The sequence below is a fragment of the Mauremys reevesii genome, linkage group 2 (genome assembly GCF_016161935.1).
Source record: "Mauremys reevesii isolate NIE-2019 linkage group 2, ASM1616193v1, whole genome shotgun sequence".
NCBI classification, from domain to species: Eukaryota; Metazoa; Chordata; order Testudines; family Geoemydidae; genus Mauremys; species Mauremys reevesii.
In genome coordinates this window covers 223,876,471-223,948,559 of record NC_052624.1, presented here as the reverse complement: position 1 = coordinate 223,948,559, position 72,089 = coordinate 223,876,471, and the positions used below count along the sequence as shown (strand labels likewise).

The following is a 72,089-nucleotide window of genomic DNA, read 5'->3' as shown; positions in this document are numbered from 1 at the left end:
TGCAGGAGTCACCAGGCTGATACCTAAGCTCAGTAGCAGCAGTAGCCACAGCAGTCCAGTGGCCTACAAAGATGAGTTGTGTGAAACATACAAAGCTAAAGAAACAGTTGGGCATCTGCTGTGGTAATGTAGGGATAATTAGAAAGGAAGAAAGATTCTTTATGTAGAATGGAGATGCCTCAAGGTGAAAGAATATAGTCTGACAGGGTTGGTAAAAGTACTGGGGAAAACGTGGGTAGCATTAAAAAAAGCACTCCTGCGGTTTTCTTTTGAGTACAGAACAGAGTAAGAAGATGTCGATTTTTGAATATGTTAAAGCTGTGGTAAGGTGGTAGTCATAGCCTCACATGCTGAGGCTGCTGCACCATAAAACATCAGGAAAAGAAAAAACAAGAAAGTCAAGCGATTGCTCAATGAAGTCCTAGCTCGCAGCTGTGCTTTGTTCTGTGTCTAGCCCTGCTCCATCCCCAGCCTGTACCCAGCTTCTTTCTGACTCCTGGCTCAGACCCTTGGCTCTGCCTTCTGACTATGACTCCAGTTAACCCTTGCGCTTAGGCTTTGGCTTCTGACTCCTGGCTCTGACCTGTGGCTTTACTCCTGCCCTCCCCTGCCCTCCAGTCTGGATCCAGCTGTAACTGGTAGGCCAGGTTTTTGCTCCAACCATTAGGCAAGACTGCCCATGACCTAGTTGCTGGTAGTTTGAATAGCTCAAGAAATTAAACATGAATGGGTAGGGGGCCGGACTGCCCTTCAGATGATTCCATAAGGGTGGCTGTGCTCCTGCCAGACATTGTGGGAATCCTGCAGAGTCTACAGGCCCTGATTATGGCTGCGTGGATACAAACTACAGTCCTGCAGCCCTATCATCCAGACTGTATCTGCGTCTCCGGCTTCTAGGGAGCCGGAGATTCCAGTGTCAGGTAAGTTTGACAGGAACCATAACAAGTTCTGCAGTTTCATGAACCAGTGCCAGCTACTGTTCATGCAATATCCCCATCCATTCTCCAGATGTTAACTGGAGAGGCCCTGGCCAAAGGAGGCCAGAGGATTGGGCCAAAAGAAATCTGATGAGGTTCAAAAAGGACAAGTGCAGAGTCCTGCACTTAGGATGGAAGAATCCCATGCACTGCTACAGATTAGGGACCGAATGGCTTGGCAGCAGTTCTGCAGAAAAGGACCTAGGGGTTACAGTGGACGAGAAGCTGGATATGGGTCAACAGTGTGCCCTTGTTGCCAAGAAGGCTAACGGCATTTTGGGCTGTATAAATAGGGGCATTGCCAGCAGATCAAGGGACGTGATCATTCCCCTGTATTCAACATTGGTGAGGCCTCATCTGGAGTACTGTGTGGCCTCATTTGGGCCCCACACTACAAGAAGGATGCGGAAAAATTGGAAAGAGTCCAGCGGACGGCAACAAAAATGATTAGGAGGCTGGAGCACATGACTTATGAGAAGAGGCTGAGGGAACTGGGATTGTTTAGTCTGCAGAAGAGAAGAATGAGGGGGGATTTGCTAGCTGCTTTCAACTACCTGAAAGGGGGTTCCAAAGAGGATGGATCTAGACTGTTCTCAGTGGTACCAGTTGACGGAACAAGGAGCAATGGTCTCAAGTTGCAGTGGGGGAAGTTTAGGTTGGATATTAGGAAAAACTTTTTCACTAGTAGGGTGGTGAAGCACTGGAATGGGTTACCTAGGGAGGTGGTGGAATCTCCTTCCTTAGAAGGTTATAAGGTCAGGCTTGACAAAGCCCTGGCTGGGATGATTTAGTTGGGTATTGGTCCTACTTTGAGCAGGGGATTGGACTGGATGACCTCCTGAGGTCCCTTCCAACCCTGATATTCTATGATTCTTCCCTTCCAGGAGACTTCTAGTCCCCACCTCCTGCTGGAGACGTTCAAAGTGTTTGTTCAAGCCATGGTGATTGTGTTTGATTATCTGAATTGCACATGGTCCATTGTGAATGAGCTTTGTGAGGTATGTCAGGGAACAGCTCAGCCATCTAGTTTGCTGTGCTGTTCCAATGCCTGGCAGCAGATACCCAATGGAATGAAGCAGCCCGGCACTACCACTTCTGACATGCCCTAAGTGAGGAAATCAAGGATGAGGTGACATGGGTGAAACCACTGCCCAACCTGGGCACCTTGATCAAGCTTTGTATCCATACTGACTAAGCGCCGCCTGAAGAGAGAGTTAAATTCCCAATCCCCTTCCATGCTCTCCTCCCAGGGGTCGGGGTAGATCAGCTGGCTTTGACCTCACCTTCTGACATGGAGAAGTGCTGGAATCATGTTTCAGGTTCATGCCTGTATTGTGGGGAATCTGGACACTATGCCATGCATTGTAACTGGTGTGACGTTATTGATATAAATGGGGACCATATAGAACATGGGTTGCAACCAAAGGTCTGTAGTAGCACAAATCCTAAAAAAGTAAGGGGGTATATAAAAGGTGTCTAGACCAGGTTCCGGTTTTTAATTATATGCTGTCTGTGTGTATGTCTTTTTTTTTTTGAAGTATGAATGTTGGCTCTATGCTGTCAATATTTCAAGTTTGTGCTGTGCTTCTGGGAAGCTCCCAGACAAGCTGGTGCTGGTGCTAGCTCTGCCCTGTTGATGGCCCATAGGACCATTAAGGACACAATCATTTTGCTGTAAAATTCCACAGTGAAGACAAAGGATTTCTTACACCTGAAAAGTCTATATAAGCCTGATGCTTCTCTCCATCTTGTCTTCAATCCTGCTTCTGACCTCTGGAGGACTTTTTTTGCACAAACTGCTGCTGACAGGGGACACCATCCCCATCCCGGTGGGGGGGGAGAATTCCAGACCAGTTAAACCTGCAGTTTACTCTGCACTGCACTGAGCCCTGAACTAGACTAAGAACATTTACTTTATTTTTTTTTTTTTTTTAACCCTCTCCTCTTCTCTTCTCTTTTTTTTTTTTTTAAAAAAAATTTTTTATTTATTTAGATTATTAACAGATGGCAACAATTTTGGTCTGGGGCTTGGTCCTTTGGGGATCGAGAACTTTTTTTTTTATTGGGGTGTTGGTTTTTTTCAACCATTTATCCCCAGGACAGTGTGCACTGTGTGTGATACTGGAAACTGAGTGTCTGGAAAATTGCTTGTGTGTTGACTTGTGTTAGCCAGTGTGGTGAGACCAAAGTTTTTTTTTTTGGGTTTGGTTTTGGTTTGCCTTAGAGGTGGAAAAACCCCAGCCTAGGGCTGTAACTGCCCTATTTAAGCAATTGGTCCTGATTTGGCACTCTCAGTTGGATCCCGCCAGAACAGCTCCGTCACAACTGGTAGGCCAGGTTACAAGAACTGGGGCTTGTTTCAACCAGAAAGACTGCAGGTCTCAGCCCTGATGCAGGGGGTCATCTTCATTCCAGGGCCCTGAACCCTGCTTTGTCTACCAGTATTCCACACATGATACAGACATTTTCAATGTTTTGTTATGCCTTTTGGGTTGTGTAACACTCCAGCCATGTTCCAGAATTTTGTCAGTGTTATCTTCTGGAACATATTGGACCAGTTTGTAATTATTTATGTGGATGTTATTCTTGTTTTTTCTGGAAACTAGACTCTGCATGACCAACATGTATGCCACGTTCTCAGCAGACTCTGCCAAAACTATCTTTATGCCCAACTGGAGAAATGTGAGTTTGACATAAGAATGACCATACTGAGTCAGACCAATGGCCCATCTAGCCTGGTATCCAGTCTCTCACTGTGGCCAGTGCCAGATGCTTCTGGTAGTTGGAGGGTTAGAGACACCTGGAGCATGGCATTGCATGTCTGACCATCTTGGCTACTAGCCATTGATGGACCTGTTCTTTATGAACTTATCTAATTCTTTGCTGAACCCACTTATACTTTTGGTTTTCAGAACATCCCATGGGAATGAGCTCCACAGGCTGACTGTGCATCATGTGAAGAAGTACTTCCTTTTGTTTGTTTTATACCTGCTGCTGCGTGTTACTTTTATCAGGTGACCTCTGTTTCTTGTGTTATGTGAAGGGGTAAATAACACTTTCCTATTCACTTTTTTCCATTCCATTCATGATTTTATAGATCTTTATCATATCCCTCCTTAGTCATCTTTTCTAAGATGAACAGTCCCAGTCTTTTTAATCTCTCCTCATATGGAAGCTGTTCCATTCCCTAATAATTTTCATTGCTCTTATCTGCACATTTTCCAATTCTAATGTATCTTTTTTGAGATGGGATGGCCAGCACTGCATGCAGTATTTAAGGTATTGGGGATACCATGGATTTATATAGTGGCATTATGACATTATCTGGGTAGTTTCTACCCCTTTCCTAATGGTTCCTAACATTTTGATAGTTTTTTTGACTGCTGCTGTACACTGACAGCCCTGATAATTGTGCTTCTCTGAAAGAGATTTCACTTCATCTGGTCTCCAGGGGCACAGTTAATATTTGATCAGCTAAATAAATATTTTACCTTTTGGGGCACCCAGGTCCTGCCACACTCTTCACATTAGGGGCTTTGAAATTTGCCATCTGAGCCATTCTGTCACACATACTGGCCCTCATAATAATCCATTCCAGCCCTGTGCCTTCTATTTGCGAACACTAACCCCCACTGAGAAGAATTATGATATCTGGGACAAATAATTCTTTTCAGGAAAAGTAGCATTTGAAGAATGGAGATACTTTCTGCAAAGAGCTTGCTCCCTCGTCCAGGTTCATACCAACCACAAGAATCTGGAATATCTCTGAACTGCTCTTAAAATTAACCAGCAACAGATCTTCTGGTTGCATTTCTTTGCCAGATTCAACTTCCTCATCACCTACTGCGCTGGATCACAGAATGGGAAGGCAGATGCCTTATCCCACAAGGATGAATACTCTGAGTCAGATGTGGCTCTCTTGACTACCATTTTATGTCATCAAATTTTATTCAAGGGACAACAAAGAAAGATCTGATGTCTCTTCTCCAGTCCCTGCTTCCCCAAGATGTGCAAACTACTAAGATCTGTCAAACCTTAAAATCTCCTCCTGTTCTGCCTGGTTGGGGGTTTCATTTGAAGAATGGTCTACTTCATTATGGAAGGCAACTTTACATCTCAGAAGGCCAGCTCAGACTTGCGGTGTTAAAGTTATGTCATAATACACTGGCTGCCAGTCACTTCAGACACTCTAAGACCCAAGACTTAATATTATGGAATTACTGGTGGCCAGTGTTGAGTACTGATGTTAAAAGGTAAATTTAGTTCCTGCTATCTGTGCTGTCAGAGCAAGTGCCCACATGCCAAACCACTCAGTCTTCTCCAGCCTTTGCTTGTCCCATCTTGCCCCTGGTTCTTGCGGTCCTTGGATTTCATTGTCAAGCTAGTTTGTTCCCAGGGTTGCACTGTCATCCTCATCACCGTCACTACATTTATTTGCATTCGCCCTTCCCCAACCACGCAGGCAATGGCCCACCTTTTTCTAGATCATGTTTTTTTGTTCCGTGTGCTGCCAAAAGGAATAGTCTCAGCTTGAGGTCAGCAAGTCACTTCCTATTTTTGGTGCAAACTTTCCGAAATGGAACTGCTTACCTCCTTGACCTATCACCCACAGACGAGGCAGAAAGAATGGGTGAACCAGGTCCTCGTACAATACCACTGTTACTTTGTCAGTTATCGTCAAGATGACTGGGACATCCTTCTGACATAAACAGAGACTTTAGGCTATAGTTGCCAGAATTGTTGGAGGTCCACCTGGTCTTCCATATGTCCCTTCTGAAACCTTATGCAGAGAATCCCTTTCCTAGCCACTCCACTTCACCACCACTTCCCGTGGATGTCCAGGGCCAAGAGGAGTACAAGGTCTGGGAAATCCTACACTTCAAGGAAGTTTAAAGCAAACTCTGTTACCTGTGGAATTGGAAGGGTTATGGACTGCAAGAACAATCGTTGGATCATGTAGAAAATGTCCATGTTCCATGTATCTCATATGTGTCTTAAATCAAAACCACCCCCTGAAACCAGGTCCCATGGTGCCTAAGAGGTGTCCTTGAAGAGGGGGTATTGTCAGGGGCCAGCTGCAGCACAGCTAGTCTTAGGGCAACCTAATGAGCACAGTTGGTCCTGATAGAAGCTGTCTGCCTGCACCACCTCATTGCTTTCAGGAATCAGCAGGCTGACACTTCAGTTCAGTAGCAGCAGCTGTCCAGCAGCCACTCAAAGCCTTTCTACCCACAATTATGCTTGGTCCTGTCCCTGCCTCTGTAGTCTCTAGCCTCACTACAGCTACAGCTTGTACTTGCTCCAGCCCCCCCTTCTTCTGGACTTCTGACTCTTGACTCAGACCCTTGGCCACGTCTTGTGACTGTGATTCCAGTACCTCTTGGGCTTAGGCTTTGGCTTCTGACTCCTGGCTCTGACTCTTGGCTTTGCTCCTAGCCCTTCCCCTCTGGATTCAGCTCTAACTGATAGTTCAGATGCTTGCTACAACCATTAGGACAACCCCCCCACGACAATTACTGACATTGTCACTGACAATCCTAAATTGCTCACCATTCTGGCTTCAATAGAACTATGCTGATTTGTACCAGCTGGAAGTCTGGCCTACTGATCTTTGCAGCAGCATCACATGGTGACCTCATAGTCTTTGCTATCCTTTTACCACCTGGACACTTTATGAATGCTTTCTCCCGCTAATTATTATCTACAGTTGCTCCCTGGATATTTATAGATATTGGTCTGAAAATAAAAAAAACCTTATTACTGTATCTTACTTATTGCTATGTTTTTTCTTGTTTATAGTTGGTGCTTCAAAAGAGCTCATTTCCCAGTGTTTAGGAAAATTATGAACACAATTGATTGGGAGGAAAAAATGTAGACAGGAAAATATGTATGAAAATTGGGAGTTCTTTAAAAAGAATGTATTATATAGTTAACAAGTTGCAATTTCATAGCGAAGAAAGAGGATGAGTTTACTAAAGCCCATCCTGATTCAATGGTGAAGTGCAGACAGCAATTAGAAATAAAAAACAATAAATAATAACAGAAAAAGGGGGGAATAGATAGCAATCAATATAAATCAGAAGGTATGAAGTGTAGAAAACTGATAAGGGAAGTTAAAGACATCAGGGAAAATCCATGTCTGGTGGGATTAAGAACAATAAAGAGGAATTTTTTTAAAGTATTTTAGGAATGACAGAAATCCTAGCAATGATATAGACGCATTACTATATGAAATGGTAAAATAGTTAATGATTAGGTTTGGAAGGATTAGATTTTTTTTATTGGTAAATATTGGTAAACGTCAATTTCACCATACACACACAAACCGACAAAAAATATTGACATTGATAATAACTGAAATTTACAGATAGGCAAAGTAAGAAAAAAACTGCTTGACAACTTATTAGAGTTTGATTTAAGGATATTTACTTTGTATATTTTGGTATGTGATGTTGACAATTTGTGTTGTAATGGTTATAAAGCCTTAACTTTTAAAATCTCAACATCTTTTGTCATTAAATAATTATTGTCTAACCCCACCTCCGATTTGCTGACACCAGCCCAATGTCCCAGAACTGTGAAAATTTAAATAGATAAAAATTGAAAAAAATGTTTAAAAATAAACATCACTATCCATCAAAATTATAAAAATAAAATTAAAAAAGGCAAATTCTGCCAACCCTGAAATGATGCAGAAAAGGCAGAATTGTTCAGTAAACCTGTATTTCTGCCCACACTGCTTCCTGCAGCCCACATGGCCTGGAGTGGCGAACTGCGGCCAGTGGGAGCCACGATCGGCCGAACCCGCAGATGCGGCAGGTAAACAAACCGTCCCGACCTGCCAGGGGCTTTCCCTGAACAAGCAGCGGCCCTAGTTTGAGAACTTGATGATCGAATAGTCCCTTCTAGCCTTAAATTCTATGAATTCATGGTTTTATTGAAAAATATAAATATAAATAGGTCACATGGGCACTTTAGTTATCCCCACATGTTTACACACTGAGAAGTAAAATGAATGAAATGAAGAACTGAGCATCTCTTTGCTATCATTCTATATAATAGAAAATGTGGGTCCTGTACCCCTAACCCCACTTGCTTTTTTGTGCACTGCTTTCCTCTCTACATGTACTCCACAAATGGATTCCCTTAATACACCAACACTGTTCACCTTCCTCACACGAAAAATCCCACTGTTTTCAGCGGGATTGATCATCTCAATAAAATCAGGTAGGGTATCAGCCATCGTGTTTTCAAGAATTTTACCAGGGATAGAGGTCAGGTTAATTACTCAGATCATTCTTCTTTTGCTTGTTAAACACTGGACCTATATTAATCCCCCCCCCCCTCCGGCCATCCTAGGATGTTAGCCATTTCTGTTGAACCCTTGCCCTTTAAAATGTGCAGCTAAATTTTCTACCTTATTATAATTAACCCCACAGTCTAACAGACAAATCTAGCAACATTTCGCATTATTCTCTTCAATCTGAATAAAATAAAACAAAACGACCCTTTATCCCCCCACAAAGCTTAGCTGAGGAAGCAACTTGGCAAGAAATCAAGAGAGAAACAGCCAGCCAGTGTGAGAGAGAGGGATGTTGGCTAGCCAGCCTCAGACAGAGATAGTCAAAGCAAAAATAAAAAAAGCTATTCATTCAGAAAGCCAGGTGCTCCTCACTCTCTTGGACTCTAAATTAGCTTTTTCTTTAGGCTGACATTTCAGCACAGCTGGCCAACATTACATCTCTTACTACTCCTTGGGGCACTTCTTTTCTCCCCCAAGGCAGATATAAATCCCTAGTGTTGCCCTTCCACCCTTCATTGGGGGCCCCATTTCCAGGAACGCCTTAAAAAAAGAAAAAGTAAAGCATGAAGGAATCCCATTCCTATCACAAACCAATCCTATTTTTTCCTGAGAGTCAGAGAAATAGCTGTGACTTCTGCAGCCACCACCAAGCATTAGCATGCTGGTTTCTGGCGGGTGGGGAGGCACCAGGAAGTAAATTTTGGGGAAGAGGAGCTATACTTGACATGCAAGGCATCCTCTTCCTCCTCTCCTCTTTCAGTGCCCTGCAAAGGATGGGGTGGGGCTGGAGCAACAGAGAGGGCAGGGAGTGTTACAATTGTTTTCTTCTAATGCAGCACAAGGATAAGGAAAACATTTTTATCACTAAAGCTACTCCATCTGCTTCACTGTCCCAGCCCCATCCTGTCCAGCGTTCTGAGTCAATTGCAAGAAACAGTACCCTTAATATCATGTCTTCACCCCCTTTTTCTGCATCAGCAAAATTGTTAAAAAGTACTGATCCAAACTGGGGCCCCTGCTTTAATCATGGACTGATTACCAACACTGTAAGAAGAAAGTTTGAGGCCTCTTAAGGATTTGTTATCTCTCAGCTTCACAATCTTTAAGGTCGGCAGAGTTGTTTTGGTCTGTCAACCCAGAGGCATCCTAGTTGGGCTTACTCCAGTGATTGACATGAGAATTACCCTACAGCTCAGCAGAACTAATATGGGGTCTTTTTACTGTAGAGGATTTTTTTTTAAGCACTCTTTACTGTTCTCTCCACCAGCTCATCCTCCTGTGGATTATGAGGGCTGGAACTAAAATGCTTTAAAAAGCTTGGTATTCAGATCTAGAAAACTTGGGATCATTGTCAGTGGAAATGTATGGATCCAAACTTCAGTACAGGTGTTTGGATCTAGAGGTTTGGTTCAGGCTTGTCTAGCAGTATTTAAATTGTAAGATCTTTGAAGCTGTGATAGTGTCTTCAGAAAGCCCCGTCAGTAAAGTTCGAAGCCTAACACAGTGTTGATGCTATACAAATAAGAATCTGTAAATAAAATAATAAACAAGCAATAATAATTACAACCTAGATAATGGGTAACACAAGAATGGCTGATTGCAATCTAATGACAACTGAAAATGTTCTAAAATACAACTCCTCAGCTTGCAACAGCAGATGTGAGACCACTGGCATCCAGGAGGCTCAGCTGTCTTTGGGATAAATTGTCCTCTCATTTCCAAGAGACTCGATTATGTAACAGAAAAATGAACTAGTGTTAGGTCATGAAGTTCCTCATAGACCTTTTATTGCTGTTTTCCACAAATGGTTCTTTAAGGACTCTAACCTGAGGGAAAGTATCAGCATTAGATACCCGAGAGGCAGCATGGTCTAAAGGGTAGAGCATTGCCCTGAAATTCAGATCTGAGTTCTATTACCAGTTCTGCCAATGACCTGCTGCGTGGCTTTGTACATGCCACTGTTCCTATGCTTCCTCTCTATCTTCTTCTATATATAGACAATATATGCCTCTTGAGGGCAGGGACTATCTCTTACTATGTTTTAGCATACTATTAGTTAGTTAATAGCGTGGAATAGGTACATTTTTAGAATGTGTAGGCTGAGTATTATAGGAATGTGTAGCAATAAGCAGAATATACGCACATTCAGTATATCACACCTATGTCACAGAACAGAAATGGGGCTAGAACAGTGGTTCCCAAACTTGTTCCACCGTTTGTGCAGGGAAAGCCCCTAGTGGGCCGGGCTGGTCTGTTTACCTGCCACATCTACAGGTTCGGCTGATCGCAGCTCCCAGTGACTGCGGTTTGCTGATCCAGGCCAATGGGGGCTGCTGGAATCAGCATGGGCCAAGGGACATATGGGCCGCTGCTTCCAGCAGCTCCCATTGGCCTGGAGCAGCGAACTGCGGCCACTGGAAGCTGCGATCGAGTGAACCTGCAGATGCAGCAGGTAAACAGACCAGCCCGGCCCGCCAGGGACTTTCCCTGCACAAGTGGCCGAACAAGTTTAGGAACCAATTGGCTAGAGGGTAAAGTTTTCAGAAGTGCCTAAGTGACTTAGACGCTCAAGCCCCATTTTCAAAAGTGCCTAAGTCACTTCAGAGAGAGCTGTGCAAATAATAATGTTTTGGGTTTGCTGACAATTCCAGAAAAGAGGGGAAAATTGTTTTGGGTCAACCTGCAAATAATTTTAAACACCAAAACAGACATGGTGAATTGAAAAGTAAAAGAAAAAAATCATTTTGGGTAGAAGAAAACTTTTTGTTTGACTGGAATCAAAATGTTTCATGAGCCTTTCTCATGAGTCTTGATGTTGCTGAATCTGCATATTTCACAGACAAAAAGTTTTGGCTGAACATTTTCACCTGGTTCTAATTTAGGACCCTAAAGCCCTTTGACTTTCAAGAAGACTTAGCTTCTTCAGTCACATAGGGGTTTTTGAAAATTTTACCCAGCACTTACATCTGATTCACAAGAAAGTCAGCAGTAAAAGGACTGCAGAAGTGCTGGTACATTAACAGAAATCTGAAACCTGATGACTGAGTGCCTGGCCACAACCAAGGACGTAATAAGATATTTGGATGCATGGAGAAATTAAACATATGCTAGGGGGAAATGCAATGCCAAATATTCAATAGGATTTTGCCTACTGTGCCTAGTCTTGCAGAAAGATAGTGAAAAGATGGAAAGGTAAAAATGAAGGGGAACAAATATAAGTAGCTTCTTAAGCAGTGAATGGAGCCTAGAAAAACTAGTCTTGGGTATTTATTACAAATCAGGAAATTGCAGGTCCAATCATGCAGTCGTTCATGTATGAAATTCAAGCATGGACCCTCCCCTCCCCCCCGAAAGGAAAACTACTAAAGGGGTTGACTAAGTATAGGACATGAATGAAACACTGTGTCTAAAAGGTATAATGGGAAGACTATAGATGCCGCAGAATGTTTTGAGATGTGTGAGATTCTGGAAGTGAAAGGGAAATGAATTTGCAGTCTGGTAGGCCAGGATCAAAGGAGCTTTAGGAGGGACTTGTTTTTTCACTGGGATGAGTAGTGTGTAGAATCAATTGGTTTAAACATCAATAGCAACAACTTATGTATATTTAAGAAATGCTTAGAGGGAAAAATATCTTACAATATACAGTTGGAAAAAACCAGACGTGGCTGCACAACATGATCTCCTTAAAGTTCCTGTTATATAATGTATGTGTTTCATTTGTACAAATGTCAAGGATTCATTAGATGATGAATTATGGAATTTAGGTTTGCAGTGCTACTCTCATGGCCAAGCAAAGCTGCAATTGTGCAAGGCAAGCAACCCTGAAATAAACTTAGGAAGGAAAATAACATCTTGGTTTAGAAAGGATCCAACAAGCTGCTGCCCTTGAACATAGCTTATTATGCAGTTTCATTTCCTTGAGGAGTTCAGAAGAATAAATAATAAAGGTCTGGCAGAAAGAAACCTGTATTTGTGTTCCTGGCCACGAATGGGAAGCAGACCTGAGTGTGTTCTTCCTAATTTGCCCCATCTCTTTCTACCTTGTGTATTTGCATATATTTCACAAATGAGATACTCGTTAGCTCTTGATTTATCGTTGTATTTCGGGACCCCTTTTCCAACCCATTCCTTCCTCTCCTGCAATAACAATCCAAGACTGACATTAACTTTTACTCTTGTTACTGTCCTGCCCAGTAATCATAGGCATTACAGGTGAGCTAGGGAAGGCCAAGGTTCACCAAGAGGCACAAATGGTTCCAGGAGGAATATGATGACATCAGTGACATTACCACGTGGTTAGGAGCCACTGCGTCCTTTGAGTGGCTGAAGATGGAGTGTGTTTATGGGGAGTGGGGGCTTCCAGCTGCCACAGCTACTTGTCTGCAGGTGGCTGGGGGGACTTCCTAACTGCTTCTGCCCTCTCTGGATGGAGATGGGAGCGCTGACTGCCACTGTTGGGCTCCCTCCTACCCAATTGCCACTGGTGCAGCTTGTGCAATGGCCTGGATCACTTTTCATCTTTATACCCTCTGAAACAGGGAGCCCTGTGATGAGACTGGTTCACTTCCCCCCACCAGAGCTGAGGGCTGTCACCTCCACAGGTGCTCTTGGTGCTGGGCCCTGTGAGGAGGCTGCCTGCCACACCTGGATTGGGGGGGTCCTGTTTGTGTGTGGAGGGACCTCCCTCAAACTGCATGCTGCCCAATAGTGAGCACTCTGCTGGAATGGGAAGGGCTGAGGCCTCCCTCTTCCTGGGTGCACCCAGCCTACTCAAGTATGAGGAACACTGGACTAGGGAACAAGGAGGCCCCAGCATCCCTGAAAAGCAGCAATAGCTGGGGTTTATGAACAGGCAGTGGGCCCCATCAGTCTATTTGAAGACCCCTTTAATCACCAACACAAGTATTACGATTATTTATTGTTTTTATTATCATAGCAGCTAGGAGCAGGACCCAGTCAGGGAGCAGGACCCTATTGTTCTAGGTGCTAGAAAAAAACAGAACAAAAAGACCTTGTCCCAAGGAGTTTAGAGTCTAAATAGGGGCAGAATCATGTGGGATGGAGTGGGGCCACCTCTGGGGTTCTCTCAGTGGGTGTGTCTAGGATCCTCAGCTGCCTTAATCCAGTTGTGGTTAGGGACAGTTGAGATTGTGAGGATATTTACAGGTATGAAGGGGAAGAAAGAGTGAGAAGGAAACAGAGATGCCGAGGGGGGACAGAGGTGGGGGCTACAGGGAGAAGATCAGACCTGTGATCAGAGTCAGGTAAGACTCAGAGAAGTGTAGGATTGGGAAGGGCCTCAAGTAGACATCTAGTCCAGTCCCCTGCACGCAAGGCAGGACTACATAATAACTAGACCATTCCTGACAGGTGTTCTAATGTGTTCTTAAAAACCTCCAGTGACAGAGAGTCACCGCTTCTCTAGGCAATTTATTCCAGTGCTTATCTGCCCTGACAGTTAGGAAGTTTTCCTAATGTCCAACCTAAACGGCCCTTGCTGGGATTTAAGCCCATTGCTTCTTGCAAGAGTTCACTTCTGATCTCATATCTGCCTATGAGCTGCTGCCAATGGGAAGGCTTCAGTACAGCCCCAACACACACTCACTGGAGTTTCTGTATTAACTAAATCTACCTGCAGTATAATCCTGCTTGCAGCATCGCCAGACAGACGGACACAGGGACAGATCAACTGTATCATCCCACTCCGTTTACAGCAGCACCTGTATGTCTGTGTAGTATCTACCTGTCGGTCTACTCAGGCTACAGTCTCTCTCTCTCTCCCCGCCCCCCCCCTTGATTTTCTCTCCACTATTTCCTCCCAGCTCCGTCTCAGGACATCTCCGCATAGAGTAGACAGAATTCTAATCTAATCACCTCTGAGAGTTACACAGAGTGTTACAGTCCCACAACCCCCCCCCCCCCCCCGCTGTGTGTGTGTGTGTGCCACAGAAAGACACACACCAGCGGCTCTGCAAACCAAACCTCAGCCACTGCTTGACACGCGCAGCGCGCAGCACACACACACACACACACACACACACACACACACACACATGCCCAGAGCGCTGCAAACTAACCCCCCTCTCCCGTCCGAAGTGAACAGGCTTCCGCAAGGCAGCCCCGCTCAGAGAGGGAGACCCCGGGACACTCCGAGGGACCCAGCAGGTGTGGAGACGCTGCCCATGGCTGACAAGAGCTTCATTGAGAAACCCGAGTCCTTCCCGCAGCAGGAGGAGGCTTTGGAGTGGGGCTACGAGGAAGGTAAGGAGGAGAGGGGGGGAAGGCAGCTGGCTCCCCGAGCTGCTGGCTGGGGCTGAAGGAGGGAGAAGTTTCATTGTGCGGGGGAGAAAGGGACGTTTACTTTCACCTATGGAAAGGCAAAGTACAGTGACATGCAGACCATCATCACACCGTCGTAACGCTGGCTTGTCTGGTTCCTCTTTAGCAGCTACACTTTCAGGGTAATATCGAAGCTGAGATCATGGTGTCAAGGGGCACTGCCAACTTTCATTTGTCCCCAAATCCATATGTGGTACAAACACCCCTTTATGCAACCTAAGACCAACAGAAATATTTTCCCCATTAGACAAACAAACAAACAAAAACCTAACAGGAGAAATCAGATATTTTTTAAATAAATAAATATTCCTCTGCTGCCTTTAAAATCCAGGCACTGCAGCACTAAGAACCTGATAGTGAAACCGACTATAAAACAAAGTAGAACTAATTTAGCTGATTTCATTGTCCAAGTTCAGAGAAATGCAAAAAAAGGAAAACTGATAAATTATGAGTAGCCAATGGGATTTTAAAAATTCATTCACGTTGAACTATCTAACAAGTTATTAGTAACAGGGGTAAAGGAATTTGTTTGTTTACAGCATTTTTTTGACAGTGTCCCTTTAAGTGAAGGGGTCTATTCAATTGTATATGTGTGCATGTATGTAAAGGTTAAAGCTGCATGTCCTTCATGAAAAACAGTAATTTTATTTCCACATGCTAGCTTTTCATTTTGTTTTTAGGAGTCGAATGGGGGTTGATCTTTCCTGATGCTAATGGAGAATACCAGTCTCCTATTAACTTGAATTCAAGAGAAGCCAAATATGACCCCTCACTACTAGAAGTGCATTTATCACCAAACTATGTTGTTTGCCGTGACTGCGAAGTAATTAATGATGGGCATTCCATTCAAATTGTCCTTAAGTCAAAATCAGGTATGCTTAATCATTGTTTACATTTTTTTCCAACACAATAAAATGGATGATAAAGTTTACATTGTCTTAAGGAATATTCTCTGCACAGTAACTGAACTGAGAAAGAACATTCACTTCTATAAATGAGCTACGATCCAGATCCTGCATCATTTTAGTCAATAGTAGTTTTGCCACTGATTTTAATGGAAGCAGGAGTGAGCTTTGTGGGTGGCTGGATTGTTGTGGTCCAAAACTGGACATTCATTTTTGTGACACTGTTAGAAATCTAACAATTAATCCTTATGTCAAGAAAGTTTGCTGCTGTTAGAAATCTAATAATTAATCCTTATGTCAAGAAAGTTTGCTGATGCCAGCCTGGTTCACAACATGCAGCATTGTTCAAAATTTCCGCTTATGATGGTGTGACCCTAATTCACTTGAGCCAACAGTGTTTGAAGTTTAGAAATTGTCCAGAATATAACTAAGATGTTGTGGAACCCAAATTGTATTTTATACTTATGACTGACAGAAACTGTGAACCTGATCCAAAATCTATGGAAATCAACAAGAGTTTTCCATTGACTTCCATGGCTTTTGATGATGCATTATATGGATAATTGTGGACCTTGATGGTTCATTTAGGATAAGATGCTTGAATTATACTTAGGATGTTGATAGGCCTTCAATTGTAAAGGGTATTGCATCAGTATTTGCCCCCCCCCTCAAAAAAAACCAAAACAAAACTAGAAAGCAATAAAAACACCATTTCCAGCTTAACTGAAAGTTGAAATCCTGGGTGAGGAATTCTGTGATCAGAACTTTGCATCTGGATTAGCTATGCTCAGTGGAGGACTTAAAAGTCAGGAGGGAAGGTGGAGAGAGGCAGTCCTTAGTGACCTTCCAGTCCTGTGGACAGGGGCCAGTTCATACCCTGCATAAAGTTAGAGGAGTCTCAGAACTGTGCTGTCTGGTAACAGCCCTGTAGAGGCTGTTATGAAGCACAAGATTGCTACAGCCCAAGGCTTTCCAGCCGTGCCTGACAAGCCACCTACTCAAAGCAGTCTGGGAAGGATGGTGCAGAGCCAGCTTTATGCCAGCTGGTTATTCACCTGTTCTGGGGGAATCCCCCGCTGCTCCGTTAGTGCAAAGAGGTCAGAGCAAGGGCCCAGGATCTGGCCCGTGATGTTTATTTTCATCAAACCAATAATATAGGTGGCGGATTTGTATAGTGGAAGGAGAAACAGGCGTGCAATGTACATCTTTGAGATGAGCTTTAGTCTGCCAAGATAGCACTAGGGATTAATGTTAATAATTCAGAAAGTATGGTGTTTACCGTATTTTAACAAGGATGAAAACTTGCATGATGTGACCAGTCAATTCACCACAGCAAGTGTTCTGAGGGCCACCAGTGATACATGGGCCATAGTTTGGGAACTTCTTTTGGGGGGGATTTTTACAGAGAGTTAAAGGTTATACATGTCTGGACATGATGTCCTTGAAAAGCAGTACAGTGACCTCTAGGTCACCAACGTGAATTCAGAGTGATAGTGCCCAACTGTTACTGTCTTTGGTGACATGTGGGAAATAAGCTGGCAGTCTCAGTTAAGTCCCATCTTCTGTTCCTAGGTCTGTTCCTGTCACTTAATCTCTCTGTGCCCCCGTTCTCCATCTGTAAAATCAGGATAGATCTTTCATTACAGGTGTATGTCTTCTGCCTCCAGGAGGGGGAGGAAGGAGTTAATAAGCTCCCTTAAGCTTAAAGACTAACAACAATAGAACTCCTCTGTGTCCAGTTCCCTAAACTGGCCAAACCCAGGATCTTGCTGTGGCTCCCACAGCTTGCCACCTCATGGGGTGCTGTGAAGACAAATCCATTTAGCCAGATTTTCTAAATGGAAGCTCGTGAGCACTGAGCACTTTTGAAAATATGGCCAATTAATGTACGAGAGGTTCCCATATACATGGCATAGTAGCCATAGAAAAGCCTACAAATATATAAAGTGGAATGACTAAAATATATACTAAAATCAATGGTTATTCCATTTCAGACTATACCTTTTTCAGCTGCATCATTGCACAGTGCACATATTGTTGTCATCTATAGAGCTATCATTAATGATGGTTCTTTTGATCCTTAATTCAGAACATACATTCAGACTCTTCATTTGACTTTGTAAACATTTTACAGGCTGCATCCAGTTTGGGCACTGTGCATGTATGATATATAAGATGGAAAAAGCATGACTGACTTTACAATGGAGGAGAACAGATATAATTGAGAGCCTTCTTGAATATTTCAGAAATATTTTAGAGGGTATTCTACTAGCAGAAACACTTCTTTGACTACAATGCAGGTCAAGTATACTCTACAAGGACTGAGAGTTTCAGTTTCAGAATGATTTTCCAATAGGGACTCACATGTTGCAGAGAGGCAAAGTGCACACGAATATGTTCTATGCACTGACAATAAATACTCTTAACATGAGATGAGTGTTATGAATTAAGCCGCAGAGATAGGTTTGGTGATGGTCCTGTAGATCCAAAACAATATTACAGTAGAGAGCACTTCCAGTCACACACATAATGGGAATAATATTTCCTTTCACCAAAAAAAATGTGTTATTAAAGATATAATATTAATATAACACATTATCAAATTTTGCTCTATTCTGGAAATGTTGGTTTCCTCAATGTTTATCACACTGAAGACAGTGAGAGACTAGAGTTTGATAGGCTTTGGAGCAGACCTGTAAGCACTCTAAGCCCCAAATCTGCCCTTGTATATGAGAACATTACTCCTACTGATTTCAGTGAAGAGTTTTAAGCATGTACCTGAAGGCAATATTTGGTCCTAAGCAGCTTCAGGACTCACTGGACCAAACTCTGGTATGGATGGAAGTGAGGGCCAAAGTTTGGCTTCAGATGTGTGCACCTATGTGTATATACCATTGCGAATAGATAGATTAATGTCAAATGTTCAAGTTATAATTTATACTTCTTTTCATTTTTTATGACTGGGGGATGGATCTTTTTGTTGTTTAATTTTAAAGCATTATCCCGCATTCACAACTGTGGGTTTTAGAAACAGCAGTAAGAATATTCTGGCGGTCTAGAGTACTGTGAAGCATCTTCCTAGTGGGTTATTTTAAGTAAATATAGTATAGTGTTGATATTGAATCTTAAGATTATTTATTATGAGCTCATGGAACATAGGACAACCTGTATCTCACAAGCCTGGCAGATGTTGTCTATCAAAATATCATTATCTAACAAAACATTGGCAGCCAAGAATGCCAGAGTTTCATGACCAATTTCTGCACAACAAACATAGGTGATACCAGCGAGGCATTTGTACAGCTACGAGGCAATTAAGCAGTTTGACACCAGAAGGAAACCACATCACCTGGTTAGAACACAGAGCTTCTGTTTGGTTATCAATCTATAAACCTATTCACTCTTTGGAGTGATAAGCATACAATGCTTTTATCTTGCAATATGACTAGCTGTTTTACCTTGTAAAACTCCGAATGCAGGATAATACCATTTTCATAGCATTATATAACTGAGAACGAATTGGGATTCTGCAGATGGGTAATAACACAGGAGAAAAGGCAGCAGGTATGGTAGCTTTGCTCCCATTCTCTCTTAGATAGATGGTAATAAAGAAGTTTGCAACAATCTCCCAATTGTTTGTGGACAATATACTCAGCAGCTTGTTTGCTTGGAAAACTAAATATGTCTTCATTTGTGTTCTTTTTCAGTGTTAGTTGGTGGGCCATTACCTCGGGGACATGAATTTGAGCTACATGATGTTCAGTTTCACTGGGGGAGAGAAAACCAGCGTGGCTCTGAACACACTGTTAATTTTAAAGCTTTTCCCATGGAGGTAAGAATGACATCACATTACAAAAAACCTGTGCTATGCACAAGATGTTAAATCATTGCTTGATAACTTGGTAGTTCAAAACAGCTTTTATTTTAGCTCAGCATTTTTCATACGAAAAAAAGGTCTGCTGAAGTGTGCTTTAGTGCCAGTAAATTGAGATTTGAGTCTTTAGTAATGTGCCTCTAGCATTCATCGTATTGCATGATTAATTGGCCATAAAGTTAACTTGCAGAACTATTAACTTCTGTCTTAATAATATTAGCATTCTAACAAGATCTGCTATTTCAACACTTCCTATGTCACCTTGACTAATAGCTATAGGTGTGGGGAAATAGCTGCTGGAAGCCTTTTCATGGTAAATAATAATTAAATAATAACCTTGTTTTAAAAAGCATAAATAAATTGTTCACAAAAAGCCTTAGACATCTGAAAACTGGAGGATATATGAAATTCTTCTATATAATCATAGCATGGAGTGAAGCTCAGCTTTGGAAAGAAGGATATAAATGTTCTGCAATCTTAAAATTTGAGCTGTTCCACAGATACTCAACTTTATGTTCCATGATTGCAGCTGTGCTGCAGAAGATCATTCCAGTATTTTCATTTACTGTGCACTTCATCTTTTGTATTATAAGGAGACTTTCATGCCTTTTTTCCGAGGTTTTAAAATTATTTTTGCCTTTCTATTTATCATAATCCCTTAGAAGCTCGAAATGGAATTTCCTATCCATTTATGCTCTCCTCTTCAAGTGCTTGGGGATTTGTTACTGACTGGTTACACATGGAGCCCACTCTGCCGGAATAGAATTTTTTAAAAGAAAAAGCATACAAATCAGTGTTTATTTAAAAAATAAATATAAAAATCCACATGAACTTGTGGAATAGATACAGGTTTAATGCGTAGCTTAAATAACTGGGTTAGGAACATTGGTCAGATCTTGGCCTCTGCTGTGACTGTTTTGCATCAGTTCACTGCAGAATTGGCTTCAGGAAAGTTACCCCTACATGGGGGACTCATCAGGTAATGTAGGGCCAGAGTAACAGCTTCTACACCACCTTTTACTGGACCCTGTATAGATGCATCCCCATGCCAAAGCAGTTCTAATGGCCCCTTGTGACAGTGGGCAACTGATGCAATATAAAGCAAACCTGCCCCCAGTAAGTTAATGTCCATTTAAAAAATAAATCGGTATGTAAAAAAGGGTCAGCATAGAGGCAAGTCATGAAAAAGGTCCAGGGATTAGCCAACAGATCTGATCAGCCTCAGTGGGAACCCATGCTGTGCCCAGGGGCGGCTCCAGGCCCCAGCACGCCAAGCACGTGCTTGGGGCGGCATGCCGCGGGGGGCGCTCTGCCGGTCGCCGGGAGGGCGGCAGGCGGCTCCGGTGGACCTCCTGCAGGTGTGCCCGCGGAGAGTCCGCTGGTCCCGCGGCTTCCGTGGAGCATCCGCAGGCAAGCCTGCGGGAGGTCCACCGGAACCGCGGGACCAGCGACCGGCAGAGCGCCCCCCGCGGCTTGCCGCTGTGCTTGGGGTGGCGAAATTGCTAGAGCCGCCCCTGGCTGCGCCTCCTTTAAGGGCAGCATGACAGCTGTGCTAAAACTTCCTGACAAAGTGAGGGATGTCAAACCCAAGATTTCATTACAGTTAGCACAGAAGTGTGTATATAGGTCTATAGAAGAGCAAATTGGCTTCTACCTCATCTCTTGCATCAAAGCCATTTTTGGCTAAGTTCTGATCCTAGGAGCTTGCTTACTGGTGACAGTAGTATAGGTCTAATGGTGGAAAGTTAAGATTTATTGATTTATTTAAAATACATTGTAAAAGCAGCATAAACATGCAGCCTTACAGGTCCCTAAGTAGATTACTCTTCTCTTGTGGGAAGTTACCACTCTTGGGTTAGAAGTCATGTATAGACAGATATACAGGCCGTAACTCCATGTCCTTTATTCCCACACTATCCTGCTTTGACAGCCTGTAGATTGACTTCTTTGCATGTCTTTTGGGAAGATTGAAATGGTGGAGGAACCACACTCTCTGTAGAAAACCTCTGCTCCATATTCCCCTTCTACCTGTGAGTTTTCTAGTCTTAGGCATACAGGGCAGCTAAATTTTGGTCCAAATATCATACTGTAAAAAATTGAGGAGGGTGAAAGCAGATGCTCATGACAAATATATATGTCCCTTCAATAGTATGATCTATGTCACAGCTTACAGAACATGGGATTCTAATCACTGTCTTCATTCCGGGGATTTCCACACATTACTTTTATCACGAACAGTCACTTTGATCAGTAAAGCTATTTTCTTGCCTGTTATATGGGCATCTTTTTGTTCAGGAGCTGGTGGTCATAGTATGTATTTTAGGGCCTCATTTTCAGTGGGTTGGTAGGTAACAGTAATTTAATGTGTACACTAATAGATAGCGATAGGTGTCTGTCCAGTTGCATACCCATCTGTGGAGTATGTGTTCTCATCTTGTAGTGTGTATGTGTAAATGTGTATACACAAAAGCAAGCCTGAGAATCAGGCCCTTGATAGCTGTGCCAGGCTTTTCCACTAGAAGAGAATGTCTGCCCCAACTGCTGATTTTTGCCTTAGAAGCCTGAAATACATTTCTGTCACTGATAATAAAAGAACATTGGATGATAAGACTTTCAGGAGGACACAAACCAAGCGTATGAACAAATGATAAACAAAACGGCATGTTTTTTACTAAATCTATTAGCAACACACCAAACTGGGACCAGATTGTAATCTCTATTATTCCATTAAAATCCCGAGTAATTCTATTGAAGCGAATGTAGTAACTCTGGATTTCAACTGATATATCTGATATGGCTCTCTGTATTTATTGATCAGAGCAGCAGTTTGATTTTGAATTCTGACTCTTAAGATATAGGAACCATCCTACACACACTTACATTAATAAACTGGGCCAGCTATTACAGAACAGCTACAGAATATCAGTGTAACAACTCTTGTAAAGTCTGACTTTAGACAGGAATGTTACTTCTCAGCGTTTTGAAGAAGATTACTGCTTAGTTCCTTCCTCTGGTTCTTTACCCTTGATATAACTGTTAGATAGGAATTAAGCAATATCCTGTATCTCTAAGTGTAACAATCTATTATTTTCTAACTAGACATCTTGGAATCTTGCTCAGGGTTAGGACATTCAGGTTCATGGCTAAATAGATTAGCAAATGTACTGTGACCTCTGGGACAAACACTTGAGATCATTTACCATGTTGTTTTAACAAAACTGCTGTTCATGTGACTCAGAGGCTAAATTTGTTGTTATTTTTATTATTATCAGAAATTCAGTAAAGTCTTGTTTTTTCAGCTTCCCTAATGGAAGAAATCAAAATGTTGACTTTAATATATATGTTATCATTTTAATTGAAACCCTTGTGGTTGCAATAACCAAGATAAGCCAGACAAAGCAGCAAACTGCAGTCTAATGTAAACACTGTAACACCTTTTTTAACATGTACTGTACATGTTGTTAACGATCCTCCTCCCTTTGTTCCTGGAAAGAAATACAATGCCCAATCTTGCCTTGCAGCCAAAAACTGAGAGGAGGTATTTCATACAGCCTTCCTCAGAAATCATATGCAGTATTCTACTGAGCATACTCAGGGATACTTTACACTCTCAGGCTGCTGCTGCTGCTATATGTTTGATAAAGAGCTCAACAAGAGAAGATTAGTATCTAGTTCCATTTTCTTGAAAGATACAAAGGCTAGACTGTGACATGGAGTACACACCTAAACAGGGGAGAAAAGGGAGTAAGAGCTACTCTTCTACCTGTGCATGAACTACCCAAGCCTTGAGTGTGGAGATGAATGAGTAAGTGGGTGCTGCAACCTATTCTTCACCCCCTCCAGAAGGTGGGTGGGGAATAGGAAGGAAGGAGTGGTGAATGTGTGGAACCTTGATTCTCCCCCTCCTACTCGTTGCCTGGTGCAGGGGTGGAGGTTAGCAATTTACTGCTGATATAGGCCAACAGCAAATTACCACCCTACTGAAGCAAGGGAGAAGCATGGAGGGAATTGTGCCTCAGAGACGTGTCTCTGAATGTCCTAGTATGTCCCTGAACTTGTCCTAGGATGGTGTAGCTTACACACTGGTACTTGCTCAGGACTGGGCCAAACAGCACAATTTAACCGTAAAAGAACAATTTATTTTTAGAGTCAATCACAGGAAGCTGCTATAAAATAAAACTGACACTGATCAAAAATGGTTCCTCTCAATGCTAGCAACTTGACTGGGAGCAGAGTAGAGAATTCTGTAGAATCCAACCCTTTAAAATATTGGCTGATGTTAGCTTGTTTTGTACACACGTTACTAACCAGCTGCAGTATGTTTTTTCCAAACCGTGTGCAAACTATCAGTGGGAGGGAATAAGCTGCAAATCATTTCCAAGCCTTTCCAAGATGTAGAGGAAGAGAAACACCTTCCCTTTTGCTGTCATAAATTTTCAATTAAAAAAAACAAAAAACCTCACAGCTGCCTGCGGAGTCCAAATGAGTTTTGAACAGCAAAGCCAAACAAAAGTAAAAAATAAAATAAAATAAAATAGTCTTTTGCGTAATGTAATATAAAACAAACTCGTTTGTTCTGTAGTATTTTTCATCACGACAATAACTATCACTAAAAATGCTGTAATAAATACATAAAACTCACCCAGTCTAAATGAAACAATTAGATTTTCTTTTGCTCATCTGAAATGATGCCATCTTAAGTATTAAAATAGTACTTTGTCTCAATTAATGGCTTCAGAGTAAAATTATGATATTAAATTTCTCTCCCTCAAGCATCTTCACCATCTGTTTAGCAACACATAGTGTTTGGTTCTTTGGATTATTTTAATGAGCACAGCTTTCAAATCAGATATATAGACTGTACCAATCTGCCCTTTTTCATTTCTGTGAGAAAAAATCCCTTGCCTCTAATGCACAGGTTTATACTGAACTTTACCTTAATCTTGAAATGTCTGAATTAGGTTTTGTTAAAGCATTTTAGACCAAATTCGGCTCACCTTTGGCATGTCTACACTGCAGTAAAACACCTGCGGATGGCTCATATCAGTCGTCTTGGGCTTGGGCTGCAGGGCTATAAAATTGCAATAGAGATGTTTGGGCTCATGCTGGAGCCTGGGTTCTGGGACCCTGAGGGGGGAGAGTCCCAGAACCCAATTTCCAGCCTGAGCCCAAATGTCTATACTGCAGTTTTCTAGCTCCACATCTGAAGCCCACGAGCCCAAGTCAACTGACAGGGCCATCTGTGGGTGTTTTATTGCAATGTAGACATGCCCTTGTGCCCCTTATTTTGCATATATGTATAGGGTGACCAGCCATATTTAAGCCCTCCTGCAGGTGCCCCAACTTTTTCTTTAAAAAAAGGCAAATTATCCCGCATTTTCTGTCTCCCCCAACTCATCAGTACTGGCGGGTCCTGCTACTGGCCGGATCCCTGATGACTAGCCGCCTGCCCACAAGTGAGGAGTTGGGGAGGGGGTCCAGTGGCTGACAATGGGGGTGGGTGTACAAGGCTGGTAGTGGGGCTGGCTGGTCTGTCAGCACAGCCCTTGCTGCATGCTGGCTCGGCAGGCCCCACCCCTCCACCTCATTTCTGGCCGGCACTGGCTGCACGCCATGATAGCTGGTGAGTGTGTGCAGGTGCCAGGCGGTGGCCTCTGCTGCCCACCCATCGGCCCTTTATGTGCTCCCCCTTTTCCTGTTGTCTCCTTGCTTTGCCCTTTCACATCCCCCCTGCCCCACTGCTCCTCCATATCCCCCCTCGGTGGGGTGCGGCTTGTTCCCAGCGCTGTGCAGAGAACCAGCCCTTGGTTGGAGTGCTCAGTGCACTAGCAGCCTGGCCGGCAGGCTCATTCCATCCCCCACTGCCTCTGGTTGGGCCGGGGCCCTGGAAAAACCCAAGACCCTCCGGCCTGGGGCACTGGCTGGGAGGAGCTGAGCCCTGCATGTGCTAAACCCCCTGCACAGCACTGGCATGGGGAAGCCTCTCCAACTCTCAGCTAAGTTCTGGAGTGTGTGTGGGGAAAGTGATTTCCAGACTGTTCATGCCCCAAACCTGCGGGCTCCACAGCAGCCCCCTGGGCAGGGGCTTAGCACCCTCTTCACCTGCCCCCCCGCCCTAAAGCCTTAAAGATAAGAAGATAAATAAAAATAATCCAACTATGCAGTACTTCTTTTTGACAGGGACTCAGACATCTTGATGTTAATTTGAATGTTTGTACTTCATAGTTCTGATTGCCATTGAATTCCCCTGAATATGAGTAATTTTACCAGGTGTCCCATATTCAGCATAGGGAAATACGGTCACCCTATATTTGTAGTTCAGAGGCCTCTGTGCTGTTTATTTTATTCAATGATTTATTGCTTCATTTGTAAATTTGCTTGATAAAACATGTAATTGTAACACCAGGTCAGCAATCTCTACTCCCTTCCATGCACACACAAATCCTACTCCCTTTACCTCACACAAGTACTCCCTTTGACCTCAGTGAGTCTAGGGAGAGGAGTAAGGCAAGCAGGCCCATTTTAACAACACTTGTTTCCAAGATTAGGCACCAGTCTTGCCCCACTGAAATGAGTGGGAGTTTTGCCATTAACTTTAATGCGTCTATGATCTCGGCCAGGGGTAGGCAACCTATGGTACACGTGCCAAAGGCGGCATCTCTGCATTTTAATTTCATTTTAAATGAAGCTTCTTAAACATTTTAAAAACCTTATTTACTTTACACACAACAATGGTTTAGTTATATATTATAGACTTATAGAGAGAGATCTTCTAAAAACATTAAAATGTATTATTAGCATGCAAAATCTTAAATTAGAGTGAATAAATGAAGACTCGGCACACCACTTCTGAAAGGTTGCCGACCCCTGATCTGGGCCATAAACTCAAATGGGAATATTTTAAACACAGACCTACATCTCATTCACCTCAATGATCTCATTGATTTCCTGCTTGTAAAGGATGGAATTCACTCCTTTGCAGAGGGGCAGCACAAAGCCTATGAATTGCTTAAAATCCACTGACAATCTCAAAATAAGGGGGTGAATTTCACTCTTTACAAGCAGGAATTGGCTCAGTTAAGTTAACAAAACTTAATTCTGCTATTTTAAATTTAAATTTTAGGTTTTTCTGCTCATGATTTTTAAGAAGTATTTTTAATAAAGAAAGTTCCCTAATAGAATATTAACTTAATATTCAAATAACTAAATGACTGTTCGGTCTAGTATCATTGTTGACTAGTAATGTAGTGTTTAAAGTACTGTAGTGTTTTTTATGACTAACACTATTCTTTTATTCGCAACCGGATCCAGATTCAAACCATCACTGATGAAAAAGTAATACATAATTTTACCTCTTATATAGAATGAAGGTATAATCATAATATATACCCCTTACATAATACTTTATGGATCAGACTGATTCCTGGTACAACTCCAGAATCATCACTGGAGTTACACTGGGGGTTGAATCTAGCTGATGCTCTGCAAAAAAAGTATTTTCCAGAAGTTTTTCACTTAGTACGACCTTCAGATTTCCCCCTTATTTACTGGTTTGTGTTTTGATTTTTGGCTGTTATGCAAAACTGGAAACCCTCTCTCCCCCTCTCAGTAGACCAAAGAGAAACTGACAAAATGAAATACATTCATTATCATCATTTTAAAAGTAATATGAGCAGCATATGATTCCTGAAATAGCTTTGTTACCAGTTGCTAAGTTCTTCCAGTATTAGATTTGTATTTGTTGCTGACAGATAATTTGATCCAAATGATCACTCACAGTCCCTAAATTGTACTTTGATTCTAGGTAATTCACCAGTATGAGCACTGAGTGCTTATGGCTTTGCTCAGTCACACATAGTTTATACTTTGCAAAGAATACATTTAAGAACTTTGTATTGCAGCGTTGATTCATAAGGCGCACCGGGTGCACTAATGGTCGATATGCTAGCAGGAGGGCATGGCTTCGATATAGCTGGATGTAGGGAGAAATGCTTCTTACAGCTCTTTGAAAGAAGAGTATTCATGTGCTTATGTGAAATGTGTTTGGGGCCTTCTTTGTGAGCAAAAACTGCAATTTAATCCAGGGGTGATGCTGGGAAAATATACACAATACTACTCAGCCACCACCATTTAAGGGAAAAGTCACCATCAGGTGAGTCCCAAACTGCTCATTGCCCATCTGCTCCCTTTTCCAGGGATTTTCCTGTTTTTGCCCAATTGTGCAGCAGATGCTTTTGAGTCTCATGGTCACCTCAGAATCTTTTCTTCTGTCTGCTTCAATAGTTCCTCTGAAGCACCACTATTACCAGTACAAAGGATTATGCATTTAAGAAATGGAAGGTCCCCACTACAGATAAATCAGCAAGCAAGATAGATACCTTTTTGGGTAAGAAATGACACATAGGGAATGTTTGGTAGAAGGAAATGAGTAGCAAGCCATGGGAGAGGTCTGTGGTTGAGGGCTAATCTTTGCCTAGAAGGCCAACACACTAGGACCAAATCTTATTGTATTCACTTAGGGCTATGCTGTTGCACTTAGGCCTGGTCTACACTGGGGGGCGGGGGGGAAATAGCGTAGCAGAAGTTGACGTATCTTAGTTCGACTTACCTCCCGTCCTCACGGTGTGGGATTGACGGCCGCGGCTCTCCCATCGACTCCGCTTCCACCTCTTGCCCTGGTGGAGTTCTGGAGTCGATGTGGAGCATGTTTGGGGATCGATTTATCGTGTCTAGACGAGTCTAGCCACAGAGTGTAGTAAAGGCTGACCTGGAACTGCACCATCCTAGGGGAAGCACTGAAGGTGAAATGTCTCACAGTTCCCTGGCTGTGTTGAAGGGAATGCAATCTCTGAGACCTGTTTAAAGGATTCAGCATTATCTCCTCCACCCTTTGAGTAGATGAGGAAAATGCTGATTTAATTACATTGAAATGTTTTGTGGGAATGTGTTGATTTCATTGACGTTTTTGACCAATAATTATCTAAATATTTTGTTTGGGTAAAGTCAAAATCTTTAGTTTTCATATGGCTAGATCACTTCATTTCAACATTATTGTTTCAACTTTTATGCTATATGAAGTTCAGTATAACATACTGTAATATAATCAAAATAATAAAGTCAAAATGAAACGTTTTCATAAAATCATTTAGATATTTCTGAAATGAAAATTTCCCCAATTTTGTGGAAAATGACTTTTCATTATGATTTAGGATGAACTGAAATTTTGAAATGTCCAAATTCCTCATGGATTTAAAACTCTGAGTTTCAACCAGCTCTAATAAGTATCTATATAGACAGACCATTCTTCTGAGTCCCAATCTAGTACCTCAATTACAGACCATCTCAGAGAAAAGCCATTACACAATACTAATGCAGCATGTAAAACTGCAATTCAACAGCAGGCTATTAAAGATACACAATGAAGATTATTATTGTTGGAAACTTGGGCAGTATTGAGCTGAAAATTGTTCTGAGCTTCCTTGAAGCATGTACTATTTAAGTATAACCGCTCATTCGAGAGAAGTCAAGATTATGTTTGGAAAATAACCTACTCTTGCTGTTACGGTCATCCATTTAGGAAGAACCTCAGGTCATCTTACAGCAAATATCAAACCAAATTATCTGTAAATATGAAATAAATCAGATGGGAGTGATCATTGTGTTATTCTGCCTTAATTAGGTAAACGTATGTATAAAAATAAAATCAGTGAGATTAAGAGCCCCCGTCCTGCAGCCCTTGTTTAAATGACTAGTCCTTCCTCAGGCGAATAGTCTGGTTTTAAATCCCTGGAAATTAATGGCAGTTACCTTAGGCCCACTGATTTCAGTTGAGAAGCTGATCATGTGAATACATTTTCCAGATTTACTCTCTTAAATCACACCTCTGGATGTTTTCTTCGCATCTTAGAAAACTGGTGACTCTGATAGCACACAATATAGTTGACTCTTCCACAAGATGCAGTAAACTTGTATGCATTAATAATCACTTATATTAATCCAGTCTTCTTGCCAGGTTTTGGTCTCTCAAAGCTTAAAAATAATATAACCACCCACCCACTCACATCCACACACCCACACACACACCAGCAAAGACATCTACATAGCAAAAACAGACTGGAGAGACTTTTACAGAAATCTTCATCTTTCCCACACACCCCTTCCTAGTCATCCTAATTTAGAGGTAGTGGGAGGCAAGGCTGGAGTGCACTGTGCTCCAGCTATCTCCAGTTGAAGTACAGAACCTTGAGTACTATTATCCGCTGGCACAGATTAGAGCAGCTCCAAGGGTGCTGTATCTTACACCTGGGCGGAAACTTGGCACAGCAAAGAATCTGGCCTATAAATCTGATTTACACAGCATTTCACTTTCCTGGTGAAGGGTTTGGTGCCAAAAGCCAACAATCGGGAGCCAAGTAATGACATATTTGCTTTTTTCTTCTTTTGTTACTATATAGAATATTTATTAATGGTGGAAACAGTTTTCATTTTGAGATGATTCCTGTTTTCATTGTATCTCCTGCACACTCAAGGTGAAAAGTTGAAAACCTGAAAATAGTGGAGTTTGTCCTTGTAAACAGGAATAAAATTGAGATTTGCGCAAATTTGGTGCATAGGTCATCTTAGGAACCCTCAGTTTCCCTGCCCCTCCACCCCAGCTAAGTTTAAAAATACATTTAGGTCCTTCTAAGGTAGAAGCTGCTGTACCATTGAAAATGCATATAATTATTTGATGAAAAATGCCAAAATTTGAATATTATTCACAAAATATAATTCAACCAGCTATAGGTTGGTTGAATAAATGAAATACTTATTCACAAATAGCACATACGTTTGGTAAAATCATGATCTATTCACAAACAGGAACATTCAAATGAAATGAATTGAATGAATTATCATAGCCCAAGCTCTTCACTAAAGGAAAATTGTAGAACACACCCAATAATTTACTTATAATGCACCCCCTAATTATACAATTGTGGGGTGAAATTTATTCCTCCCATAACTAGTGAACAGCATGTGACCTGACACATGAGACCCTTGTATTGTTACCTTTGGTGGCCTAACTGCACAACCTTCTCTTAGTTCCTATACCAATCATATTGAGATGTTTGGCCGCACAGTACTCTGTGGCAGTGAACCCTGCCTATTAATCATATTGATTATCTTGGTGATATTTTGGTCTCTTGTTCAAAACCGGAGTAAAAAGGTTTTGTGTGTGGGGAGCTTAAATGATTTTGTGGGGGATCAGGTCCTTCTCCCTGCAAACCAAGGCATAGAGAGGAGAACCTTGCAGCTTGCCACAGGAGATACTAAGGCCTGTGGATTGCAGTGGCAGCTGTGGCTTACTGCATTATGTGCAGGTAGCTCAAGGCCACATCTTGCCACTCCCATTGGTGTTGAGAGGGCTGCTCAGCATTCATCTCTGTGTCCATCAGAGACTCCCTGTGTGGCCTCCCCATTTCCTGACCTCATGCACAATGGAAATGAAGTAGGGCTGTCAATTAATCACAGTTAACTCATGCGATTAACTCAAAAAAATGAATCGTGATTAATCACAGTTTTAATTGCACGGTTAAACAATAGAATACCAATTGAAATGTATTAAATATTTTGGATGTTTTTTCTACATTTTCATATATATTGTATTCTGTGTTGTAATTGAAATCAAAGTGTATATTATTTTTCATTATAAATATTTGCACTGTAAAAATTATAAACAAAAGAAATAGTATTTTTCAATTCACCTTATCGAAGTACTGTAGTGCAATCTTTTTGTTGTTAAAGTGCAGCTTACAAATGTAGATTTTTTTGTTATATAACTGCACTCAAAAACAAAACAATGTAAAACTTCAGAGCCTACAAGTCCACTCAGTCCTACTTCTTGTTCAGCCAGCCGCTAAGACCAACAAGTTATTTTACATTTACAGGAGGTAATGATGCCCTCTTCTTAGTTACAATGTCACCATAAAGTGAGAACAGGCATTTGCATGGCACTTTTGTAACTGGCATTGAAAGGTGTTTAGGTGCCAGATATGCTAAACATTCGTATGGCCCTTTATGCTTCAGCCACCATTTCAGAGAACATGCTTCCATGCAGATGACGCTAAACACATGTTCATTTTAAGAACACTTTCACTGCAGATTTGACAAAATGCAAAGAAGGTACCAATGTGAGATTTCTAAAGATAGCTACAGCACTGAACCCAAGGTTTAGAAGCTGAAGTGCCTTCCAAAAGCTGAGAGTGACGAGGTGTGAAACATGCTTTCAGAAGTCTTAACAGAGCAACACTCCGATGTAGCAACTACAGAACCTGAACCACCAAAAAAGAAAATCAACCTTCTGTTGGTGGCATCTGACTCAGATAATGAAAATGAACATGTGTTGGTCTGCACTGCTTTGGATTGTCATCAGCAGAACCCGTCATCAGCATGGGGGCATGTCCCCTGGAATGGTGGTTGAAGCATGAAGGGGCATATGAATCTTTAGCGCATCTAGCATGAAAATATCTTGCAAGGCTAGCTACAACAGTGCCATGAAAACACTTGTTCTTGGTTACAATGTCACCTGAAAGTGAGAAGTGGGCAGCATTATCTCCTGCAAATGTAACCAAACTTGTTTGTCTGAGCGATTGGCTGAGCAAGAAGTAGGACTGAGTGGACTTGCAGGCTCTAAAATTTTACATTGTTTTATTTTTGAATGCAGTTTTTTTTACATAATTTGTTACTTCAAATTTCATGATAAAGAGATTGTACTATAGTACTTGTATTAGGTGAATTGAAAAATACTATTTCTTGTTTTTTTTACAGTGCAAATATTTGTAATAAAAATAAATATAACGTGAGCACTGCACACTTTGTATTCTGTGTTGTAATTGAAATCAATATATTTGAAAATGTAGAAAACATCCAAAAATATTTAAATAAATGGTATTCTAAATTATTGTTCAACAGTGCGATTAATCACACGATTAGTTTTTTTAATTGTGTGATTAATCGTGATTAAATTTTTTAATCGCTTGACAGCCCTAAAATAAAGCATTTCTGCTAAGACTAATCCCTTCTTGTATTCTAAAATGGGGTGAAGAGAACTTGGCTGGCCTTTTCTGTATTCCTCATCCTTTTCTGTATCTCTTTTTACTCTTCTTTCCAGCCTGCCAAAAATAGTTCTAGTCTTTAGAGTCTTTCCCCCTATGGAAGCCCTTCCTGCTGTTAATTCTGTTTTTCAAAGGACTGTAAATATTTCTGGTATGTCTTATTTCAGATGAGATTGCCATGTGTGAATTTACTGTTTAGCACGAGGACATACCACTGATATATATGTAATGTCTCAATTCTCTATCCTTTCCTTAACAAAAGCCTAATAGCTTAGTTACTCTGACTGCTTAAGCACACTAGATTGTCCACAATGACACCTAGAGCTTTTTCTGAAATGGTACAACTAATTCAGAACCCATCACCGTGCATATGGCTAGTTCCAGCTGTTCCTTACGCTTTCACTCGTATAAATTGAATTTCAACTGTAGGTGTGCCACGCAGTTATCAAGTTTTATTCAGGCCCTTTGGTGTGTGCCTTGCAATCCTTCCCTTTATTGACGCATTACCTCATTTTGTGTTGCCAGCAGATTTTCAACCCTTCTTCGAGGTTGCTAGTAAATAAATTAAACAACAATAGTCAGTGCTGGTTTTGGGCTATACCACTACCAGCCTCTTGCTATAGAACAGGCCATTTATTCCTAATCTACGCTTTCAATCTTTTAGTTAGTTTTTATTCCATGATTCAGAATTACATCTCACCCTGTGGGTACGAAATTTGCTGAACAGCATCTCATTGTTGCCTTGTGCTCTCCTCACATCTGTTCATTGTACCCACCTGTTGTCTCTTTTGGTCATCTTTCTGTTGTGTATGTTTACAGAACCTGGGGGGAAAACAGCACATCTTCTGCTAGGGTAAATGGTATCTCTCTAACCTGTTATAATTCACTGAATAAGAAAGAAGAACCATTGGATATAATTGATGTGGATGGTCAGCTCAAGATCCTTGTACCCTATTCCTCAGAGCCACACTGGAATCAGAGCCACATTGGTTTCACTATTATTTATTTGCCTTGTGGTAGCACCTAATGCCCCAGTCCTGGCCCATGGCCCATGGCGCTAGGTGCTATACAAACATGGAACAGAAAGATAGTTCCCATCAAGCCTTCTGCACTCATGGAAGGGACTAGGGATGGAAGGCAAGTTCTGGCCAAAGTTGATGTTCTGTTCAGTTATCACTTAGCTTCACTCTGAATTTGCATGGTTAAATGATATATTTTAGCCTGACTGAACACCTGCACCTTGCCATTTAACCACACAGGCTTTGCTCATTTACTTTTTTGCTTCCTTTTTGTGTTGTGGGATACACAGGCCTTCTGCCTCGCCACTAAGATATTCTCCAACAGCCTCTATACTGCTTCTATGAATTTTAATTTCCTAACTTTCCCCTTCAGGCTGTTAAGAACTAACTTCCTATTTTTTTTAAAAAATCACCATTTTGAAATTGAGTGCCATGGTAGTATTCCTTGGTATGATCCTCCCATGAAGATGTGGAACTTAATTACTGAATATTATGGTCAGTCGTAGTGGCTCAAACACACTTGCTTCCTAAAACAATTCAGCAGTAAGTCAGGTTTCTCCCTTTTAAATGCTCACACAAACTATTGGTTATGGTAGTAAGAAATTGTTTTTCCAAGTCATGCCCTCATGTGACATTGTTTACTCTGTACTTGGGTAGCTGAAATTACACATTACCATTCTACTAGCTTCTATTGCCTTTCAGATCTCACATAAATTTCTGGGCCATATCCTAAGCCAGTGGTTCTCAAACTTTTGTACTGGTGACCCCTTTCACATAGCAAGCCTCTGAGTGTGACCCCTACCTTCCTTAGATATATTTAAAAGTGTTTTTAATTTATAACACCATTATAAATACCAGAGGCAAAATGGGATTTGGGGTGGAGGCTGACAGTTTGCGATCCCCCCATATAAGAACCTTGTGACCCCCCCCGAGGCATTCTGACCCCCAGTTGAGATTAGAACACCTGTCTTAAGCTTTCACTAGGGTCCTTTTGCACTGTAGAAGCTATAAAAGGAACATCATACCAGTTCCAAATGGGCAGGTAAAGATTCCCTTTACTTCATACACTCTCCTCTACTTTTGTATCATGTTGTGGATGGAACCACAACATGATGCCCTCTGGAAAACCTGAACCTATGGAACGTCCTTTAGGGCAGTATGTTCCTCCACCTTTTTGATACCAGGGAACGGCTTGCTGCCTTCCTAAACTGTGCCAGGAAGATCTCAGGAACCAATGCTGGTCCATGGATTGGTTGTTGAGAAACACTACTCTAGAGCAGTGGTTCCCAAATTTGTTCCGCCGCTTGTGCTGGGAAAGCCCCATGTGGGCCGGGCCTGTTTGTTTACCTGCCGTGTCCGCAGGTTCGGCCGATCGCGGCTCCCAGTGGCCATGGTTCACTGCTCCAGGCTAATGGGAGCTGCTGGAAGCGGCGGCCAGCACGTCCCTCAGCCTGCACTACTTCCAGCGTCTCCCGTGGCCACTGAGAGCCACGATGGGCCGAACCTGCGGACATGGCAGGTAAACAAACAGGCCCGGCCCACCATGGGCTTTCCCTGCACAAGTGGCGGAACAAGTTTGGGAACCACTGCTCTAGAGGACTCTACTGGCTAATATAAGTTAGAGCAGTCCTTAGGATGCTCTAATTTATGTTAAGGGCAGGTTCAACCCCAAGGCCAAGGGCAAGGGTGATGATGGCTCACCACAGCTTTTGCTTTCCCCCACAGTTGTGCCCTTTGACTTCATCTTTGTTCTGATTGAAAGCCCTATGTGCATCCTAATTTTAATAAACTCAGATTTTTATTCATGCTGAATCTACCTCATAAGTATTATTCTCTACACCAGGGATCAGCAACCTTTGGCATGCAGCTCGCCAGGGTAAGCACCCTGGTGGGCTGGGCCAGTTTGTTTACCTGCCGTATCCACAGGTTTGGCCAATCGCAGCTCCCACAGGCTGCGGTTTGCTGCTCCAGGCTAATGGGGGCTGCAGGAAGCGGCATGGGCTGAGGGATGTGCTGGCTGCCGCTTCCCTCTGCCTCCATTGGCCTGGAGCAGCGAACCACAGCCTGTGGGAGCTGCAATTAGCCAAACCTGCAGATGTGGCAGGTAAACAAACCGGCCTGGCCCACCAGGGTGCTTACCCTGGCGAACTGTGTGCCACAGGTTGTCGATCCCTGCTCTACACAGAAAACCTATTCTTCCTAAGAAGTTCTCGCTATAGCCCATAGATTCTTTAATACATAATAATACTTCTTTTCCTTTTGTACCAAAACCATCTTTCTAGAATAAATTGCAGCAGAAATCATGGTATAATGCAGTTCATTCTCATCTAACTAGTACACAAAAGCCAATTATTATGAGATCTTCTCCAAATCTCAGGCTTTCCACCTCATCTATTTGTGTTTTCAAGCTTCCTGCATTGGTATATAGGCATTTGTAATCTTTATGTGAAATGATGCACTCATTTATATGTAACCCTTTGCACTAGGATGCCTCTACTCGATTTCTCTGCCTTTCTTCTGGTGCAATGTAAATTAGATATGAAATGTGAAGGAGAGCAAGGAAAAATACAACTAGGTGGAAAAGCTCAGGAGTTGAATCTGTGACTCACCCTCCATTTTGGGACTGTAAGCATGTAGACTCACCCCTGTGGCACCTCCTGCTGGTGGTCTCAGGGAATTAGCTCTCCAGCCATTGGAGCGCCCTCTGCAGGCTGGTGTCCTGCTACCACTTGGTCCCCGTGTCCCTCCCGGACCCAGTGCCCTGTTATGTGGGGTGCTGCCCCCTGGCAGTAACCTCTCAGTCTTAGGGTCTCCCCTCCCCAGGGAACCCCCACCCACTATCCCCACCTCACCTCAGTATAGGGCTACTGCCAGTCATTGTCTAGGCCCTACTCATCACTGGCAAGGTTGGGTTTGGACCTGCTGCCTTGGCCTACCCCTGGGCTGCCCTCTGCAACCCCCAGTACTTATTAGCCCAATGCTAGGCCACAGCCTGGGGCTTTCCAGGCTAGAGCTCCCCAGCTCCTCTGCCTTTCCCCAGCTCTGCTTCACTCAGGTACCCTGTCTCTAGCTCCCTGCAGCCAGGCCCATCTCCCTCTACAGCCAGAGGGAGACTGTTTGCTTGACCTCCTGGCTCAAGCCTTTATAGGGCCAGCTGGGCCCTGATTGGGGCATGGCCCCAGCTGAGCCTGCTTCCCACTCAGCCTGGGCTGTTCTCCCAGTCCTCCAGCCCTCTCCCAGGGCTGGTTTTAACCCTACAGGGACCCAGAAGAGGCTCCTCTGCAGCCATGCCACATGATGGAGGAGCTCAGCAATTTGGAGGAGGGAAATTCAAAGGGGTGCTGGGCAGTAGTCATTGTTGATGGGCATGCTTCCCTCTGAACTGGGTTGCTATTCATGCAGATATCTGTCTGGAAGTTAATGCTGATTCTAGCAGCTGTAACTTCTACTCCAGGCTTGTATTGCACTTTGTCTTTGTCCGAGATGGCCATTCCACAGTGTTCATACAATATTTAAAACCAGAGGGAAATCAGGTTTGGATAGGATATATTTGGATACCCCTCTCGATAACCTGTGTGATGCTTAGCTCACCCAAACAGAACCTTGGAATCTCTTGAGCTTGAGATACACACAGAACTCATAGGGACAGTCTTTGTCTTTAGCCTTTAGAAACATGCTTAGCTGACAACAATACTGGCCTAAACAAACTGTTCCAGAGATTATAGTACCTAGTTGCACAGCTAATGGGAAATTTCTGTGTAACCTAGTTCTGACGGAGAAACAAACAGGCTCCCAAGGATTAATTTACATTTGACATTGCTTGCATAAAGAAAGGAGTCTTTGTAATAATTAGCCCCTCAGTGAGAGTAAGAATTCAGTCAATAGAAGAAAATGAACAGCTGATTACAAAAATAGCACATGCTCAGTAATCATAGTGAAGTTACAGTAGCAACAAGATGTTTTTCTAACTTTGATACAGTTTAAGCTGTGGATCTGAAAAATGATTCTTCATAAATGGCACCATATTATTGTACATATCTGCTCACTATGATCCTCATTCTGGCCCCACATTGCCAGACCCTCCCACAAAATCCACCAATGGGCATGCCACATTTCTGCCTTCCCATGGGCGACAAGTAGTGGAGCAGATATACAGAGAGAATCCACAACATACTGTTGTGACGTTCCCCTGGTGTTATCTGGACTAGTGATCTGGTAGGCCACTCCAATCCTTGACTCTGGGAGCCAGCCTTACCCTGCTCTGCTGTGAGAATCCCCATTCCTGGGCTGTTCATATACAGCCTCTGGCATGTAAGCTGCTTTGATTGTGCAACCACATGAAATAAAGGCAAAATGCATTCTTAGCTGATCGTAACACTTTCAGTGCCCTTACAAACTTAGATGCTTCTCACCACAGGCTGGCTGGTTGCCCTTCAGCCAGGCTCTCCCCTTTGATCAGAGCTTTAGTTGCTTGGAGGTGATGTCTGTAGGTGGAGGTTGGAGAGAGAGGAAGAGCATGACAAATGTGTCTCCCTTTTATCATGTTCTTTCTTCCCTCTTGGCTTTGTCTCCCCCACTTCACAGTCAGATGAGCATTACCTCATCGCAGTCCCTGACTGACCCAGGGAAGAGGGGTGACTCACTCAAAAGTCCAACAGATCCTTTGTTGCTGCCTAGGCCAGTGTCCTTTGTTCCTGTGAGGTTGGGCTGGGTTCGTCCCATACATGCCCTGATGAGGTGTGAACTGCCCCTCTTTTTCTGGAGAGTTTTGCCTGGGCTTGTTTTGAGCCACGAGGACACACTTTCAGCCTCATAACTCTATACATGAAATTACAACTTATAACATTACCATAACAACAATGCTCAGTGCATCATGAGCCTTCCAAAGACACCCGACATGACAAACTTTGCATTGGATACCACACAATCATTTTATAAGGATGAACATAGGGGTGCAGGGGGTTTCCCCAAGGCACAGAGTGTCACAACTGTGAAGTTTAAATCCTCAGCCATACTATTCATAGAAGTGTGGAGAAGAACTCAGTGTGGGAAGAGCACAACTGGTAAGCTCATTAGCAGAACTAATGCTCAGGACCACATCACCATGTTAAAGGGGTGCCATGGGCCATGGGCTAGCTGGGGGAAGTGGCTACAGCTAGGTTGTGCAGGTGCTTCATGCTGCATTCAGTTCTCTCAACCAAAATGCTGTTGCCTTGTGCAGACTTTTTCTGTCAGAGCCCAGTCCTGCTGCCACTGAGGTCAATAGAAGTTTGCCTTTGAGGGAGCATGAGCTGGCCTGTAATTGCTTTTCCAGTCCCAGCTGCTTAGTTTACTATTAAAACTGTCCTTTCACTAGTGCAGGATGAATAGTTCTTTATGTTTGTCCAAATACCAAATGTGGGTTTCATAATTCCTCTCATAATAGTTAAAGGAAGTAAAAAATATTATATATAATACTTTTTAATGTAGAAAAACAAGGCAAATTATTCCGTATTGTGTAAATGTATAACATACTTATAGTCAGGGCTGATTAAAGCTAAATGGGGTTTAGATCCACCAAACCTTTGTGAGCCTATCTCCCTAGACAGATGGCTTGCTCAGCCTCCCTTTCCCAGACAGACTCTTCCTCCCAAGGGTGAGCCCATTCCCTTGCTCAGAAGTGAAACAGGCCAACTCACCCTAGTAGGTAACTGGCTCCCATTTGCCCACCACAACCACTGGGCCCAGATCTCAAAGATCCTACGCCAATCTGTACTGTTAATCAGATGTGTCATCCTAAACAATGGGCTGCGATTTATTTATTTTAAAAGAGAGCTTTTCCATACAGCATCTCAGGAGGGGTCTGTCACTCAGATGGCAGCTGGATATGGGAATGTGGCAGTACAGGGCAGGGCGAATAGTGAGTCAAGTCAGGCATAGCTTAGAAGACTAGGTAACATTGCAATCCAGCGTTTGCACTGCTGGATGTCTGCAGCCAGGTACCTGATATAGCACTTCCTGACTAGGTTTCTCGATGTGTAAGAGTAAGATTGGCTGACATCAGAGCTTAATTGCTCACTTTTGTTCTCTGTGAACTCATGACCCCTTTGAGCTGCATAGAACAGCTATTGCCATAGTCAGGAATAAACTTTTACAAGATTCTCTGACTCTGTTTGTTATCGAGAGAAGCTGGCTGCCAGAACTAATAAACCTATCAGCAGTACAGAGAATGCCTCTGATTCTATGTCAGGCTCCAGCATCCCAGGGCCCCATCTTTTCATTCAGACATAAAAGATCTTGCTGTGGTGGCCTGGAAACAGAAAGGCATGGTTTCCTAAATCAGGGCTAGTCAATCATTCTAAAGTCTCAGGTACATTGTTAACATAGGGCCTGAAGCTCAGGTCCTTACTGAGTTCGTATTCAGTCCTTACTGATGCAAACCTCAAGTTAATGTCAGTGGGGATTTTGTCTGAGTAAAGCCATAAGAACTGAGATCAGTGCATGTTTGGATTAAGGAAGGATGTAGTAAAAACTAAGTAAGGTCCTCAGGATATGGCCCCTAAAGAAATAAATATTTTTCCTAGGCTCAATTCTTAGTTTCTTAGTGATACTTAAGAAGAAACTTCTCTCTAACTGATGGCAGAACAAGTCAATTTTATCAGCGCTGTGTTATTTATTTACCATTTTAAAGGCTTCAGTTCACCTTGAAAGGAACTCGCTACTAACTTGCCACTCATCCAGCTACAATAAAATCCTCTGAATTATTATTTTCTCCTCCAAGGAAAATAAGTTATTCTTTGATAGCTAAGGACCTTTTCATAGTTTTATAAACAGTTTGTGAAAATACTTCCCATTGTGCACCTGACTGGCAGAGTAGCAGAGTGGCTGACTCTTTTTGGCTCAATAAAAACATCATAACCACTGAAAATCAAAACTTTAGCTTAGTAAATTGTACAGAACCTTTCCGGCTGTACTGACATGCTCAGCTTGTTTCTGCTCTGAATGAAGGATGCTTTAAAACCACATAATGGGAAACTGCCAGTACAGTCTAGTGGTTTCAATCTATTATTTTACCAGATCTGTGGTTATATTCATATCAGTCTGGTATCACCAATGTGTGCTCTTTATATGACTGCCTCAATGTAAAATGAAGGTTAGCAGAATATTGTGCATTGGTCTGATAAGGATCAAAAAGTTAGCATCACTCTCACAATAGTGAATATAAATTGTTGCATGTTGGATGGGAAGTGAAGCTATGGAATGTATAGTTTACAAATGCATCATATATTTGTATTATAAAAATCTGCAAAACTGTTGGGATCAGTTCTCCCAAGGTGGACCTCCAACTCCCATTAATATTTACAGGAGTTGTTTGTTCTGTCAACTGCGGAACGTAGGCCGTAGAATTCAAATAGTATAATCTTTGTTGGTAGATGGGTTTTCTTTTCTTTTTTTGCCACCAGTAGTTGTTTTTATTTTTGTGTCTCATGTTGTCACCTGACTTCTGTATGCCTAACCATATTAGAAGTAAAACAACTAACAAACAAAAGAACACACAAACAAAAAAAAGTAAAAAAATAAATGCTAGTTTCCTAAGAGCAGAATTGTTTTTCCACTTGCTTTCTGATGTCTTCCTTTCTTGGTTCCCCCTTGGTGGACCTATCTATTTACTTATATGGCCTCCATCAATTTAGCCTCTGAATGATTCCCAAGTATATAAGACTAGAAGGAAGAGGTACAGTTTTGAACTTTCTTTCTTCCTCCCCAGTCTGGAGGAGAATTAGCTTGATTGGTTTTTTAAGGAAGCTATACATCTATTTATTTGTTTAAATGTGCATGTATAAAGTCATCAGTGCTAGAGTGAATGCAATGAGGCATGTGGTCACTCTAATAGTATGATTTGTGGTCATTTCTCATTCTGTTGCTTGTCTACAAGGCCTTTGTCTCCTTACTTGTCTGTGATGTGCCATGCACAATGTCTCCTGGAGCTCTTCCAGCAGGCACTGGGAGCGTTCTCACTGTAACCCCATTAGGAGCATGCACTGTGTGTTTACCTGAGGGGGTGGTGTTGTCTCCCCATATTTTCCTGCCACTCTGAGATATGTAGTGGTCACCAGCAGAGAGCAGCGCCTGTGCTCAGGAGAATACCAGGCCTTCCACTGTAGCTGGCCCCTGTCTGAGGGTACGTCTACACTACCCACCGGATCGGTGGGTGGCGATCAATCTATCGGGGATCGATTTATCGCGTGTAGTGTAGATGCGATAAAATCGATCCCCGATCGCTCTCCCATCTGAATGCAGCATGAACTCCAGCAGTGCGAGAGGCGGAAGCAAAGTCAACGGGGGAGCCGCAGCCATTGATCCAGCGCTGCGAGGACATGAATTAAATAATTTTAATTTGATTTAAGATACGTTGACTTCAGCTACGCTATTCTCGTAGCTGAAGTTGCGTATCTTAGATCGACCCCCCTCCTCCCCCCAGTGTAGACCAGGCCTCAGGAGTGTGAGGGAGGGAAGGCTCCTTGCACATGCAAAAACCAGGCCCAATCTGTCCCTAACTAATGCTCGTATGCTCCCATCTGTCATCACAGTTAAATTCAGTCTTTTAATTCATCCCATCCTATTCCGCCACTCTCTTATTCCCCTCTGCATCCATTTTTATCTCCTAGTAGTAACTGTCATCTCAGTGCTTCGGTTCTGCACCCACAAGGTGGCTCAAGCAACCTCTGAAGCCAAGGGACAGAACCAGGTACACAGAGCCCTGCACAGATACAAAATTTGTGTCCTCATCTGATCCATGAGCCACAAAAATGGTCCGTGGATGTGGATATCCACTACAGGGCTCTACAGCTACAAGAAGAAAAGAGCAGTTGTCCTCCTTTGATGTGGACCCTAATCATCCTGAGCTCCACCAGCCTATTATTATTATTAATTATTTCTATTACAGCAGGGCTGTAGTCATGAGCCAGGGCCCATTGTGCTAATTGCTGTGCAAACACAGAACAAAAAACAGTGGTCCCTGCCCCCACAGAACTTACAATCTAAACCTAGGGTATCCATGACCAGAGTCCTAAAGTCTTAGAAAGTTTTGGGTTGGAAAGTCCTACAAATGTCCCCCTAGTGCCTGCCCAGGACTTGTGGCAGGATTGATTTAATAATTATTTAACCTGTTCCTAATTGATTGGTGTCTACACTAACCCTGAATATCTCCAATGTGGACATTTCCACACCTCCCTTTGGCAGTTTGTTCTCTTGTCTAACTTCTCTTCATGTTTTAGGACTAAATACTGACGTCTACTACACCGATGCATAACTAGTGAAGGGAAGGGAGGGAAAGAGGTGAGGAAAAGGCATATGGAGCCTCTTCCCTCCTGGAAAAGTTTAGGGCAGAATATTTTGATAGTACTAAGGAGAGCTCTAGAGATAGCATGCTAGCATGTCAGCTCACAGCACTTCCTCTCCAAGTGTTAGTGGTCTGTGGGGATGTGACTGCTCTCCAGCCAGCCGATACATACTGTGGTTAACTGTATGTGCTAGCTAGAAACAGGTAGTCATGAGCTTTGCTCCAGGTCAGAGCAGCAGCAAGGTGCACTTCACAGCACAAATCCCCACCAGGATTTCTGGAGCACAGGACGCACCTCACAGGATTTCCGCTTCTCCTTGTAGACTGGCCACAGCAAAATTTGATCACTAATGTTTTTCTTAAAAATGGAGCTACAATTATCAGTTGTGTTACACAGAGATTGGAGTCCCATTGTACTGGACAACATACAAACTCATAGCAGTGGACAGTCTCTGCCCTGAAGAGCTTACAATCTAAATAGATAGGCGAGACCCAGCGGGGAAGGCACAGAGAAGTGAAGTAATTTGCTCTCCAGTACACAGCAGGTCAGCTTCAGAAATAGAACCCAGGTCTCCTAAACCCTAATCTAGGGCCAGTCTGCCTCTCAACAAGTAAAGGGTGCTGACATTGTGCTATATGGGGCTTGTACATTCTCCCCCCTCACTGAGGAAAATCTCAAGTCATGCATTTTCCTTTTAGAACTTCAGAAAATGACTTGTTGCAACGTTGCTGACAGAATGCAGAAAAATGTCAGATTACAAATGTTACTTCTTTGAATGTAACAACACACTGAATGTCATGGTGGCTTTAGCTCAGATCTGCCTGTTGACTTAGTCAAAGTAATGAGCTCTCTAAACGTTCAAGACCATTGTTACTGTCACAGAAGGAAAGGTTTATGCTGACATTTAAAATAAAATTAATAGCAGTGATATGGGGTATTGTTTTCTGCAGTACCAAGGACATTGCCATCACAATTGCAGTCACTGGAATGTTATTCTTTTTTGGGTGTCTGTACAGACCTGTTTGTAGGAAGTAGATTTTTCCTTGTTAATTTCAGGGTTTGTTTTGCTCATGGGACTGCATGAGCCCCCTCTAGTGGCTAATGTAATATCTGCAAATTCCAGTCTAATCAAATAATGTAGCATTTTGGACAAATAGTCTGACTTAAGGTATAGACATTGCCTTCTAAACTAATTGGATTGTATTAGTTCATCTTTTTCCTAGAGACAGCATTAGTAGCAAAATTGTCTTTATTTGATTTTTTGTTTTGCTTTTTAAAGAATCATTTAATATTAAAAAGTGAAAATGGAAATAAAGTTTGTGAACGTTTCAAATGTATGAAAAGAACAAAGTTACAAAAGTTACAAAAGGACTAATTTAAATAGTAAACTTAAACAAGATGTCAAATAGACTGATTTGCTCCTTCATACTCATTTGCTTCCAAGTAAGGTTTTATGAATGCAGGATGTACAGGGTCACAACTTAGTTCTGTGTCTTGTTTTATCTGGTAATTTATTTGCCTATAACTTCTGTAGCTATGGGTAAGTGTTTTTTATATTAGCACTGTTCAATGCAAGTGGACTTTCTAATGAAACGTAGCTTGGAGTTTTCTTTATCATGTCAAATATTTGTGTTCAGAATGAATAAAATGATCTATTATGCTAATTTGATTTGCAACAGTACATTTAAAAATGCTTCATTGATAATCAGAATGATAATCAGATTTGTATGTTCGGTTTCTATCTGAGCTGAAATAAGGGATGAGGCAGCAGTCTGAGGGCTGGATCATGGGAGATGCTGAGCAATCTAAACAAACTCTCTGGGGGTGGAGAGCAGTCATCACTGCTTGGGAGTGCCAGGCAGAAATGACAGAGAAAAACTCTATTTTAAAAACTCTTTTTTGTGAAACTGGGAAAAATGCTAGATAAGCAGGTGACATTTTAACCCCTCAAACATCTAACAGTGCAAAACATCGATCACTTGATTTTACAACAGGGAATTAAATTTAGGTTTTTTTGTAGCTGTTTTATCTGTATGGAATGTGCCATGGCTGCTCCTAGATAAACTTAAAAGCAGACATGCTTGAGTGGGGGAAACCTCTGTAATGCTATGGGCCATAGCCAAGGAGATAACATGTTATCATTAGTGCTGGAAACTGTCAGCTGTTTGAAATGCATATTGCCATTGACTATATAAAGCTGTCAGTCTTCCCTTTTCTTTCTTTTCATTAACAGATTGCTTCTATGACAGGGGTTCCCAATTCTTGCTGGGCAGCTGTACCAGTTTGCCAGAATAAGACCTCCCTTTTACCAGCCAGTGACTACTGCTTCCTGTTTACATGTGCAGCTACTAATTCAAGCCCTGATTCAGAGAAGCTGGTTAAAAGTAGCTGGATGTCCACAGGCTTTTATTGGCACTTTGGGGAGGGAAAAAGGCAGTTTAATACACAATTATTATCCACCAATACCTTCATCTCTTGCATCTGCAAGCTGCCTGTCTCCACTTCTCCCCAGTCATGCTGCCTGTGTTTACCTTTTCCCCATTTCCCCTTTTCCCAACCCATTATATTCAATGAGCGGGGGTGTGGGGGTGGGGGGAGGAGAGGGATTGTTCTTCATTGCTGAGGTCCCAGTGGTTCACCATTGCAGTGGTAGTTCATGAGACATGTACTATCAAAAAGGCACAGCCAGCCAATTAAATGAATGTTAGGAAAATCCATGTCCACAGCCATACTCTAACGTGGCGAATATCAATTTGAGGCTTGGAAGAGAGATAGCTGGCAGTGATGGAGGCCATGCCGATGGGTTGAGTTTGCAGAGTTTATTTCAGTGCCTCAAAATGAGGGAGTACACCATTTGTAATGCACTGTTACCACATTGATCCATGCCTTTGTCATGGATACTTGGCAGCTGAATGCAAGGCATCCTTTCTGTGGTTAAAGTAGGAGGGGAAGTTATCAACAGGACCTTCTTCCTTACTGGACTTATAATGGTCATCATGGGATTCCATCTTTTATAATATGTGCTGGCTTTGTCAGCTAAAATCACCTTCCTGTTTCTCAGGAACACAGAAACTTTTACCTACTGTTGACATTGTCTGCATCATTTTGTTTTAGCTCCATCTAATCCACTGGAACTCTACACGGTACAGCAGTATTGACGAGGCAGTGGGGAAGAAGCACGGGATAGCTGTCATTGCTCTGTTTGTGCAGGTAAATATTTTACTGTGGTGATCACATGTTATCATTTGGCCCCTATAAAAGAGTCCCTTTCTACTTTCTACTGTTAGTGATTTCAGAAAACAAAAGAAATCGACAGGTGCTTGTATTCTAATACAACAAGGATTTGTCTACACATATCTTCAGTGTAAATGGTAACTAAAATGATATTTGATTAAAAGCAACATATTTAAAATAATGTAACTAAAGAATGGAAAACATGCCATCTAACTGTCTTGTCCTGCAGCCTTGTCATGTCATATAAACTAAAGAGCAGTGGGCTGGGTGCGTACTTGGATGCCATACTTTTAAAGAACACCTAGGCGGCAGCAGGAAGTGGTGTAGGAAATTCAGAAGGTGCCACGCTGCCTTCTCACTCAGTCAGTGCTACGTGGTTCTGTGCTGCTGCAGGTGCTGTATAAAAACTGAAGTGCTGACCACTTCTTTGTTCGTTAAAAGTCCCACGGCACTCTTAATAAGAAATAGGCTGTTAGCTCTGATGTTCTGGCCAAACTTCCGCTGAGGTAATTACATCCTGTCTTCGTCAGTTCATCCTGAAGTTTCAGTTGGAAAAGGAAATTCTTAGTTTCTTGTCCTAAACTGTTGTGTACAGCGGCATGGTGCTACCTGTAAATGGTGGCAGTAAAACATAGGTCTGTGCTGGGACAGGTGTGGAATCACATCCCTCCAGTGGGAACAGAAGGAGGTAGTGTGCCTCTGGGATATGACACCTCCTAGAGCTCTCAGGGACCACGTCCACTTAAAGTTTACTCCCTTCCATTCTTGGCCAATCCTGTTATTCAGGCCATGGGAGATACGGGGACAGGAGGGGTGTTGTGTGGATTAGTCTCCACTTACTTTGTGGCCCCAGTGCTGCCAATGGGGGTAACCCTGTAGAGAGTTTGTGCTAGACCCAAGGACACCAGCATAGTGTGGCCTCTGCACGGAGTATAAGGTGGGGAGAGACTTTCCCTCTTCAGACACATTGGACGGGGAGATGCTGGGTCATGGTGCTCACAGGGCAGCCCATCCTGAAAAGTCAAAAAGAAAGGAGCTGTGTGGCCTGTTGGTGACCCTGGGAGTTAATTGGGTGTTCATGTGATCCCCTGACTCTAAGTGACACTAAGTGGCTTCGAGAGCTGTGAACCCTATGAACAAAGCCAACCAGTTTTGATTCCCAGCCCCCTCGTGAACCCAAAGCATCGATTTCACATAACCCTAGTCATGACAAGCAGTGAGCGGTTCCATTTAAGGAGGTTTGAGGAAGAGAATTATGATTCACATTTAGATCAAATGGATTTTCTTTCACAGTTGTACTGTTAATTGGTCATATTCCATAATGAGCTTCTGAGCACCTCTGAGATTTACCTCTATTTGACTGTAAAGGTACATTGGTTACAGTCTCAGCGCTGAGATAGAATTGTTAAACAGTAATGCTAGAAATTCTCAGTTCTCTCAGCTTCATATCTTACAGGCTTATGTCATAATTGCTTATGTAAGTCACCCTCTAATTCCAGCAGAGGTAACTTTGGAGTCACTTACAAAGTTACATACAATTCTTAAATAAATCTTTGAAACATAACCAATATCTTTTTTTTTTACTTCTGTCTCTCGCCATAAGCATTCCATGGTGTTTTCTTATTAGCCAAGAAAGGCTCCACATAATTAAAAATTGTCTAAAAAATCATAGTTTGCTTTATGCTATTTATTAATGGCATAAAGTGAGAAAACAAATTAAGTCACATTTCTTTTCACTTCTGATGAAGACAAAAAGAGTGATTTTTTTTAAGCCACTGCTGTTTATAATTGCTTCTTGGAGGTTCAAACTCCTACTGAAACTTTTTGCCTCCTAAAAACCTATATGCACAAACACATGCCCTAACACCCTCAACACCACTAGTCAGTTGAAGTGTTGGGTGCTTTTTTTTAAAAAAAAAAAAACTATTCCTGCCTTGGTGCCAGTTCCCTCTGCACTCCAATTCCACCCATGCACAGGCATTTACAAAAATTTGGCAGATTAGAAAAAAAGTCAAATTTTAGGTCTTTCAATCTTGTCAGCATTCTTATGAATGTAAAAACACTGTGGGGGAGGGCTTGTTCTGCTCTCACAATGCATGGTGTAAGTTAGGAAGAACTTTGCTGAAATCATAAGGCATGGTTACATCAAAATCAAGCCCAGGAAGTTTTGTGTGTTCCTGATTTTTAGGGAGGGATTTTCAAAATCACCTACTTAAGAGCATGAGTCCCACTGGAAGTCAATGGGTCCTGTGCTCCTAGATCACTTACGTGCTTTTGAAAATGCTCCCTGTATTTTATTCTATTGCCCTTGTTATACAGGAGATCTGACTAGATGATCAGAATGGTCCTTTTTGGTCCTAGGAAACTGTGAATCTATGATTCTATTCTGTATGGACTCTCACACCCCCTTTACCATCTTAGTATCTGAGCACCTAGCAATAAGGCATTAAGCAATGTGAATAACATTGGTCATATGTGGTTCATTCTTTCTCTCATCCTCTCCAGAGGGGGAGAATTGTGTGTTTTGGCCTCGGTAGGTTTTTTTTTTGTTTTTGTTTTTTAAAAATGCCCAGGCTGCTCTATTAGTGCTTATGTACCTAGCTCAGAAACATACTGCATTTAAACAATGACATTTTGTAAACTATCTGAGTGCATTTGTGCCCATGTACATGGGCATACAGCTCTTAATGAAGTCAATGGCAGGTGTGCATGTATGTGTGAGCATATGTATATATTTCAGGTTAGAATCAGATCCTGGTTCAACAATGCAACTTGGCTACTTTAAATCTACATTAAATAATCAGGATCTCTCATTTTAAAAATTTCTTTCTACATGTGTCTTTTGTCCGCTTCTCAAAGACATTCAATAAAGGTATGGGGTGAAATCCTGGCCCCATTCAAGTCAATGGGAATGTTTTGCCATTGAATTGAATGGGGCCAGGATTTCACCTTTGGAGTATAAAAGGGGTGTGGATGGAGGGTGAGGTGGGGAAGAAAGGGGTGAACTATGATTCCGCACTTCTCATCCAAGCAAACTTTCCTTAGCTTCAATGAGAGGTTGTCCTCAATAAAGAGTGGAGCGCACAGCCTCAGCTGTGCAATACTATGGGAATAAACTCAAAGGTTTCTGTCATGCTTGTGTACTAAGTTCTTTTCTATGTACTTTTCTAACAAAAATGTGTAAGGACAAATTGTGGCCTTGGCATTTATATCTCACAATGCTGCATGGCTTTGACCCCTACATGAAGCATGAGCTGCACTATTGAGGTAAAACAAGGTGAGTTCAGGCTTATCAGCCTTGACTTTGACTTTTTTTTAAAATTCTGTCAGTTTCTGTTACTGTTTTCAAGTTACTTAAGCCTAGTTTCATACTGGCCAATGACTTTATTGTATGGGAATTAGTACCTCTTGTTTGTAACAGAATAGTTGGTTAATCCAAGGTTGTGTACAAACAAGCACTGAACTGGCCAGACTTGTTGACCTCTCTCTTAGTTTTCAGAAACAACACAGCAGTGAAGTTCATTTTTGGGTTTGCTTGTTTGTTTGTTATGTTTCAGATAGGAAAGGAACATTTAGGCCTAAAGGCCGTAACTGAAATTCTCCAGGACATCCAGTACAAGGTGAGGAATTGTCTGAGGGAAACAGAAATACTTGACAGAGATGGACTGAATGGGGGAATGACAAAGAAGATAAACTGAAGCAGAGAGTACAGTGTCAGAAATGTTTGTGCTAAGATATCATGTGGGAGCCATAATACAGTGGTCACCATTAAAAGTCAACATTTAACAATAAATCCCACACAATTAGTACAGTTATTTCCTATTCTGACTGCAAGGAAAGTTTTAATCTCATATACCGGTAACAGTTCACAAGTATTGATTTTTTTAATGATACCAATACTTTGTCAATGTGAAATCAACCACCAAGAAAGATCTGTACTGAATGTTCAGAGAACCCCAGTGTCAGTATTCCCCAACCTGCCAGGTTTCAAGTTATACAAGAGCAGAATATGCAGACCAAACACCCAGGAAAAATCAGAACTGCAATATGGCTATAGCATAGTGGAACCCTGTTAAGAGAGTCAATGAATTAGATATGGCATTGGAATGGGATTCAGGGGATCTGAGTTTTCTTCCCAGCTCTGACACTGATTTATTCTGTGACCACTTAATCAAGACACTTAATCTCCCTGCCTCATAAAGGGCTTTGAGATCGATGAATGAAAAGCACTGTATAGGTCTGAAAAGACAGAAGTATAGGAATTTTAGGAACTATGTATTATTATTAATTAATCTGAATGTTAAATGTTGTTTTAGTTGAACAATATCTCATGTACTCCAGGTGTAGGATTCATTTCTACAAACTATTATTGTGTGTGTGTTTGTGTACATGTGTGTCTGAGAGAGAGCGCGAGAGATTGTATAGAACTCTTTATACTCTATTGGTAGCACAGATAAAAACAGGAAGATCATGAATGCTCACTCATGAATTCAGAGGGTCAGCATAATACGTGCTTTGTGCATACATACATTTTATTTGCACTAAGCACATCAACATAATCTTATATTATAAAGTGTCACACCCAAAAGTCACATCTTCAATTTCAACCCAACCATAATCAAAAGAGGTTAATGAGAAGTTTATGATAATATATTTGCTAATACTTAGAATTGGTGTGTTACATGTTTTTCTAATAAGCTTTCCAAATCACAGAGTGAAGCACAACACTTCCTGCTCAGTGGACCTGATCCAAACCCACTGAAATCAGTGGAAGTCAATGGGTTTTGGATTGGATTTGTGTTAGGCATTTTGATGTGAGAAATATAAATCCAGAAACTCAGGATTTGGCATGTAAATGTAGGAGGGAATTGATTTTCAAATGCTTTGTTTTAAAACACATTTTTAGTTAATTAATTTTACTGTACCTGTTAATAATCTCTAGGTGCTTCCAATTTAAAATAAAAATTAAAGCAAATGTAAACAAAGAACAATTAAAAGGATCTTCCTTAAAATGCTTTCCCTTCCCTTAAGCAAGACAGCCACTGCAGAGATCCCGCCATCTGCTACTAAATACAAACCCACATGCAACATATAACAAAATATTCCTCCAGGGGATAACACTCTCCCCCTCTCCCCCCACTCACTGGTAATTTTTACATTTATAAAGTGTTAATGTTGGTGTAAAACACCTTTTTGCAACCCCCCGCAAAGCTTTGAAATTCACTTTTGAAAATCAGACATTTTCAATTGTGCAGTTAACTCTGTCCTTTGATGCACATGTTGTCATCCATGATCTCAAAGGCCACCTGCTATGAGAAATCTATGGGCAGAATTTGGCCCTTAGATATAATGGAGTAAACAGGCTGCTTGGGACAAAGCTCACTTAGGGGCCAGTCCTTCAGTTCACTGTGTGTAGACACGCAGCTTCACCTATGTGGAACCCCACTGAAGCTAATGCAGTGAGCTGCAGGATCAAGGCCTTGCAGAGGGCTCCATGCCAAAAGGAGAGACTAAGCTATCAAAGATCTACAAAAATGGGCTGGGTAGCCTTGGACAGAAAATATAAAATAAAGAAAGAAAGAAAAGGGTTGTATAGCTGCAAGGACTAATGTAATGATGATTCAGTGGAGACTGTCATCAGTGGTTGCCAGGGACAGAAATTCAAGGCTTACTGTGATGACAACATTCAAAGGCTCTTTTTTTCCCCTTCGACATCTTTTTAATGAGAACTGGAGATGAGATGGATTTGTATTGATTTTTCAGGGGAAGTCCAAAACAATACCCTGTTTTAATCCCAACTCTTTATTACCAGGTAGGTGTTGTTTCATATACAGCAAACCTTTACTTACTAGTGTAGATGTACTGTTACATATGTTGCGTTCTGAACAGTCAAACGCCTTGTGCCACTTTATAAAATCCTGTTGCAACTCATTCTTTCCTGGAGAACAGCTTTAATGTAGCTGAATCAATAGCAAAACTCTCTGAAGACCTGGATGTGGGTGTTTCATTGACCAACAGTGGAGATGAACTGTGTCTGGCTACCAGCAATTTACCCATTGAGTACCCATTATATTTCTTATCGTGTGGAATCATTGTTTTCAAGATTATTGCCTCTGCCATGCAGCTGACAACTGTGATACTCACAGGAAGTCACAATATACATCAGCTTGGGGTGGTGTTTCCCTGAGCATTCCAGTGTGCCTGGAGAGTGTGGATGCCAGTACATCCTTTAAGATTGTGCAGCATCCACTACTCTCTGGCCAGCCATCTTGATAATCTCCCATCCCTGCTGGCTCTGGGGGAGACATTAGACCCAGGTTAGAGGGAAAGTTGTGTGTTTTCTTTGTGCAGTGCTCTCTACTCCTCCAGACTTTAGAGAGTAGATTTGAGTAATTCCCTATACAGAGCTGTTTTTCTAAACAACTACTGTCCAATGTTTGATAATTAATCCCCACAGCTCCGTTGGGCTTGATGTCAATAGAAAGCATGCCCCAAATGCTAGGATATCTACATCACACATGGGTAACAGAGAAGTTAAGTGACTTGCTCAAAGTCACACAGCAAATAAGTCTTAGACCAACAAAGACAAATAAGTGTAACCAACCCCATTGCAGGGTGTCATGAAAATTTGATCCCTTTTTTGACCAGTTCTACCAATTTCCTTCAGAACAAAGCTTCCATTGTAAGGGCTGCCTCCATGCCAAATTCCATGCCATTGTGGCAGTCTCTTTCCACAGTACAGACCCAAAACTACTTTAAAAGAACATTTTTAAGGTTGGAAAGTCAAGTACTCAAAAGATAGGAAATGCCAGAATTAAGGCTGCAAATGCAACCTTAATTCAGCCCCCAGTTGCATATGCATTATGATACAGTCTTTAATTACATGCTCACATACTGTTTTTTTCCACAGGACCCTTGCCTACCAGCTCTGCCTAAAATTAAGGACTGGATTGTGGCTTTAAGCCAGTGCCCGTGTTGGGTGAGGGTGAAGATGTTTGCAGTGGAACAATGCCTACGGGAGAACTAGGAGAATGCCTACAGTGGCACCTTTACTGTAGGGTGTAGCAAGTGTTCTTCCTCATGATGCCAAGGTGCACATGTGGATATGGAGGGAGTGTATAACTACAGCCCTCGCCATACCTGCTCCTCCTCATGGGGTTTCTGTTGCAGCTCTTGGCCCTCTCACTGTGGGAGCACAAGGAATTTAAACCCCAATCCAGCAAAGAGCTCTGAGTTCCTTGCAGGATCAGAGCCTGAAACTGTGTCTGATCTCCTCTGACCAGGCTACAAGAAAGGAACTAATTCTTTCATCTTCCCTTTTATACAGGCAGGGTTAGGCACAGTCTAGTCCTAAGGGAGGCAGCACTTACTAATGATTAGAGCAGAAGACCAGGGAATCAAAAGACCTGGAATCGGTTTTCCACTCTGTTATATATTTGCTGTGTGACTGAGGACGTACATTCTCTGAACCTTGTTTTTCACATCTGTAATATAGGGATAATAGCCATTTTTGTAGATTTTAGCAGTTTTAGATTCTTGGACAGAGTAAGTATAAATTATTATAATAAAATCTGTGTATATGTGAATAGAAACTCCTTAATTACTACATTAACATTAAATTATCCTTTTAATTTCAGATCCTCTTCTACGTGACTATTGGGTATATGAGGGCTCCCTTACCATCCCACCTTGCAGTGAAAGTGTTACCTGGATATTATTTCGATATCCATTGACTGTATCCCAACTGCAGGTAATAACTGTGCTTAAAGTGACCTGAGAATATGGTTCTGAGCTAAAGGTTATAGCGTGCAAATATATAGCAGGATGCTATACCTGGTTTTTCTTGAAGATCCCATTAGATCTGTACATGGCTTTTCAAGTAAATGTTAAACCTTTTGAGTCAGTGAATGCACGGAAAGGTCAAAGATGGAAACAAATCTTGTTATCATTTATCATCTGCATTTAAAATAATTCTTTACTAAAGTGAAAGCAAAAAATCAATGAGCTAAAGAAATTCAATCCTTTGTAATCAAAAGCTTTCAAATATCACTTATTTTTTATATTAAAGGAACAAAGACACACTAGGAAACAGTGTGTCCTGGAGAATGAAATTGTTAATAGTGCTGGTTAACTCTATTACTTTGGACTATATTTAATTTATCTTACTCTTTTCTTAATCTTACATAATAAAAGTTGGCAAATGAACAATCAATATAAATTTGGCCCATTTTTTAAAAAAATATGATTTTATAATACATATAAACCTTTCTGCACAACATAAATAAAAAACACCAAAGAAAACTGTTGGTGCTGAACACATAAATATTCCCTGGCAGTGTTTGAAACCCAGTCATAGGAACACCTGCAATGAGCAAGGTGAAGCTAACGATAACACAGAATGTGAATGCACAGATTTTTTATTGTCCTTGCTGAGAGAAGACAAAACAGTAGAGACAAAAGAGCATAAACAGTGACAAACTGGATTTTTAATTCTTTTTCCCCACTTTTAATAATCTAAGGTGTTACTTGTAACACAAGTAGAGAAATGTGTTTGTTCACAACTTGTTTTAAGTTGACAGTGTTTGTTTTAATATGAGAAGTTAATTCAACAATATAATTAATTGATCATAGAATAAAAGCACTAGCTCCCAGTAAACTTAGTTTTAAATTAAGTGACAACTTAAAAATATCTAATCATGAGTCCGACACTTTATTGTCTTGCTGAAAGGACAGGTCTCCTGACAGTTTAGCACTGATTGAAGGAAAACACATCTGTTGGTATCAGCAGACTCAGAATAACTGTTGTGAAAAATGTACTCTGTATTAATCTATGTCAACTGCTATAAGCATTCTAGAGTGATAGTGTTAAAAGGTCTTATATGAATGTAAACAAAACAATACTCAAGTATCAGGGGGTAGCCGTGTTAGTCTGAATCCACAAAAACAACGAGGAGTCCAGTGGCACCTTAAAGACTAACAGATTTATTTGGGCATAAGCTTTCGTGGGTAAAAAAATCACTTCTTCAGATGCATCAAATAATACTGTGGCTATGAGACTGAGGCCTTGAATGACATTCTGCTTTACACTACTTAGATATTTTTAGCCTATATTCTGTATTTTCTGATAGCTAATAAAATATTTTAGTATGTAAATACAAAGTCTTGAACACAATGTACACAACTGAAAATGCTAATATATTTTGCGGGCTATTGTGGAGAGAAGTTTACTAAATCTCTTTTTTCATCATAGAAATTCTTGGAGATTTTGGTATTTATTAGGAGAAATATTGCTACCGATATGAGAGAGAATATTCACATGATGAAATAAAAGGACTAAGTTGCCCCTTATTCACCTCGATAGGTGGCCAGTTTTGCACTAAGTCACTAGCTCAGGCAATCCTGTGTCCTGTTAGCTAGCCATGCAGTAATTCAGTATATGATAGGCAAATTAAGGCAATTAGTGGCACAATTTAAAGCTGGCACAATTTAAGCTACCTACACACTAATGATTCCACATTAGTTAACATACAGAAAAAAAAGGTCTAGAGGTCATGGCTACTACAATGAAGACACACAAATTCACATCAGTGGTTGAAAAAGCAAACTAGATACTAGAATGTATTGTGAAGGGGATAGAGCTTAATGTGGACCATATTATGCTGCCATTATATTAATCAATGGTTCAGCCTCATCCTCTCACCTTGATTACCAAGTTCACTTTCAGTCAGGTTTCTTTAAGAAAGCAAGCAGTAATACATAATGTGCAGAGAAAGGAAAGAAAAGTGATTAGTGTTAGTAGGCCAGATCTTTCAGCTGCACTGTGGGTTGCATTAGGCCTTAACTTGGCCTAAACAGCTCAGGGACTATCACCTCAGTTGAAGGGTATAAAGTTTATGTAACATAAGTTTAGATCTCCCATTCCTATACATTCCAACACATTTTTCATTTTTGCTTAATATGGGCACAAAGGTGGTAGAGAAGTTCTTGTATAAACTGGTTTGATCTAGACTTAATTATGATTGGCTGATAAGGATTTCAACCAGTTGGCCTGATTCTCCTCTCACTTATGATAGTTTTATACTCCATTGACTGCAGTGGAGTTACTCCTGATTACACCAGTGTAAGAGGAGAATCAGGTCCAGTACATATTTGTCACTTTGGTAGCTGAGATTGGCACTTATTAATTACCTGAGTAACAAAAGAACAAACAAGGAACAGAACTATCAGAATTCTAGGGCCTGATCCTACTCCCCTGGCAGTCAACTGGGGCCCGACTGTGCAGTTGTTTTCACAAGCAGTCCTAGTGAAGTCTGGATGTCTTTTGCCAGTAACTGTTCAGCAGTGGGAACAAGGGTTCACACTCTGGCCCTTGGAGTTTTTTCACTGATGTCAATAGGAAGAAGATCCAGCCTTTATTGGATAACTGCTCCCTCCTAATGTCAACCTTCTCCTTCTTCCTCCTTTCCCTTCTCTTGTCTGTTTATGACCCTCACTTATCTCATGTTACCTTTATTTCAATGGGAAGGACAATGTCTTAATTTGTTTTGGGAGACACCAAGCACATTCCTATGCACTACAGAAATATAACATTGTAATAATAATAGTATTCTCCCCCTTATGATGTTCCCAAAGGAAAGGAAAAATAGGGAAAAGCTTGTTCACATTTTGCTGGACAATTTGTTTTTCTAACTGGACACTTATGAAGAATTTGCTTTGTGGTTCACTGAAGCACAGAACAATTGCATCCTCTGAGCCAGTCAGAATGTGGCTTTCTAACAGTGATACAGTGAGCAGCTGTCATTCCACTACACTCACTGTCAGAGTTAGCTAGTTTTGAATTGAATGGTTAGATCTCTAGCCCCTTTGTCTAGCTCATTCATACCAAATCATTTTAAAAGAAAATAAATAGTCACTGGCATAGATGGTTGTGGCTGGAGTGGTGTGGAAATATGTTCAGCAAACTAAAGAACTATGGGCGATTCATAGTATTTTGTTCACTCAAAAAAATGCCTGTTTTCAGAGAATGTATCACTAAGGTACATGAAATTTTCAAGCAAAACTGGAAACAAAAAAACACCTACATGATAATGGGTCCATTTTCTAAGCAAATCTGATTTTCACAGAGGAAACATTCTTGGGTTTATGTTGTGCTATGAAGAAAATAGCCATTTAATTGAAACCATAAATTATGCAAAATTTAAAGTCTGAAATCAGGATATCTGATTTAAATGTTAATGCAAAATTCTGAAAAATAGAAGCTAATGGTGTTTTTGTCACCAGCTGCGATATAAGTGATGAGCTGTGTCTACACAGTGTTTATAATACAGCAAAGAGCTTTAATCTGGTTTAGGGTTCTATATAGTTAACATTTTGGGCTTGAACTGGTTCTCAATAGAATTCTAAGGGAGTGTTAGGATGGATTTTAGTGGGACCAGGATTGGGCCACCTTATTCCATTCAAAAGGTCAGCTCATGCACCCTTGATCTGAACATGGATGGAACCCTCTGTGCCTGGATCTCCCCACTCCCAATTGGAGTGGGTGTTTGCTGGGAGAGGGAGCCACCTCTACCGAAACATCCTTTTTCCCCGCAGGGCCTTGCAGAGTGTGTTTCAAATGGTGGTGTCAGTGGGAGGGGGGAGGCCTGGGAAGGTTGACAGAGGGTGGCAAACTACACATTGGGTGGGGCAGGGCCAATGGGTTACACAGTTTCCCTTCTCTTCCCCGTGGAAGTTATCTGGGAAAGGTAATAGAGCCTGGGCCTGTATTATCTTTCCCACAGAGCCACTTCCTCAGTGGTCATGAGGACAGCCCTGGCTAGCAGAGCCCATGCAGTGTGTCTTGCCTGGAACCACGCTATCAGGAATTGGGCAGGCAGACAGTGAGGCTCCAAAGCTGAGGCAGAGGCACAGTGCATCTCAGTGCGATGGCTCTGACCCTCTGCAGATCAAAGGTTTGTGATAGGGCCCCAGAACTCAGTATGTGGGACTGGGGTGAACCCTGTCCTCCTGACTGAATGGTGTTGGAGATGCTCTGTGAGGAAAGCCTCCAGGAGGTGAGTGATCCAGCTCAGTGTACACTGCAGCACATTTGAAGTTGCAGCAGTGGATAATTCCAAAATATTGGCTTTACAGAAAGGCATTTTCCTGCTTGATTTGTTTTTATTTGAAGCTTCCAAGCCTCCAAAGATCAAACAAAAGCTGTGCTCTTGTGAAATGCTTCTTCCCAAACTACAGTGGTTTCAGATGATTCCACTATTGATTCAGTTCAGCTCTGGTGGAAGAGGCCACCTTCAGAAAAGCCGCTCACTGCTTCTACCAGCACTTGACTTCTGCAGGTTTCTTCAGTCCCCAGGCCTGTAATGTGTTTATTTTCAGTTCGAGTTAAATAATCATAAAATAATAGAAAAAAAAATCTTCAAGAATAGGCATCTGTATTCCAGCTAAATTAATACAACAGCTCTACCTTTAAAAGCATTCTAAAAGAGCCTCACCACTCTTCCCTCCTTTCATCTTTTCAGTCCTTCCTTACATCTCAGCTGTGAGAGGCACAACATGCTGCTCTCTGAGGAAAGAGAATCTCAGCTACAGGGAAGAGCTAGCTGCTAAATCAAACACATATATCTGAAAAGAAGCGACTCTGTACTTTTTTGGAGTAAATAACAGTGATCGTGGTTATCTTCTGAATTACAATTGGAAACTGTGTCCCCAGCCAATATAGCAGCTACAAAGATTCTAGAAAATACCACTAGCTATCTCAGAACACTTCACTTTCCTAAAAATTTGGGGTTATATTTACATACCCCTCGGTCTCTATTATACATGCAGCCCCTTCCCTCCTTGGGGCTGGCAGAGCCCTTTCTGCATGCTGGGGAATCTGTGCTGTAGGGTGTGGAAACAGAGTCATGGAGGAGGATGAATGGATGGTAGGAATACCCATCATCCCCCCCACCCTGGCCTCACAGACGTTACATGGAAATGATGATATGATCCTAGGCTCCGTCACTTTTTCTGTGGCGCTCCAGTCTACGGATGCAATGGAGTTGGGTTGCTGGGGAGTTGGGTGCCAGGGCTCAGTGTAAAATGGCAAGGTTTTTGAATGGTTTTCTACACACAATGGAATCTCTGTGAGAGAATCATTATAGAGATTTCCATGCAAAAAGCCCCCTTGGGTGGGTTTGACTTTGAGTGGGGAGAATCTACCCTCTATATTTTGTTATTATGCCAAAGAAAATAAAAGAAATGTAATTCTTCTATGAAGTTTAATTATTTAACAGATCACTCTTTCATATTACTTTCTTTCTACTATTATGTTCTTTTCTGTTTAAAATACTTGTGATTTGCATTCATTTAAAATCCTGTTTTAAAACAAACTGTCAAAAAAGAGTGTGCTATTGCAGCAAGGTGCACACACTGGTTCAGTAGTGCTGCAAGACTACTTTTTGTCTCATGCTTAACAAATGAAGATATGTCACTATGAACTCACCCTCTGGCACCATTTCTGATATCACAGAGGACTTATGCTGCTATTAAAGGAGTTAGCCCTGATTTACCATCATCTAAGTGAGAGCAGAAAGAGGCCCCCTGTCTGTTGTGTTATTGCATACATAGGAGGTGATCTAGAATGAAATGCAAGATAGGGAAATATCTGCATGACAGGCTTTAGGTGCTTTGTTGCCCATGGCAGAAAATGTTTTCGGTGGCCCCTCCTGCACCAACCCAAAATGCACATGCAAAACACAACAACTAGAAAAAACTAACACACCAGGGATTTGGCATCCCTGAATGTGATCACTTGGCACCCCTAAATGTTGGCAGTCAGGGTGGCTGCACCGATTGCCTGCCCCAAAGGCTGGCCCTGAATATGCTCTAAAAGTTCTAAAAAAAGTGGTGCCAAAATATGCAGAGATTAGCTTTCAAAACCATATGTGCACACTGTCTTTTTTTGCCCATACAACTACATGTTCTGCATGTGCAATTATTTTTTTGCAGTTACAATGTAGGCACTTATTTAAAAAGAATTGGCTCAAAATACCATATTCATGTTATACCAACAATTTAAAAACTACAGACATTGACTAATTTTCTCCCCCAGTTATGTTCAGTTTTTAATCTATCGATTTAATTTTTCAGAAGAAGTTTCTAAAATTGCATGGAGAGGTATGAATGTCCAAATATTTGGTGAGCACTTTTTCAAGAGCAAGCTGTAGTTTGAGCTAGAACTCTTTGGGAAGTTATGCACACAATCGAATAGGTTGACATCTGTTGTAATTGCTACTCATTTTGCCCAAGCAAGTGCAGTTTTTGTGTACCAATTAATTTATCCACCCACAATTACTTGATTATGAGAATTTATATGCTCAGATATTTAGGTATTGAAAACCACACATTCAACTATAGTTAAGGCTACATCATTGGCCCCACAGTGAACAAAAAATCAAAAATATTCTGCATGTCATTTCTTTACTTTTTCAGATAGAAGAGTTTCGAAGACTGAGGACGCACGTTAAAGGTGCAGAACTTTTAGAAGGCTGTGATGGGATATTAGGAGATAACTTTAGACCAACTCAGCCACTTAGCGACAGAGTCATCAGGGCTGCATTCCAGTAGCAGAAGAAAAAACAATGAAAACAAAGTTTTATTCAGGTAAGTGAAAGTTCAGCAGAAAAACAAAAATGGAAAATAAGTCTATTCAAACAATTTTCATGATAGAGATTATGTTTTAGGAGACAATGCTTTTAGACAAATGCCCTGGGAAACCCATGTACTTTGAACTTTGCATTATTTTAATTTTTCATCTGATACCACAATATGTTTTGCCTTTATCTGCACTCCCAAATGCCTTGTAATAATTAGGTTCAATATAGGCTCTGTCCAATACTCAGTAAAGTCAATTGGAGTCTTTTCATTGATTTCAGTGTACATTGGATTGGGCCCTGTTAGGGCAATTTGGTTTCCTGTGACAAGAAGTGTGCTAAACCTGAGCACAAGTGAGATTTGCCTAGTGATATGGATGCACTGGTTGATTTTTACATTTTGTATTTTTAGGACTTCAGTCACCAATGAGTCGTTTTAGTGTTACAGAGCTCCACTCCATGAGACTGATAAAGATGGAAGAAAATGATCCCATCTCAAAGGAGGATTGTTTCATTTGGATCTCCTCTGTTCTCTGTTAAAATGTTACTTTTTTACTCCAAATGCTGCACGTTTAGTTAGGCACAGCCAATGCATGCAGAAGAGGATGCTGAATATTTGGCCTTTTCATGGCTAATGTTAATCTGTTGTTCCATTAATCAGAGTAGTTATGATTGTTTCTTGTCTCAGTAATGTTTTTAGCTTCCACTGGCTTGAAGAACAAGAAGTAAAAGATGACTTTGGGTCCCATGCATAGGTGCAAATACACATTTGAACCTTCACTACCCACACATCAGTTAATCAAAACTCCCACAGTCTATTTCCCCTGATCTTACATTTAAAAATCCCTCAATATTCCAGCATAATTCACCAACCCTCATTACATTTAGATAATCAGTGTAATACACAGCAGCCTAGTGATGGGATATACTAACAATGAATAAAAGAGAACTTACTATGCAGACAATAGGATCAGCCCCAACTTGGTAACCAACATTATTATTTAACAGCCATCCAACATTGTCAAGAAAATGGACCATTCCAGATGCACAAGCTACTCACTTGCTCTCTGTAATGACTGATGATGCAAAATAAGTAGACATATCTCCACAGCTACAATGATCAATACACTCCCCCCAAAACATACATTTCAGGATCCATGGGTCTTACACATACCTGTCACAATAATGTGATGTACCTCATCCAGTGGGTGAAATGAGACAATCACAATTTTTCTTGAATGAACTCACACAGAAAAATGATAAAAGACAAAAACACCATATCACCCATGGCCAAACACTTTTCACAAAGTGATCACTCCATCTCTGACCTCTCAGGCCACAAAGGAAACCCGAACAACACTTTCAAAAGGTGAGTCTGGGAGCTTAAATTCATAACTTTGCTAGACACTAAAAATCATGGACTCAGTAAAGACATCAGGTTTATGGCTCATTACAACAATCGGTAACCCACTAACCCTCCTTTGTTCTATGACTGCTGAGGTATTAACTGCCCACTTCACCTTGAATGGTCTCTAGCAACTTGTCTTAACTCCTTATGCTTAACAATTTGTATTTACCTGTGACACTCTGAGTACCTTTCCCATACTTGAAGCAGAGCTCTGTGTAAACTCAAAAGCTTGTCTCTCTCAACAACAGAAATTGGTTCAATAAAAGATATTACCTCGCCCACATTGCCTCTCTAATATCCTGGGACCAACACAGCTACAACAACACTGCAAACAAAGAGAAAAACTAATGACATTCTGCTCAACCACTAAGAAAAGTTTTCACCCTGGGCAAATGGATGAGTAGAACATCTATAAAACTTCTCTAGCCCTGGAGTGTCTGAGTGTTGTACCAAAATAAACTTCAACTAAATACTACAAGAGCAATTAGGCCACGGTTATCCAATAAACTGCTCAGCTCTGCAGGAAGAATCCAAATACATAAAAGAAACAATTTCCTTAGCCCCAGGTCCCTTTAGAACCACTGGTTAAAAAGAAAACAAGCACATATTAAACCTCACTTGGAAGAATGCCACCGTTTGGTTTGGTATACATAGAGGGGAGAGAATCCTGCTGGAGTGTGAAATCTTAGCCTGATTAATTCAATGGCAAAACTCCCAATTGACTTCAGTGGGACCAGGATTTCATCCCTCATCTTTATGAGATTATGTTTTGGGCTCCAGCTCCCAATCTTGATTGGCATAACAAGTGGTCAGGCAGAAGATGGCCCCTCAGATAGATTGGTAACTTGAAACGATCAGAAAATGGAGCCATTAAAACCAATGGGTTATAAATGGTCTCTCTTAGTGTAGTAATCCTTTATAGAGAGATAATATGAATGACAGAAACTGTTAAATAGGCTAGTGCAGTGGCCTAGCATTCTGGTGGAGGGCTTTAATAAATCCTTAAAAACATTTTCTAGGTAAGTACTTACCATGTATTTCATACCTGTGTCATGTACCGGCTGCACAGATTTTAACAGTGAAAATGAAATACTGGTCTCTCTGTCAGCATTGCTTCCACACTCCTATATTTAATTTTTGGACACATCCCTACACCCACTGAAACCTCAATTACATAGGCCTCTGCAGTCAGAAAATGTCATCACTTTAATCTTGAAATGGGTGATTCAAATCAACTTGTCTCCTGCAGAAAAATTACTTAGGAAAATCACAGCAATATTTAACTACATTTTTTTCCTTCTGTGAGTGAATAATGCCCTAAGGCCATTGCAGGTAATTCAGGTCTCCGAAACAGTGAAATTACTTTACATGCTGACTTTGAATTTTAAGCATGAACGAGTTTCTTTTATAACTGTTGGAAGTGAAATGTGAAAACGTCCCCCTTTGCTTTTATGTTTGAAATTTTATTACATTTGTCAACACCTACAAATAATGGTTTTAAATAACCAGATTTGCCTTGGCCTTGCTTCACAAAATAACTTGCAGTTTCAATTTCCAAATGATGGATTTTTATGTGTAAAATGCTAGTATTTGCTGTCGGGCTACGCTAGTTAAGGACTTTACAGTACTGAGAAAGATCTGAGGCTCTGGGCATTTTATAAGTCTACAGAAGACATGGATCTCGGCTCTACACCTGATTGAATTATTTATCAGAAACTCACTTTGCCAAGGGCAGTCTTCTTTTTAGTTTTGGATGCATTAGACCAGATAGCATCAAGCTAATCAAGGGGGAAGAGTATATCCTCACGGTTGAGTTTATCTCTGAGGAACTCAGAGTATGATTTATGAAGGCTAAAAACTGCCCCTTCACAATCCAGCCTTGATCACCCCTGTCTAGAGAAAAGAGTTTCCTTTCTTCCTCCCCTCTTCTCACTTCTATGTTCACTTTGTAGAGTGTTCCTAGCACTGTCCTCATTGGTGGGAGGGGTTGAGGGACTGTAGCCTCAGGGATCCATGGGGAAGGCACCTACCCTTCTATGTAGAGCAATCACATCAGGATGGCTAATGCTCTGCATTTTCTTCTCCCCAATGACAGTGTAGCGTCAATAAGAACTGTGCTGACACTGGCTGGATCCTCCTGTGAATTTTATTAAAGCCAATCGGAAAATAGATTTTCTGTCCCATGAAAAATTTGGAGATTTGGGGAAAAAAGCATCCAAAATTGGGATGAAAAGACAAAAATGTCAACATTTTAATTTTTTTTCTTTTCAGGTTAATCAAAATGTTTCATTGTGATTTTTACCCTATTTATTTTTATACAAAATAAATACATTGCTATACAAAAAGACATTTTGAAATAAAAAAATGAAAATGTTCACTCTGAAAACATCAAAACAAGATGTTTTGACCTTTTCAAAACAGTTTTTCTCCAAAACCATTTTTGTCAAAATCTAAACAATTTGGCAAAAAAAATTCAGTTTTCTTACACAGCATTTTCCAACAGAAAAATGTGTTCCCAGAAGCTTTGGACCAGCTCTACTTAATAGCTGAATTTTGGCATTCAGAGCTCCCACTGGAAAAGAACAGCAAATGATGCCAGTGATAGCACCAGCTCTTGTATTGCCCATCTCTTTGAGCCACCTCTAGCCCCAGTAATCTACATAATGGCCAGGGAGGGAGTGCTCCCTCCCTTCACAGGGAAGGTTACTTTCTGGAGGGTCACTTCCACTCATATATATTTCTGGTTTTATTATGCCTTGCCTTAGCTACTATATCTATAAAGGCTAGCAGACTCTGTACACACAGAGTTATCAGTATTCCTATGAATAGGTGAGCTGACCATTTTCTCCCATTATTCAAGTTAGCATGGTTTGGCAGCAGGCTTGCTGCCATTGAGTATGGAGGCCCCCTCCAGTAACTTCAGAATTCCCCCCGACTTCACCAGTCTATCGGGGGAGGAGGAACCAAATGATTCAGGCAAATGTATTGTGTAGCGAGGAAGAGAAGAGGATGCTTGAAAGGTTTCATTGTTTCCTAGTGAATCAGGATGTGGGCTCTGTGTATACCACATTCATACATTTGCAGAACATCTGCTCCTCAACATTGCCTGAAATCTTTACAGAGCTGAGTAAAGCTCTAGACTATTATCATCAAATGATGTGTTATACATTGATGGCAATATATGGTAGTGGATTTAATGAGCTACAAAAATTGAAGGAAGAGATGATATAGAGAACATATTTCTGGGTAGGGGTTTTTCATTCAAAGTTTAAACAAATGAGTCATTTCTTTTGCAGTTGCCTTCGAGTCTCAACAATCCACTAGCAGCTCTATGAAGTGAAAATTACCCAGGTAGTGTTTTCCCTCATTGCTAGTAGTCTGACATCTCAACTACTGAGCTAACACCAGTACCTGACAGTGTTAATATCTGAGATCAGGGTTTATTATGTGATGTTGCTGAAGCTGGGTCCCCTCTTCTGAACTACCATTACCCATGTGTAGACGTGCGGACTCACCCCTGCGGCGCCTCCTGCTGGTCTCTCAGGGAATTAGCTATTTTACCAGCCAGGAGTGCCCTCTGCAGGCCGATGATCCACCTGTCCTCTGGCCCCTGTGTCCCTCCCTGGACCTTGGTGCTCTTTTTAGCTGGAGTGCTGCTCCCTAGCAGTAATCCCTTCAGTCTTAGGGTCTCCCCTCCCTGGGGGACCCCCACCCACTATTCCCACCTCACCTCAGTATATGGCTACTGCCAGTCATTGTCTAGCCCCCGCACCCTGCGGCAGACTGCAGTATCAGCCTACTCATCACTGGCAAGGTTAGGTTTGGACCTGTTGCCTTTGCCTACCCTTGGGCTGCCCTCTGCAACCCCCAGTACCCCTTGGCCTTCTGCTAGGCCGCAGCCTGGGGCTTTCCACGCTGGAGCTCCCCAGCTCCTCTGCCTTTCCCCAGCCCTGCTCCACTCAGGTACCCTGTCTCTAGCTCCCTGCAGCCAGGCCCTTCTTCTACAGCCAGAGGGAGACTGTTTGAGCCTCTGGCTCACAGCCTTTTATAGGGGCCAGCTGGGCCTGATTGAGGTGTGGCCCAGCTGCAGCCACTTCCCAATCAGCCCAGTTTAGCAGCTCCCAGTCACAACCTTCCCTCACGGCTGTTTTAAGCCCTTCAGGGCAGGAGTGGGGTAATCACCCTGCTACACCATGAGAAAAGTTTTTGCCGCAGGGGGTTTCAAATAATTGAGGTGAAGCCATATTGTCAACATGACCATATGTTGAGCCAGATCCCTTACACAATAGTACCTGCCTCTCCTAGAGCTGGTGGTGACAGGTAGCCCCTCTCCCCCATTACACACACATATTTCCATTTCCAGTCTCTCTCAGACCACACCCACCACCTGCAACACAGCTAATGCAGGAAAAGCTCATTGCAGTATATTTGTCCTATGACATGCAGGACTTTAAAAAAAATCCACAGATTTCAATAAAACTTTTATTTAAAAAATCATTTTGGGGCAAATACCACACAAGCAGTTTTCAGCTCAATAGCAATTCATTTCAGGAAGTTCTGAGCATAGGTGCTGAGAAAAGTTACAAACTGTGAACTCTAAATGCTGCAACACTAGAAGGCAAACAAAAAAACCCTCATATTTATTATTTTTTAAAACTCATGATTTTATAATGTCATTGGGGGCCTGACTCACAATTTTTGAATGTGTGAGTCTTACACACAAATGATCTAACACAGAAATGGGCTAATATTTATCTAATGTGCAGATAGGTGCTTTTTCAGTAGTGTATTTTTGACTGGAGATTGCATTGTGTATAATTTCCTGTGGATCTATTATCCTTTATTTTCATAATAATCTTCAATATTTTGTCAGCCACTGACTTGATAGACATGCCTTTTGCTCTGCTTTTGCTCTATAGTATCAATGCAGCCTCCTTGAATACGCAGTAAGGGTATGTCTACATTGCACCTGGGAGCATGCTTCCCAGCCTGGGTTGACAGACATGCTCTAGCTCTACTCAAGCCAGTGCACTAAAAATACCAGAGTACCTGGGGGTAGCATGAGCCACAGATTGGGCTAGTTACCTGAGTATAAACCCACCCAGACCTCTGGGTACATATTCGGGCAGCTAGACTAAGTAGCCACCTGTGCCATCACCAGCTACAGTGTAGACCAGGAGCAGGCAATCATTTTTGCAGGGGGGGCCACTCCATGAATTTTGGTAAGTTGTCGCAGGCCGCACATTTCTACTATATTAACGGAGTGGGTGCGGGGTCTGGGAGGAAGTTTGGGTGCAGGAGGGAGCTCCAGGCTGGTGCAGAGTGTTGGGGTGCAGGGAGAGAGTGAAGGGTGTGGGCTCTGGGAGGGAGTTTGGCGCAGGAGAGGGCTCTGCGCTGGGGCAGGGGATTGGGGTGCAGGGTCTGGGAGGGAGTTTGGGTGCAAGAGGGAGCTCCGGGCTGGTGCAGAGTGTTGGGGTGCAGGGAGTGGGTGAGTAGTGTGGGCTCTGGGAGGGAGTTTGGTGCAGGAGGGGGCTCTGGGCTGGGATAGAGGATTGGGGTGCAGGAGGGGGTGCAGGGTCTGGGAGAGAGTTTGGGTGCAGTTAGGGGTTCTGACCTGGGCCAGGAGGTTGGGGTGTGGGGAGGGGGTGCAAGGTGCAGGCTGTGGCCAGGAGGCGCTTACCACAGGCAGTTCCCGGCCAGTGGCACAGCAGCGCTCAGACAGGCTGCCTGCATGCCGTGGCCCCACGCCGCTCCCAGAAGCAGCCGGCTGCTGCTGGCACATCTCTGCACACCCCTGGAGGGGGGGGGCAGTGGGTCTACATGTGCTGCCCGCACCCACAAGCACTGCCCCCCAGCTCCCATTGGCTAGTTTCCAGCCAATGGGAGCTGTGAGGACGGTGCTGGGGCCAGGGGCAGCATGCGGAGCCACCTCCCACCACCATGGGCACTCAGAGACATGCCAGCAGCAGCCAACTGCTTCCGGGAGTGGTGTGGAGCCATGGCAGGGAGACAGCCTGCCTAAGCACCCCGCTGCACCGCGGAACTTTTAGTGGCCCGGACTCGATGATCATGAGGGGGCAAAGGAGGCTGGACAGAAATGTTAGTCATGGAGGGCTGGACAGAAATGTTAGACAAGCTGATTCTGGCCCACGGGCCATATTTTGCCCAAATTTTGCCCCTTTGTTATGGATCCTGAAGGTGCTGAACATTCTAGACCTGAAGGTCTTTAAGCATGTTTCCCACTTTAAACTTTTGCATTCAGTGGAAAGTTAGACACATTTTTAAGTACCTTGCAGAACTGGGGTCTATGACCCCAATCCTGTGCACATTGTAGTTAATGAAGACCTCCCATAAACCTAGATGGTGCAGGATGAGGCCAGAGTGCCTGATCTAAAGGCCATGTATCTTTCCATTGACTGCAATGGGATCAGGCCCTAAGTTCATGTGCTAAAAAATTGTTAGGGGAAAAATATTTGCAGATGTAAGTATTTTTGCAGTTAAAAGTATCTTCTTTTTATATTGTAGCCCTAAATCAAATAGATTTTTTCCAGATATAATGACACTTTTCCCTCCAAGTCACAGCCTATGCTAATTTTTATGGATGATTTAAAAGTTTCTGAAAACATGTGATTTACGATGGAACTGCTGATGTACTCAGCCTTAACTAATACTAAATGTGTCAATAACTGAATGTCCAATGTACACCAGCCTTTATTGCAGTAACAGAAAGTAACTCGGATTATAAATAATTTGATCAATAAAATCACCAGTGTTTCAAACTATGGAATGGAAGTAGTAGGAAAAATAAATAGTAGGTGTTAAAATATCATTGGGTGAAATTACGCTTGGCCTTCTGATGGCTGCACAGGAGAGCAGGGAGCGGAGTAACTTGGTGTGGGGAGGAGTAGGAGCTGCATGTCTGGTATTTCCCCCTCTGAGCAGGGGCATAGATTGTGTGGAGCCTTGGTGCCACCCCTAACATATTAGTCAGTAGAGTTGGCAGGATGTTGGAGTGAGGGGAGAAGACACTGTAATAGTCTACACCCAATAATCAGGTGGTGCAAATGATTCCCTTCATGAGCCAGAGAGCTGTCCTGGGGTGCTGCAACTAGACACCTCCCTGTACACAGTGAAAAGGGTCAGTGTAGCCCACAGGAATGAGCATCATATAAATAGATGTGCATCCATACATTTCATATGATGTTTGTAAAGTATGTCACACTGCAGAGCATGAATGGAAACTCAGGCAAAGGATGGTATATGCAGCAATGCATTGCCATTATGAGACTGAATTAAGGAAACTATGGTTCTGTTAGTTTGTTGTTGCTGAGTAAACAGCTGAGGCAGATTTCTGCAAACTTGACATTTCACAGATGTTGACATTACCAGTCAATAAGTATCTTTTTTCCCAGTTACTAGACACCTTTGCGGTTCTTGAGGCTCACAAAGAAGCTGCCCTGGGGAAATTCCAGCACATTGGGATTTTATTCTTTCCTGTTATGTTGATGCAGAAGCTGGAACAAGCTTTCATCAGTCATTCTTCACTCTGATGTGATTACCATTCTACTCTTCTCCCTAGTTTTAAGAAATACTATCAACATGTGTTTGTTCGAAATGTACAGATTGATATCTTAGAAGTGAAGAAATAGGAACATTTGCACATTTAAACCTTGTTCCATTTTTCAGTTAATGACTCCATCACGGCCATTTCAATTCCTCTTACTGTATCCACTATTTAAAAAACAGGTTAGTTTTACTGTTAAGTTTCAGGTTTAAAACAAGGCAGGACTGTGTATTGTCAAAATCTAGTGTTGCGTTTCCTCCTTTTGCAAAGACTTCTGTATGGGGCTTAACTCTCAGGCCCCAATTCAGCAAAGTACTTGAACATACACTTACTTTTGAGCACAGCACTAGTCCCATTGAAATCAACAGGACAACCTACATGCTTATGTAACTCACACACCTCCTGGGTGTGGTGCTCTGTCCCCTCTAGTGGCACTGAGACCACTTAGAGATTAATGCGTCTGCTCTACAGCCTTAGCTAAGGGCCATATGGCTTTTAGGTCATGCAGTAAAGGTTTATGCACTAAGCTCCAGAGGTCCCAGGTTCATCCCACCCACTGACAACCAGGGTCTGTCAGCGTTACACTTACACTGTGTGTGTTTAAATATGTATTGGATCCAGGGCCGGCTCCAGGCACCAGCCAACCAAGCACATGCTTGGAGCGGCACTTTGTAAGGGGCGGCCAATCTTCGGGTGGCGGGGCAGTGCTGGGGGGAGCCATTGTTTTTTTTGGTTCGGTGGAGCAGCGCGTGAGGGTTTTTTTTGTTGTTGTTTCGGCAGGGCGGTACTTGGGGGGGTTGTTTCAGCAGGGCAGTGCTGGGAGGGTTGTTACAGCGTGGCGGCGCTCAGGGGGGTTGTTACAGCGAGGCAGCGCGGCACTCGGGGGGGGCTGTTACAGTGGCGCAGCACTTGGGGGGTTGTTTTGGCAGGACGGGGTGGAGCTGGGGGGGTTGTTACAGTGTAGCGGCGCTTTTTTTTTGTTTTTTGTTTTGCTTGGGGCGGCAAAAAAGTTAGAGCCAGCCCTGATTGGATCCAATACTATTCAATATCTTCATTAATGACTTGGATATTGAAGTAGAGTGAATACATAACATTTGTGGATAACACCAAGCTGGGAGGGGTTGCAAGCACTTTGGAGGACAGGATTAGAACACAAAATGATCTTGGTACGTTGGAGGATTGGTCTGAAATCAATAAGATGAAATTCAGTAAAGACAAGTACAAAGTTCTACACTTAGGAAGGAAAAAATATAAAATGTACAAATACAGAATGGGGAATAATTGGCTAGACAGAAATACCACAGAAAAGGATCTCACAGAGATAGTGGATCACATATTGAATGTGAGTCAACTGTGATGCTGTTGGGAAATGGCAAATATCATTTTGGGATGTATTAACAGGAATGTAAGACATGGGTAGTTTTTGTTCTGCTCTGCTTGGCACTGATAAGGCCTCAGCTGGACTACTTTGCCCAGTTTTGGTTGCCACACATTAAGAAAGATGTGGACAAACTGGAGAGTGTCCAGAGGAGAGCAACAAAAATACTAAGAGATTTAGAAAAACTAACCTGTAAGGAAAGGTTAAAAGAACTGGGCCTGGTTAGTCCTCAGCAGAGGAGACTGAGCAGGTACATAACAGTCTTAAAATATGTAAAAGGTTGTTAGAAAGAGGACTGTGATCTGTTGTTCTCCAAGTTCACTGAGGGTATGACAAAAAGTACCGGTAATTGACAGTCTGCAGCAAAGATTTAGGTTAGATATTAGGAATATCTTTCTAATGGTAAGAGTGGTTGAGCACTGGAGGTTATCTAAGGCCTGGTCTACACTACGCGTTTAAACCGGTTTTAGGAGCGTTAAACCAATTTAACGCCACACCCGTCCACACTAAGAGGCCCTTTATATCGATATAAAGGGCTCTTTAAACCGGTTTCTGTACTCCTCCCTAACGAGAGGAGTAGCGCTAATATCGGTATTACCATATCCGTTTAGGGTTAGTGTGGCCGCAAATCGATGGTATTGGCCTCCGGGCGGTATCCCACAGTGCACCACTGACCGCTCTGGACAGCAATCTGAACTCGGATGCAGTGGCCAGGTAGACAGGAAAAGCCCCGCGAACTTTTGAATATCATTTCCTGTTTGCCCAGCGTGGAGCTCCGATCAGCCCGGGTGGCGATGCAGTCCGAAATCAAAATCCAAAAAGAGCTCCAGCATGGACCGTATGGATGTGATCGCTGTATGGGCAGGCAAATCTGTTCTATCAGAGCTCCGTTACAGAAGACGAAATTCTAAAGCATTTTTAAAAAATCTCCAGACAGACGCCATAGCAGGGACTCAGCGCACTGCTGCGTGACAAACATAACGGAAAGCCAAAGAATCAAATGGACGCTCATGGAGGGAGGGGGGACTGAGGACTCAA

General features: G+C 42.1%; 1 protein-coding gene across 5 annotated transcripts; it reads left to right on the top strand.

Moving 5' to 3' along the window:
* Positions 1-13,120: 13,120 nt before the first annotated feature.
* Positions 13,121-62,331, top strand: CA8 (carbonic anhydrase 8). Of its 5 annotated transcripts, none has more exons than XM_039526336.1 (10): positions 13,164-13,182; positions 14,377-14,541; positions 15,300-15,491; positions 19,232-19,356; positions 45,949-46,044; positions 49,626-49,688; positions 51,832-51,880; positions 53,706-53,818; positions 60,541-60,711; positions 61,114-62,331. In XM_039526336.1, coding segments are annotated over exons 1-9 (939 nt in total). In that variant the 5' UTR covers positions 13,164-13,181; the 3' UTR covers positions 60,676-60,711; positions 61,114-62,331. The 5 variants fall into 5 exon arrangements, with proteins under 5 accessions (XP_039382275.1, XP_039382270.1, XP_039382273.1 ...); XM_039526339.1 differs by lacking the exon at positions 13,164-13,182 and adding an exon at positions 13,426-13,544; XM_039526338.1 differs by lacking the exon at positions 13,164-13,182 and adding an exon at positions 13,851-14,002.
* The last annotated feature ends 9,758 nt before the right edge of the window (positions 62,332-72,089 follow it).

Bases quoted from the DNA above. Each gene is read 5' to 3' on its own strand.
- CA8 (XM_039526337.1), top strand. From the start codon at position 14,334: ATGCCCAGAGCGCTGCAAACTAACCCCCCTCTCCCGTCCGAAGTGAAC. The intron at 49,689-51,831 runs GTGAGGAATTGT...TTGATTTTTCAG, and splicing joins TCCAGGACATCCAGTACAAG to GGGAAGTCCAAAACAATACC. The intron at 53,819-60,540 runs GTAATAACTGTG...TTACTTTTTCAG, and splicing joins TGACTGTATCCCAACTGCAG to ATAGAAGAGTTTCGAAGACT.